The sequence below is a fragment of the Rhipicephalus microplus genome, chromosome 4 (genome assembly GCF_043290135.1).
Source record: "Rhipicephalus microplus isolate Deutch F79 chromosome 4, USDA_Rmic, whole genome shotgun sequence".
NCBI lineage: Eukaryota > Metazoa > Arthropoda > Arachnida > Ixodida > Ixodidae > Rhipicephalus > Rhipicephalus microplus.
In genome coordinates this window covers 58,060,207-58,132,295 of record NC_134703.1, presented here as the reverse complement: position 1 = coordinate 58,132,295, position 72,089 = coordinate 58,060,207, and the positions used below count along the sequence as shown (strand labels likewise).

The 72,089-nt window shown below is 43.8% G+C and overlaps 2 protein-coding genes across 2 annotated transcripts in view; both read left to right on the top strand.

The window, feature by feature from the left end:
* LOC119171401 (unconventional myosin-Ia-like) overlaps positions 1–25,291 on the top strand; it is a 138,888-nt gene extending 113,597 nt beyond the window's left edge. Inside the window, exons 16-32 of the mRNA XM_075892812.1 lie at positions 415–519; positions 618–680; positions 1,551–1,754; positions 1,982–2,096; positions 2,490–2,611; positions 3,152–3,219; positions 4,362–4,578; positions 8,860–9,009; positions 9,214–9,282; positions 9,922–9,957; positions 11,935–12,021; positions 14,610–14,741; positions 16,683–16,789; positions 17,587–17,722; positions 18,799–18,951; positions 20,268–20,395; positions 21,730–25,291. Of these exons, the coding sequence (XP_075748927.1) occupies positions 415–519; positions 618–680; positions 1,551–1,754; positions 1,982–2,096; positions 2,490–2,611; positions 3,152–3,219; positions 4,362–4,578; positions 8,860–9,009; positions 9,214–9,282; positions 9,922–9,957; positions 11,935–12,021; positions 14,610–14,741; positions 16,683–16,789; positions 17,587–17,722; positions 18,799–18,951; positions 20,268–20,395; positions 21,730–21,853 (2,016 nt within the window). The 3' untranslated portion in view covers positions 21,854–25,291. The remainder of the gene's footprint in view (positions 1–414; positions 520–617; positions 681–1,550; positions 1,755–1,981; positions 2,097–2,489; positions 2,612–3,151; positions 3,220–4,361; positions 4,579–8,859; positions 9,010–9,213; positions 9,283–9,921; positions 9,958–11,934; positions 12,022–14,609; positions 14,742–16,682; positions 16,790–17,586; positions 17,723–18,798; positions 18,952–20,267; positions 20,396–21,729) is intronic.
* An 18,088-nt stretch (positions 25,292–43,379) lies between these two features.
* Positions 43,380–66,132, top strand: jef (major facilitator superfamily domain-containing protein 6 jef). The gene is made up of 8 exons (XM_037422960.2): positions 43,380–43,525; positions 45,830–47,291; positions 49,025–49,294; positions 52,888–52,984; positions 60,037–60,198; positions 61,770–62,120; positions 63,385–63,557; positions 65,557–66,132. The coding sequence occupies exons 2-8, from the start codon at positions 45,975–45,977 to the stop codon at positions 65,698–65,700; spliced, it is 2,514 nt and encodes an 837-aa protein (XP_037278857.2). The 5' UTR covers positions 43,380–43,525; positions 45,830–45,974; the 3' UTR covers positions 65,701–66,132.
* The last annotated feature ends 5,957 nt before the right edge of the window (positions 66,133–72,089 follow it).

The window sequence follows — 72,089 nt, the reverse complement described above, 5'->3', positions numbered from 1 at the left end:
CTCGCCAGTAGCGTATAACAAACTTCTATAACAAACACTTAAAATATTAAAGGTATTCTCGCGCGAAATTCAACCTCGTTTTAACGATGTTCGAGCACGTTAAAGAACTCCAGGTGGTCGAAATTTCCGGAGCCCTCCACTACGGCGTCTCTCATAATCATATGGTGGTTTTGGGACGTTAAACTTTACATATCAAATCAATTTAACGATGTTCGACTGTACTTCGATTTCTGTATTTTTTGTGCGGCCTATTTTGCATGTGTTACTCGTCTACCACTTGCCTTGCGTGTATCATGTTCTTTGTACTATTCGCATATAGAAGCTGACGCACCAAACAACATCTCCAGCAGAGATGTGTAGTTTTCGTTAGTGACTATTTTTCTCCCCCCCTCTCTCTCTTTCTCTAATACGCAGAAAAACTGCTTTGAACAGTTCGTTATAAATTATTGCAACGAGAAGATTGAGCAACTCTTCATTGTGCTTACGCTCAAACAAGAACAGGAAGAGTACGTACGTGAGGTAGGTGAGATTTTGATGCCTCGTCCCGACTCTTTGCCATGCATTCATACTGTTGCTTGGCGCCACAACGAACTAATGCATCACTTAATTCGTTCCAGGGTATTCAATGGGAGCACATAGACTACTTTAATAATGCAATAATCTGTGACCTCATTGAAAAGGTACGTCAGCTACAACTACATCGCAGCCAATTTTGGTAACTTGTAATACGGCGTTTATTTTTTGTTTCTTTTTTTTCTTAAGATTAGACCATTCTCCCGTATATTGATGAAAAAGGTATTATTAGACAATAACCTGACTCATATTAGTACAATTACTTAAAAACAGTGACGATATGACCACAACGTTTATATACGTGGAATAGCGCAAAAACGAGTAACTCTTCGTTGCTGTGGCGCCGCCAGCATCTCACTGTATAACATTCGAACAAATACTGTTTTTGGTATCGCCTGCGAGCGATGTTGCAGCTTTAAGACTGAAGAAATGTTGTGACTGCATTTCATTTTAATAGACTTGCACGCAAAAGTGTGCAAGGTGCCAGTGACCCGTTCATTTTCTTTGGTTAGGAAGGGCTGCTGCTAATTTACAAAAAGTTCCCCGAAAAGAAAAACTGGACAACTGCTTTCAATTTTGGCACCTCAAGTGCGTCACTCTTTATTTTTGGCAGACTGTGATGCACCAGAAGTTTTTACTTCCGTATCTTAAGTTTTCCGCCTCCCATCAAACGCTAGTGGTGTCACTGACCCGTTCTTCCTCCACACAAAAGGAGGCCGCTAGTGCATTGATAGTTCGACCACGGACTCTGGTTTCCACGGGGGATACGTTTGAGTCTTTCGGCTCAAACGCATCAAACGAGGATTGACCGAAAGTAGCGAGCTTCCGGTCATAAAAATTACGCCATAATGTACGAGAGTGGTATCTAGATGCATAGTCTTAAAAAAAGGGGAGAAAACTTGACAAAATGCTTGCAACCACACATCGAAAGTTATCAACGGCAGTTTTTTTTTCAAGAGTGACTTTTCGTTCTCCAGAATAACCACGGCATCCTGGCGATGCTGGATGAAGAGTGCCTTCGACCGGGGCCCGCCACTGACGAGAGCTTTCTGTACAAGCTGACCAAGGTGTGCCAAGACAGCCCTTACTTCGAGAGCAAGGGATGCAAAAACCTCACGGGTGCCGCCGCCGACGTCCCGTTGCCGTCACAGTGCTTCCGTCTTAGGCATTACGCCGGTGCTGTGAGTTGCTTTGTCTTACAATGTCTGCCTGTATATATATATATATATATATATATATATATATATATATATATATATATATATATATATATATATATATATATATATATATATATATATATATATATATATATATATGTGTGTGTGTGTGTGTGTGTGTGTGTGTCCGTCCGTCCGTCCGTCCGAAAAGCAATATCACTTGCACTATTCTTGTTTTTCCGTTCTAGGTTACCTATTCTGTTGTTGGTTTTATTGATAAAAACAATGATCATCTCTACCGTGACCTGTCTCAAGCCATGTACAGTTGCGATCATCCCCTGATGAAGGTTCTGTTTCCTGAAGGTAAGCTTAATTGCCGCAGCCACAGATATTTCTTTCATCGTTCTCTTGACCTCGGATAGCATTGAACGACGAACGCTGACCTACGTTCATGGTTACTGAATTTACTCGCATACTACGACCATTAGTTAGGATTTGATAATTCTAGCTTAGCTGCCTAAAAAACGTCTAATATCGACTAGCTCCATTTGAATGCACGCGTGTCAATGAAATATCTAACATCTTTAATTGTCTAAATGTGATGCCTCAGTAAACCTAAAGACCTTCACAGTATAATATCGTGCTTTTACAACGGAAAGCTTGTTAATGTAGTTTTTGCCTCCCCCCTTTCCTTTATCTTGTCGATGTGACTCATCTGCATTCGACGTCATTCTGCATTTGCCTTCGCGCTCGCAGGGAACCCGAAGCGCACGACGCTGAAGCGTCCAACAACGACTGCCACACAGTTCAAGATTTCCATTGGAGCACTTGTGAAAAATTTGCAAGCGAAAACGCCAAACTACGTACGCTGCATCAAGGCAAGTGTGCACGCGATTTCGCTCGCCAAATTCACCGCTCCGGTTTAGCGGCTGTTGCATCGCTGTGCTGCGCGTGATGGGGTGGGATCGATATCCGGCCACGGCAGCCGCACCTAGATAGCGGCGATATGTAAAAATGCCCGTGTGTTTAGATTTGGTTGCACGTTCCGGAACACATAGTGGCAAGAAAAATAAGAGAGAGAATTAAATTGGTGAAAGGCAGGGAGGTTAACCAGAAATTGGAGCATCCGGTTTGCTACCCTGCACTAAGGGAAGGGAGAACAGGGAATGAAAGATGGGAAAGAAAGCGAAGAGTGAAATTGGCCAAAAAATAAAGTGCGCTTCATAAACATATCGGTGTTTTGACGCGTACCACCTGGTGTTCAAATAGTTTGTCGTTCTGAGAAATTTTCTCTTAGAGGTGGGGGAATAATAGCGATATATTTTTATAACCTTTGTTTAAAGCACGCTTTCAGTTATCAGTACGTATAAAAACGCATTTTGTTGCAGTTGGCTCTAATTCTCGAATATCTGTTGCAGCCAAATGAACTCAAGCAGCCGATGATCTTCGAGATGGCACTGGTTCAGCATCAAGTCCGGTATCTCGGGTAACGTTTAATTTCCTATACTCCCGTGGTGTGTCCAATTATTGCGTTTAGTTTTATGACGTGATAACGACATCAAAGAGCAGTGAACTTGAATTCGCTCTGATTCTATTCTAGATAGAGCAGAGAAATTTTAGCGGATTAATATGCTCTTGCGTTCTTCTTAGGAAGTTGTGAGCAGTTTACGTCAAAGCTTTCCCCTTGTAACCTAACAACATTTCGTTCGGTCTTTCGCTCCGACCACATCGAGAAAGGGTCGACAGTGGCACCATTAACGAGTTCTTAGACGCAGCTAAAACCAACAGTCTATGAGGACATGTACGATGTTGTCATCAATATGACAATTTATCCGGCGTTATCTTGCGTGGCAGAACAAAAAAAAAAGAGTGAGAGATATGGAAAGATAATAAATAAGGCGATGCTAAAGGCTGCGAGCTTACCTGAATAATATAAATGCTGTTTTCCGTCCCTCAGTGTTGTTTTGGTGATGGGAGTCACTCCTGTTGTCAACTGACTACCGTCTCCAGCCAAAAGTGATTTAATCGGCTAAAACGGTCGTGGTAAGCTTTGGGCCACGGCCATTCGAAACACCGGGTAGGTGAATTGAGCACCCTCGTTGAGCCCTTAATAAAGTTGTTTTTTCTCTCTTTCTTCCTTCCCGCACTGTGGAAAGTGTGAGAAAATACAGAAAAGTTAAAAGGAAAGTTAGAAAAAAAGCGGAAAGGGAGAGACAGAAAGAGAGCGAGTAGCTAAAAATTCAAGATTGTAAAAAAAAAAAGATTCGGTGTGCCATAGTTGTAGAAAGAGACAGCTTCATCCCAAAAAGCTTAATCAGAGTGCGTCTTCGCACTCTGATCGCATATTTTGGAACTCGAGAAGTGCTCTTTCTGAAGGGAGGCTGGTCATCGATGCATGATAACACTGGTGAGAAGAAATGCTAATGGTATTTGTTGGCAGTGCAACGACTTAAGACCTATGCTCAATTTGAAGTGTGCAAGAAAAATCTCCCAGCGTGGCACTTTTCATGGTGTAAGATATGGTGTGTGGCGTGAGATACAGTATATATTTTACACCATGGCGCTTTCTAAGCTCCCCCATCTTGTTTAACAGGCGTTTTTTTTTTGTTTGTTTGCCCCCACGCGCAGACTGTTGGAGAACCTGAGGGTGCGTCGCGCGGGGTTCGCCTTCAGGCAGGACTACGTGGCATTTCTGGAGCGCTACAAGCTGCTCAGCGTTCACACCTGGCCTCAGTGGACGGGCCTGCCCATCGACGGAGTCACGCTCCTGCTCCGAGATCTGCCAATCCACCCGTCCGAGTACGTCTTCGGCCGGACCAAGATATTCATCAAGAGCCACCGTACGGTGTGTATATACAGCTGCGATCATTTTCGTTGTAGCGAGAGAGAAACGAAAAGAAGCCAAGAGAAAAGACTTGGAGGTTAATCATGGTGGCCTGCTCTAGAAAGGAGAGACCGGGTACTAATAATTAGTGACAACAAAGAGACAGAGAGAAAGTTAGCTAATAAATGTACTAAGTGGACCCATAAAGTGCTTTGACCTTAAAACATGCCCAAGTATGCAGATCCTGTAAGAGTGTGCTAGAAAATCAAGATAGCCAATTTCGATTTATTAAATAAACAATAAAATTTGACCATTTTATCCATAACATTCTTGTTGTAAGATAGATAGAAATTTGCTGCAGTATGCACGAGGCCTATGTCATTCAAAAGTCCCGAAACTTTGTTTTCACAACACTGTGCAAAGGGCGGACTTGCGACTTTCGCATGATTGGCAGGTATACAAAATATTGAAGTTGAATTGTCTCGCATTGCAGAAAAATGTGCGAGAAGTTACCCACAATGGTTCACTGACAATTTAAACGATGCGCTGCTAGATATGGTGACGTGTGCTCGAGGCATGGTAATTACGGTCTCATTTCAATGCGTGCAAAATGCACAGACAACGATACACTTATTTAGGTCACGTTAACAAACTGCAGTATTCCGAGCTTATGTAGATCCGTCTACTATGGAGCATATCTTCGTATTGTCACGTACCATCCACTGATACTTTCATATTGTCACGCAACATCTCCGAACATAAACAGTTCATGGAAGGAAGCTTTCAGCAATAAGCAATGGGGTGTGCTACACTATACGCTTTTCTTATACAACTAAATATTACAACGTATCCTAACTAAATATATCTCAACTAATCAAACTATGGGAGCGTGTTCATTAACGTGTGCATTAGGGAAGCCCTGGCGAGAAGATGAAGAAGATAGAGACCGCCGAAGCTAGAATCTTGAGCTGACGTGGATTTATCGGGATACGTCCGACGTGCCGAGGGGCCATCCGAGAGATTTGCGAGTAAGAACGACGCAGCAGACAGTGTGATGAACATAAGGTTCGGAGCGCAGATAATCCTCGCTGGAATTAAAGGCACCGCCCGTGATATCCGAGGCTGTCTGCGGCTTCCTTGTCCCTTCAAGTAGGCTGCTACAAGAAAAGGCGCCTTGCTTTTGGGCCTGATATGTTGCGCCAATAAGACTGTGTCATCGGCAGGTACGGCCTTGGTGTATCACGTGCTGTAGACAGTGCTCAGCTTTGTCTGAAATAGATGAACTAATGGTACGTATCATGTTTCCCTTCTGTGGAGCCAGCAGGTTTATTAGTAGCAGAATGAGGGCAGCCATCCGAAGACGGTCAAAGCTAAGCCGCTGAGGTTGTTTTCAACGTGAAAATAAAAATTATATGGATGTCAAAGTTTACTTCTATTTAATTTTTTTTGTAAAAAAATATGTGAGCTGCGAATACAAGCTATCTGAGCCACTAATCACCCACCTAAGTTTCCACCCGCCATGGCAGCTTAGCAGATAAGGTATCAGGCAGCTCAGTTCGAGGGCATGGGTTCGAATCTCGGCCATGGTGAATAAATTCCGATGAGGAGAATTGCGAAAGCACCCGTGCACGTAAATTTATTTGTACTTTAAGAAATCTCAAGTGGTCCTAACTATTTCATAGCCTCCCACTATGGCGTCCCTCGTGATCATATTCTGGTTTTGACAAGTAAAACATCGAAAGTTATAATCCAAGTTTCAATCCTTTTTCTTTTCTCTAAGGCAGCCTAGGCCGTAATGGAGTTCAGGTTGCTGCTCATTTCGTGAATAGCCACATTTCATTTTTGTTGTCACTGCGTTTGTCATTGCGCTACAGTTCTGGTTCAAAACTTGCATAACGACGTATTTTATTAAAGACAATTTGTCGGCGGCCTGGGGCTAAGTGCTCCTATTTCGCGTCTGGAAACTATTGTGCAGAAGCTATCTATTTCACGTGTTTGCTCCGATACCGATTCACTTCCAGAACAACCACTGTGCTTAAGCTACTATTCGCGAAAACATCCAATTGCACTAGTCTTCTTCTTTGTGAAGATTGCAACGGGTGTTTTCGTTTTCTGTGCTATTCGAGCGCAACTAATACTTAACGAACTCAAATTTAAATTGCGAACTCAGGTAAGGAATGTATTTGTTTGGCTATATAACTCACAATAACTACTCAATTTCTCAGCATGACATTGATAGTAATAATAATAATTATATTAGATGCAATTCTCAGTAGTATGAAATAATTCTTGCGTCGCGTTTTTTTTTTTCATCCCGCCTGATGTTATATAAGCTACCTTTACGTGGCACAGTTTCGTGTCTTCCAAACCTCAACAGCAACCACGCATTACAGAAAAGCTGACGCTCGGGCCACTTTTTGTGTTTCTGGACACCGCCGGTGCCGTGAACTGGAGTGTAATCGTAGGCAGTCAAGTTTATTGCTGATCTTAGACCCGCCGGACAAATCTATCGGTGCGACACGCAAGCATCTCGCCTGCGAAAGCGGAGTTTGACGTCGCCGCATAGCTGTGGTTGCTAGCCACACCTAGGCGCATCACTGCTGCCTAAAGGCGAACATATGCGGTAACTTTGGTGCGCCCGGATCCTTGGCGCCATCTCGCGAACGTAGGCCGCACGCCGTGGCCCTTTAGGCGCATAATATTCATGGTATGGAAAAATCGCGAACTGCTAACGACTCTTGGCGCCACCTCGCGAACGTGGACTGTGCTATTGTCACCTTCCTTCGATTGTCGAGAGGTGGCGCGAGCACTGCTTGAAGTGGTAATGGTGGTTCACGGGAGACGGGGGCTCTCCGTAGTAGTGCCACGGAACGCGAGGCTCTAGACAGTGCGAAATAAAAAGTGTAAACTCGATACGCGTTTTTGCGAAGGAGAACCTCTCGATCGGGATGGTTTACTCGCCACCACGGGTTGCTTCGTCCGTCTGCGCCATGGTGAGTGCTTGCTTTGGGGGTGGCGCTTTTTGTAAACTACCGCAACATGCGCGTCCATCACCCGCAAGACATTTCTTCAGTCTCTTTTTTCTTATGCCTTTCTCTTGGCACAATACTTGTTGCTAGGAGCTTAGGCAAGACCAAACCCGATTTCTATATATCAAGTAGAATAAAGACAATGCTGGTGTATTTTTCGTCAAATCGCATCAATATCTTTTTTGTCACTTGTCGGTCGATTCCACTTAACTAAATAAGCTCACATATGCTAGTAATACACGGGATTGCTACGCATATGTTTGCGAGTGGAGTGGGAAGCGAATAAGAGGCGTAACCTAAATTGACTATAGAATATTTTGTTAGGAAGCTAACCTTTATGGGAACCAAAACTGAAATTTTGGGTACTATCTATTCGGCTACCTGTCTTTGAATATCAGGTTTAATTAGACGACCAACTGGAACCTCAACAGTTCCGCATCCGACTCGCTCAGCAGGTGTACATCCTTAAAAGTAATCAATCGTTTGCTGTGTGGCGACCATTGCGAACTTGTTATTTGCGTCTGCAATAGCGTTAACCCATCTCTGAATACCTATCGGACACCTTTTATGCATTGCCACGCAAGCCTCTTGCTACAATTAAAATAGTTGAAGCTCGTAAGCTTACTACATTGGACATCGACCTATTGTGACACCAATATGCACATTCAGATAAAGCGGTGCTCATCGTAACTTCTTTCCTTCTATTTATCTTTTCACCTTGTTCTCAATCGGCAGGGTAGCAAACCGGAAACACGTCCGTTGATGTCTTGGGCTTTTCTTTTCTTCGCCTCTCTACCTGCAAACAAAATCTCAGAACTACAGCAGTGCCTGTAGAGCGTGCTTTGCCACACTAATGCTCGTACTGAAAAAAAGCCAAGTTTACAGGGTGATGTGCTTTCCTGGAGATCTGGCATTATCGTGTGTACTTCTCAAAATACCTTTTGCGTTTTATAGAACTTGATAATGTATAGAAAGTAAAAGTTCCTCAATGTTCATAAACAACTGTAATTCGCAAAGAAATCTGAAAGAGGAGAGTAGAAAACTTATAATCACGGGTGTGTTTCTCGCGTTTATAAAAATGCCTAATTGGTACTTTTCGAGTTGTATAAAGCATTTAATTGGCCGCCGTACTACCTGTAAGAAGCGCAAACCAATGTTTACTAATCGTGTTATTTTGTTACACATGTATTGCCGTATAACTTCACGAGTTTACTCGTTGTTCACGTTCACCACCCGGCGAACTTTCCAGAACAACACATGTTCGTGTTTGCAGGTTTGCGAACTGGAGGAATTTCGGCGCGAACGGTTGAGCGAACTGGCCGTCCTCATCCAGAAGACCTGGAGAGGATACGTCATGAGGGAGAGGTTTCTGCGCATGCGCGAAAGTCAAGTTATTCTTTCAAGCAACTACAAGTGCTGGAAGGTGAGTCCTTGAGTGTTACTGTATCTCCAGGCACGCTGAAGCACGGCGCTGTGTTCGTGGCACGACGGTCTGATGCTTAATTCTGTAACAGAACAAAAGGCGCGCACACAGAAGCACAAGACCTTGCGCTTTGTTCTCGTGTTTCGTACGCTTTACGTTATTTCTGATTTTTTGTTTTTTGTTTTGTTTCCTCTCTGTCGATAGGCTCGTCGTGAGTTCTTGCGTAAGCGGCAAGCGGCGACCACCATTGCTGCCTATTATAGAGGATGGAAGGTTGTATGCTGATAACAATAGTTTCCCCTTGTTCGCTTTATGTCGTATCACTTTTGTTGTTTCGTGTGCACTTGCTGTCTAATGGAGCAATCATTTTCACACTTGCAAAAAAAACACGCAGAAACTGGCGCTTCGGTTTGTTTAACTTTGCTACTACTATCAAAGGTTTTCTGTGCGATTTCCTTAAATCACGTAATGCCTTATTACGTAGTTTCGTGGTTTACTCTTTCTGCAACTGTTCTACCAGTGAACTTAGTCAAATGAAGTACTTGTCTACCTGATCTTATCAGATCTTGCGGTTAGTTAGTTGGCACTGAAAACGCATAAGCAATGCTGCTTAAGAGCTTTCCAAATTAAATTTATCTTTACTTTTCGTTTAATTCGCAGTATAATATGTAAAGTGCACATACGTTTTCACAAAACTTTGAATGAAGTTGTGTGAGCACAAGATATAGAAAAATCTAGCTGAACTGTAAAGTTAAATGCATTCGTTGTAACCTACAGCTTGGTGCAGTGTTCGTGAGCCTTTCTGCAGAAATTTGTGCATGATTACTGTCTTGCTTTGTAGCCACACGTGATCATATAGTTTGTGTTCGTTTTCAAATTTCTCAAGTTATTTCGACACCTGTTTTGTTCTAGGCGAGGCAAGAGTTCGAGCGCCGGAAAAATCTCGTGGTAATTTCTGAATTTTTTGTTCCTTTTTCTGTGTCGATTTCATTTGGTTTGCGGTATTTTATTTCTTTGTGCTTGCGTTATAAAGTATTAATTTTCTTTGTTGTGTGTTTCTAATAGTGCTCTTCGTTTATTACCACTACTTTCCTTCAGGATACTTTTTGAAATATTACAATTTTTGAAAACGTTTAGCACACGAAAGTCGCGCCACGAAGGGACGTGCTCTGTGCCCGTGTTTGGTTTGGTGTTATGAAGAAATACAAAAAACAGCTTCTGACTCAAACTTGACGTGGATGCCGTGGAATCATTGAGAGAAAAGCGTGGCTACAAAAATTGAAATTCCCACATCCTTGACTTAACAGTACTTTTTGTTCAAAATGCGAAACTCTTCGCCTGATACGTCACGCGACATTACAACGCGCAGCACAAAGCTGGTTACGTTTTGCTTGCGCGGAGCAAGACATTTTTACATTGGCGCTTCTGTAAAGATTTTTTTCCAGCAATGTAAAAACTAAGAAGATGCAGAATAGCGTATTTTTTTTCTTGTGAGGTTTTGCATCATTTGATGGCTATTAATGTACTTTCTTCTCATCATTTTAAAACTATCGAAGTACTCTGTACGCCTAATAAACAGCTATTTTTATACTAAATGACTGAAAGCAGGAAACTTCAAGTTTTCTAAGCTGTGAATTTGAAGTAAACGAATGAAGAGGCGTACTACTTATATTGATTATGTATTATGAAGTTTATCTAGCTTACGAAAAGGGCCGTCATACTGATAGTTCTGAAGTGACTAACAGATGGTTGATCAGAACCTTCCCGCACTTCTCGCGATGTTTTAAATTGTCAACATGAATTATTACCATTATGTCTTACTATGACAACGTTAGATGATTGCTCAAAGCTTATTGATCTTCATTCTAGACTCTATTTAATGGAAATTTTGACACATTTACTTTTGTGAAATGTATTTCAGAGTGTTGATAGGCTTTTTTTGTGTGTGATTGGTTGTTTTTGTCAATTCTCTGCGTTTCTAAAACGCGCACTGGTTGGTATCTTGCGATCACTGCACTAACCCACTCACCCAAACAACATAAACTTGATTTTGGGCAATTTGACGCGGTATAAGGTGCTTGTAGTTAGTGCTTCTTTTCGTAAAAGCTGCATGACCAACCTATTCGAAGCAACCATGATGAGCGTTCACTTAATTGCAATATTTTCTTAACTATAATGTTGACTTAGCTTTCTCGACGCTTACACGAGATAGAACACGGTATTTCCTGGCTACACGCCTACCTTCGAGATGGCTTCGTCCTGCAGCGTATCGACAATGGCAATTTTAATGAGGAGGACACCTAATCAGCTGTGTAGTTCGAGGTTGTGGCAATTGCTACACGACACTGTATTGTTTCGTGGGACAGCAGTATATTGCGCTCACTAAGCGGCACCACACGTAGACACATACACTAAACAATCACTTTTTCTACCGCACATTTTCGGCACATTCATTACACATAACTTTTCATTTAATCTTTGCTAGGCTACCAATGGCTACGTAATGCGCAAGTTTCAAGGTGCACCATGCGAAGCCTCTCTCTTCACACCTGATCACCTGCTCCTCGCGCTGTGCTTTGCGTTGCTGCTCGGGCTTTTTTTGTTTGTTTTCCGGTGCACGTGTCTTGCTTCGAAGCACACTGCACTCTCGACGGCTGCACACAAACGTACGATGACGTATCTTTCATACCTCGCGGAACGCAGTAGCCGCTGTAGCTCGCACCTGCTTGCTGCAGCTGTTTTGCACGAGTCGAGTAAGTTGCAACGGGACTGCGAGGAAAGCGGGGCGTAACTAGCGGGGTTGCATGCTTCCGTTGTTGCTTGGTTTTGTGCGCGTGACTGGCGTGTCAGTGTGCATCGCCGTGAATCAGCAGTGAGGTGGGGTTCTGTTCTGTGTGTATGTGTGTGCATGATGGACGTTTGAAGACGAGGGAGGAGTTCCACGGCGTCAGGCAGGCGAGGAAGCGGGAGTGTGCGGCGCGTGTCCTGGGCAGGTCCTACCGCCTCTATAAGGTGAGCGGCTCCGAAAGAAAACAAAACCGCCACCTGCGCGACTGTGAAACCTAGCTGTAGAGTCTGCTTTTTCCAATAGTGATGTCCTCCAACAGACATGGCGGCTGGACCCGGCATGCTGCCTTGCATGGCCACTCGCTCGCAACTGGCCGACTAAGTCGAGATGATTATTGCTTGCCTGCCTTCGCCCTTATGCTTTCTGTAACAATTGTTTGAAAAGCGAAGAAAGTTTTTTTTCTATTCTTTAGTGGTTTTCAGCATGGAGTAAAGCGGTATCTTGCGAGAGTTGTTAAATGAGTGTTCTCGGAAACATAACTCGTGGGCTACTTGATCACTGGTAGGCGAGAAAATGCCAGCAAAGTGTTTGTAGCTACGTGCAACGCTAGTTATGACGTCCTAGTGCCTTTACTTCGGTAAAGATGTCCAAAGTTCTCGCTTGATATTTTGAAAGAGCGAAGTAGGGCGTACCGGTTAGCCTTGCTGGCGCCAGTACTGGCGACCTCTCACTCAGACTACCCATGCATACACATAGAAACTGCAGCCAGTACGAACTCATTATTCTGCGTAATCCTCAGTGAGTACTCGTACTAATTCAAACTCTATAGATACTCGCAGACTACAAGATTGTTAAATCGCATTTACACAAACCTTTGATAAAAAAAAACACCGAGCAGAAACATTGTTCTAGCGGTTGTCACTTACTTGTAGACACACCTCCGCGTGACAACACCTGGAAAGAATAATCGATGTATAGCTGTAACAATTATGCAAGTCGCTTATAATGAAGTAACTTTGCTTTCTATATTTACGCCTTGTTCCCCCTCACTGTGTTTAGTCTCTTACTGCCGGAATAATTCCTCATATAAACTAAGACACAACCGTAAAATTGCATCGGATGTATGCGTTTCACACTGTAGAATCAGCGTGTTTTAATAGCAGAGGTCTAACACAAAAAGTTACATCCATTTTTTAGCAGTTCGTTCATATGTAAACAAAAACGTTAACAAACTATCCTGAGTTGTTTGTTATGTTTTATTATACCTAAGCATAATAACTATGCATAACGAGGGAACGAAAATAACCATATTCGGACATTTTGTTTATTCGCTAGAGAACAGGCCATGCAAGTCTTATAACTCCACGCTACGTGAAGGCGACATCGTGTTCTCCTATTGTTTTCAGTCTCATAGTTTTGCTCTCACAGCATGCCCTAACACGCTCCACATCTTACAGTACTTCGTCGAGAGCGAAATGAGCGTCTATATTTGGTTAATACAGAAAGAAATAGAGCGAGAGATAGATAGAGAACTGGATAGAAAGGAAGGGGAAGCAAGTGAAAATGAAGAAAGATAAAAATAAAGAAGGAGGAGCAAAGTTAGAAAGAGAAATGAACGAATTGAAATAAGCTGAGAAAAAATACGTAGAAGAAACAGGCAGAAGAGGATAGAAGCAATGCGTAGGCGAGCAAAAGAATGAGAAAGTGTGCAAAGTTTATCGAAACAGCAAGAGTCAAGACTTCGAAGGTGCCTATTAGCTTCGCAGTTTCTTTAGCATTGCATCCGCATGGTACAAGCTGTGCTAGTTTTTTTTTTTTTCACCTTGTACATATTCGGACTCATAGAGTAACTCAAGTTGAGACGTGTGTAATTTAGGTGCAACAGCCTTCCAAGCAGAAAAAAAATGAAATGAACTTATTGTCTGCTGAAATCAGGAATTGAATTAAAGACGATGTGCAGCTTAATAATGACGCCGGCGCAGGTGTCAGACGCTTTTGCACAGTTCCTTCAAATTATCTGATTGTTGGTATTGCAGACGTCATTTTCAATATCACGAACCTGAAAACAACATATTCATGGTGATCGCTGTAATAAGGCGAGTTCATTTTGGGCAGCAACTTTGGCATATAAATGAATCGGTGTAATGGCTTGCCGCAGTTTTGAAGAATTTGCTTCACTCTTTTCCGGTCGCTAATCGCAAGCTGTGGTAAATATTCCCGTCAGTCAAATGTTAAATTACTTCTTTCTTTTTTTTTGCATGACTGTTTGCATGCGTTACATCCTGTGTGAAGGCTATTTTTTTCCAATTTCAGGGTTTGTTTTTAAATTGGTTTTTCCTCCACTGGCCCCGAAAATTCATGAATATGCTGATAAACTTAACACCGCTTTCAAAACGTTAAGTACCCGTGCTTTCACTATGTAAAAAATATTTACAAAACGAAACTGCAAATTGTGCAATTTTTTTTATTACAGGTCAACAAAATGCATAGATATTGCAATAAACAACTTCAGATGACGTCTGTTTACGCAGTGGTTTCCCCAAGCTCCCATTTGACATCAATCAGGCAATGTGCTGCGTAATATTTGAAGTATGTGTTTTATTTTTTCTCGGGAGAGGACGGGAGGGGGGGCAGTGAAGCGACACATTGTGCTAAGGATTTTGGGGGTCTAAGTCATTGAAGCTAAGGCAAACGAAACTGTCAGGAGGTTGTTTACAGCGCATGCGCACGTTTCACGTGCGAGGCTCATCGACCGAGCTCTCATTGGTCGCTCCCCCTTGGTGATGTTGTTCGTCCCAATTGGCGATCGCAGCGCCGGCGGTACCTGCTGTGGCTGGCGCGCAACTTGCCATCGGACTCGCCGGCGGACCGCTCGTGGCCCCCGGCGCCTCGGTTCCTGTTGCAGACCAGCCACCTGCTGAGGAAGTTGCATCACAAATGGAGGGTACGCTACGCACGAACGTATTGGCCGTTCTTTAAGAAGGCACCCACATCTGTAGTCACGCACCGGCTTCTTTGGCATCACTTTACAATAACAATTGATACAAGACAAGAACACAAGCAGATACATAACTTCCACAGTTCAAAAAAGCTTTAAAAAAACTAGTGCTTCGAAGTGGTTCACAATATGAAAACGTATTTCTCTACATTCTTGCTGACCAGTAAGTAATTTCTTTCTCTCTCTCTCTCTCTCTTTTTCAAGTGGGTTGGCACGGTGAATCTATCAGGAGAGAATCACTGGCCTGCTTTCTTTCTATAAAATTGTGGTGTTTTTACTTACTTAAATGAGTAACACCAAGAGAAAGTGTTCTAGATACAAGGCGTCGGAATTTCCTATGAATTTGTATGATGTGTGATCAAAGTTAAATAATCATTAGGAGATGTACATAACCATGCAGAGTACTACAGCTAGGAGTTTTCGACACCCTGTAAAATTAGGGTACGCACGAAGAGTTACACTAGGATACGTTACTTGGTCGGGAAGTGGTGCAAAATACTACAGTTGTTTGTTTTCATTTGTGCACTTTCGGCTATCGTATGGCAGATATTTATACTAAACGTCAAATTATGTAGCAGTACAATAAAGTTGATAACTGGGCTGGTTGGTGATCAATCATTTTGCCGTACGGTAAAGTAGCGGAGTTTTTAACATGGACAAGAGGGATAAGGACACGAGTCATGTCCTTCTTATCGCCCTTGTCTGTGTTAAAAAGTGAGCAACTTAACCTTACAGCAATATGCAGTAGCAGCAGTCCGATATCCAGTCAGACACCTAATACTATTACGCTAAGTTTACGCTTGGCTAAAGTGAATAAATACAACGCAAGAAAATAGCGTGAAATCAGCAAAAGACAAAAAAGACAACTTCACGAAATTTTACTGTCTTGCCGAGTCATATACTAGCAAATAATTGCCATGCTACAATACTCAAGTGTAATCGGGTAGTGTGTTGTCTGGCACCGAAAGCATGGCTCTTTTTGCGATGATGGCCAGCAGTGCCGGAGCACACCGTACTACGGTTCGTGTGGGGAAAACTCGTCGGTTTCTGTCATCTATTTCTCACATCGCGTCAGCGAATTTTAATGTGCGCATGGAAGACTCAGTATTTGCGAAAACCTAATGCATAAAAGTTTGTGCAGACCATTAGAAATTCAGGAGTTCACTGACACGAGCTATATATATTATTCTGAGTACATTGCGGAGTATTTCTGGTTACGTTTTTGTACTTTGACGTCCCTTTGACGAGTAAAACGTATAAAGAAGCACAGCAGTATTCGTCATTGAGCGTTATGATTTTTTTAAACATTTCGACCACTTACTTTCCTGGCTCATACACGTAAGTGGTGGTTGTGGAACTCACCCGATGATAGCGTTATCCTTCAAGGCATCCTAGTTTGTTTCATCAGGTGACTTCAAGCTAGTATGATAGCTAGGCATATTGAAGAAATAAATAGCGTTGTGTTCTTTATGCTTTTGAAATCAAAACAGTCCCTGTTCTGCTATTGAAATTGTGCAAGCTCAGACCACGCAGAAGCAGCATTATTTATCTCACTAATGCATCCATGTGCGTTGGGTGTGTTTTAAGCTCGAATATACTTTTATTTTCATTCGCTTAAAGTGACTAATTTACTCAAAAAGTGCAGAAAGGTCTGAGATGCAAATTTATATTACGTGCGCTGGGCACACCGTTCGATTGTGGCGCCCTGCTAGTCCTAAGTGGCTACTCAAGCAGTTTTTCTGCTTCCTCTCTGTTCTCAAAGATCAAAATGTTTCATTTACGTTTACGCATGTCCTGGAGAGCTCGTGTCTTGTGAACGCAATCATTACGTTGACTGTTGATGTCGTGCGTTATAAAGTACATAAAAGTTGGCGCGCTTCATTTCAGTGCACAAGGTACAAGCAGAAACTCGATCAAACTGCTCGAAATCGCATGCGCGAGAAAATGACTGCCAGCATCATCTTCAAAGACAACAAGGCCTCCTATCCGAAGAGGTAAGTGGTGCTGATGCGTTTTATTTCACACCCTTCCTTTTAAACTGCATGTCCTTCCAACTAACGTCATCGCATTTAATGCCGAATGCTACAAACTTCTATTCCACATGTATTCAAGGTGTTATCTTTGATTTGCGGGCATGAATAATAGACCAACTCCAAAAACTGAGACCATGTCAATGAAAAAAAAAAGAAACTCAATGCAATGCATTAGGCTCACATTTTGGCGTTCACATATCGCCGTTCATTATTGCCCTGAGTTGCCTTGAGCACTGCGATGAAAAGATATGAATCCTGGGTGTTGTTTTGGCGTCCTGCCACATTATATGAACACGAAGTCACGTCTGTCTGACATGCACTTTGCACGCTGTAGATAAAGTGTAATTGTGGCTGCTGTATTGGCTGGTTCGTGCATGTTACAGCCAAGGTTTTTACATCATTACATGCTGCCACGTGCATCAACGCATGTTACGACGTAAAACAGTAGCCTTCATTTACTTTTAGTGCATTCACCTACCGTTATTCGAAACAGCCATTTTGTAAAGGTAAGCATTGTTTCTACGTAGTTCAGGGCGATGATGGCCGCAGTAGCTCCGTAAATGTGATAAGCGAAATGTTCATTTAGATGGTATAATTCAGTGTTATGGTATACTTCAGTGTTAAACGGTGGTTCTATGAACAACCGCTCTTTAACGATTTATCATTACGAATATACTGTTCAATACTGGAACGTTTCGGGTCCCTGCTTATCTTGCACTTTGTGCAGAAGCATAGTCATTTTTTGTTACTCATTTCAGCGTGTCCCATCCGTTCCGGGGTGACTATGTACGGCTGCGCCAGAACGTGAAGTGGAAACGGCTATCGGACGAAACGGGGGACCAGTACATCGTCTTCGCGGACATCATCAGCAAGATAACCAGGTCTAGTGGCAAGGTGAGTTTCGTAGTGACCACACGGGTTGAAATAGGCTTGAACCTGACCACTTTACCGTCGTCATTTCACGTGAGCAGCATGCTTAGATAAGATCAACACGACTGAAAGGACACACGCATGCATGAACAAATGCTGGTATTCCTTCCCGTTTCGCGTAATTCAGCTACTAATGTATAGGTACTTCCTACAGTTGCTTGACAAATAATTTCTAATTGAGAAGCCACAATAAAAACCAGCACACAAAAAATATTTGACATTTCATCTGATGGTGTTACTACACAAATCCTTTCGACAGCTGCTTTTAAGGTTCATTCACATCTGCGGCTTACCCTGGTCGCGCGACAATTTACGATCGCTGACCGAAAAGCGACTTTGTTCGACCAACATTCACAAGTGCGGGTGACTGACAACCGTCGACACACAGAATCAAAGAATTCACGTCTGCTGGCATTGCTGTTGCCTCGTAAAAAATATAGGTCGACGCCCTGTTTCTGCGCACCTTATTGGTTCATATGTTTGCGACTGCTATATCAAGCTGCGAGTGATTCAGACAAAGCAGTCGCTTTGACGCCAAAGTGGCCATTTGTGACCAGTCGCCCCGTGACTACCTGGGTCACGTGGATGGTACTAGTCGTGAGCGTGAACGAGCCTCTAGATGATGCATATTGGTGTTTTCTTCTCGTTTACTCGCTCGTGAAATGTTACGGTGCATGACCCCCAAAATCGGGAGGCTACCTTTATCTGTTCTGCGCCCAGCCCAATCTCGGAAGCAAGCACTCCTCATCAAGATGTTACCTATGTCCTAATAGCTATGCACAACGTCACTTCCGCGATTAGTTCCGGCACTGTGCCACACACCACCAGAGCTAATCGCGGAGGCCACGTACGCAATACTTCAGTGCCACTGGTGTGTACAGCTATTATGCGCTAGACACCGACAAACATTCATACCTTTTCTTGACTTCTACGCAGTAAGGTTGCCTTCGTGTAAAATAGGTTGATGCTTTGATCTACTGCTATTTACAAGAGATCTTTGTTGACCCATTCAAGCTAAAGCCCGTTATCCATTCGTGCAGTGCGTGCAGACTCTGTTCGTGGTGAGCACCAATGCGATGCTGATCATGGACCAGCGGACCTTGCAGATAAAGTACCGCATTCCAGTGACCGACATATACAGGATATCGCTCAGTCCTTTCCTGGACGACATCGCCGTCTTTCATATACGCACGGTAATATTGCACGAACGAAGATTTTTATTTTGTTTCTTCATTCTTTCTAGCGCGTTTTTGTTGAAGTGTCCTTCGCGGCATAGAATGTAATCTATGACTAACATGTGTTTGTTCATATTACGTGTGAGCGTGTGATGCATTATAGCATTCCGGTAAAACTATTAGAGGCCACAATCAACAGAGTCTTGACAAACTCTTTTTTTTTCTATTTCTACACGAGTGGTCCAACGTAGAAAATGGATAAAATGTAGTTTTTTTTAATATTCACCAATCCCAATAACTCATGTGTAGATGAAGGTAGGGACAGCTAGAATTTCGGAAATTACGTGCCCACAAAACTATTATTGCCTAAAGGCTGAAATGTACTTACTCCTATCAGTAAATAATCGTCTAAGGCAATTAGTTTTTAACTGCGGCGTCTTAGGTTCAACGCAACATTCGATCATACATAGAGAACAAATCAGGGCAAAGATGTTCTGTAAATTATTTAAATTTCTTGGCGCCTGCCCCGAAAGTGAATTTGAAGTATTGCATTATAGTAATGCCCTTGAATACTGCAGTATATCGGGACACGAAAAAAGTGATACCACTTCTATCAAGACGTTTTTTTGTTTGTTTGAGCAGGATTTCTTTCAGTTTGTTTGCTGTCACAGGCAGACATTTTTTGGCCACTAACCTGTAGTGTTTTTTTTTGTAGAAAAAAAAAGAAAAACGAGTGTCCTAACTTCATAACTAATGAAAGCCAGCAGATACTGAATTTAAGGCAGCTATAGGAGATGTTAAAGGTACTTTTTAAGTGTATTGTAGTAACTGTAATTTCGATGTGAAGGTAGTTCTGAGAACTCGAAGACCACGTGCCACAGGGCGGAGACCGAAGCTGCAACCTTTGGATTACGCGTCTGATGCTCTCATCCACTGAGCTACGGTGACAATCATCCTCTCGTTCACTTATCGGGTATTTATGGGTGAGCAAGTATCGCCGTCATGGTTAGGAGTGGCGCTGTGTAACACTCCCAGGTTCGCAAGCACATAAATTTCTGATGAGGGGACGATCACCATCGTATCTCAATGGGTAAGAGCATCGGGTGCGTAATCCGAAGGTTTCAGGTACGGTCCTTGCCCGACTACAATACATATAAAACAGTAAAATTGACATCACCTACACCTTTCTTGGTTTCATTAAGGTGATGTTAAACAAAGAAATGGACTCTCAAAATTCACTCTACAATGTTACTCTATAACACGTGTCTAAACAAGTGACGTTCACGAATACAATGCAGGACTGTTTGACTAACCATTGTCTTTGTCGTTAACAGACTGAAGCGACAAGAAAGAAAGGGGATTTCATCTTCGAAACTGGCCACGTCATCGAGATCGTGACCAAGCTCTTTCTCGTCATTCAAAACGCCACCGGGAAAACGCCGGAAGTCAACTTCTCGACAGAGTAAGCGCTGCCAACCATACAGTTTTGCATTAGTACACCAGATGAGAATCTGTAGCTATAGCGTTCATGGAAGCCGCCGCGCAAACGCACCGGCCAGCGTGCGAGTGACGAATATTGCATGAATCTGCCTAAACCTTGTTCCTATACGGTTTCTGTGTGGCCCACAGCCGCCTTATTGCAAGACGAAGTTCAGCAAAAGTTCCAGCAGTTGCACTGCATCACCTTACTCTTTGTTTTAGGCTAATTCAAATCGGCTCACGAACCATTCGTACATCCGAAGCAAAAGCCAAAACAACCGTAAACAAAGCAACAAGTGCATTCGAAGCCGCAGGATGACGTCACATGCCGATGTCTTCGCATGACATTGTCCCTTGCTCAAGGTGTGACAGTTCCGGAGGCAGTGTTTTTGCACCGAGGGAAGGGGGGGGGGGGGTCAATACAATCGACTAAGAAGAAAAATAAGAAAGCTTTCGTCTATGAATCTCTCATGAATTCGTTTAATTAGACGAATTCATAAAGAAATCTGTGAGTTTTATTGCTTTGCAAACAAACAATAGTGAAATACGTAACGCCAGGATCTGGTCAGATTTCTAGTTGCTGCTGAGTTAGTCTTCTATCACGACCCCGCCGCGGTGGTCTAGTGGCTAAGGTACTCGGCTGCTGACCCGCAGGTCGCGGAATCGAATCCCGGCTGCGGCGGCTGCATTTTCGATGGAGGCGAAAATGTTGTAGGTCCGTGTGCTCAAACTTTGGTGCACGTTCAAGAACCCCAGGTTGTCGAAATTTCCGGAGCCCTCCACTATGGCGTCTCTCATAAACATATGGTGGTTTTGGGACGTTACACCTCACATATCAATCAATCAGTCTTCTATCGTGCTCCGACTATCGCGTCAAAAAAATCGGGCGGTCGAGAAGGGCCGATAATAAGAAAAAAATTATTACGTCATGCCGGCCCGTACTTCTTTTCGCAATGTGGCAGCAGATTGGAGAGTGAATGTGGGGCTTTAATTTGGGCGGGGTAAATTGCTGAGCATTGTGATGTTGGTCTGATGTTGTGATGTTGGAGCGTTGTTATGTCTACCACCGAGATATTCAGAAATTAGCTCACAGTCAACATAGTCGACGTAATGCACGATGGCTGCAGCACTTACAAAAATACATGTGACGTTGCAAATTTTGGCAATGTCCAACGTCATGATGACACCATCACGTGATAACGATTCTTGTATCCTTTCGTGTTGACTCCGACACTTACGGTTTGCCTTTGATGACGAATCTAAAGCTTTCGCCCCGAATAACGGCGATGCGTATACTTGCTCTGTCCCTTGTCGCAGGTTCGAGGTGAACTTCGGCAAGGACACAGGGGTGCTCGCGTTCCGCTGCACTTCGATGGGCGATCACCACCCGGGGCAGATCAGGATCTACCGCAAGGGAAACCGGATGGAAGTGTTGTTATGAGGATGACTTTCTTAGGGCACTTTTTTCCAATTGCACATCGAGAGCCCCCTCGCCAGCATAGGAGAGGACAGGCCGAGGACGTGAAGAACTCTCCATGCACAGAAAGAACGTCGCTGTACCGCTCTTCTGCCTTCGCGTGCGTAAGCAGAGGGTTTGATGCCTTTCGTTCCAGCGGGGCTCCACCGTTCCCTCTTGCGTTCGGCCACGAAAGAAGAAGACGAACAAAACTACTGCCTTTCGAGAGCTGCCAAATATTCCTACGTGGCTGCCGCCACACGCAGTTTTACTTTTTTTTAACGGGACTCGAGGTGTGTATGTAGGTACGTCTTTTGGCCTGAAGTGGCGGGACTTGAGGCTTTTTCGTGTCATATGAGAAGTTCAAAGAACGCGCGACACGCTTCTCTTTCAGTTTTTTTTAATGGGAGCGAGAGATGCAGCTGGGATGATTGGTGCCTCCGAGATAATGGTTTCGAAAGCGCCATTTTTCTGTGAGACCATGACGCAATCAAGAAGAATGGGTTCTATATAACTGGACGTTTCTTTTAATAAGGCTTTCTAAAGCTGTCTGCACTTTGAGATTTTTTGTCTTGATCTGGATAGACATTTCTGTATCTTAAAAACGATTTCGTTCAATCCTCTTACACTGTTTTTTAATTGGTGTGTTTCCGCTTTTAAACGACCACTCTGCACATTGATGTATGCCTAAATAAGTGTAAAGGACTAAAAGCCGCCCTCTACATTCAAAGAAGGCAAATGTTTATAAAAAAATTTGACGCTTTGAGAGATTAATATTTACGAACATGGGAGTGTTGCTGGAACTAACGGCTGGAAAAATCTTATTGTCCTCGGCAAAATAGATGCAATGTCTTTGATATGTCCTTGAAATGTTCTGCAATGTCCGGCAATATTCTTCCAGGAGAGAGTATCACTTCTCGAAACGTTAGCTACGGCGACACGCCATGTTCAAGAATATTACTCTCAGTCATGTTGGTGCTCACGCTAAATAATTGCTTGCACCATAAATATTTTGCATCTTTCAAATTATTGCAAACTGTCTTGCCAGCCCCGTAAACAATGATTTTGTTCTTAACGGCGACACTACGGGCACGAACTTCGACGAATTCTGCAGTGACGTCAAAGTTGTCAAAACGTGATGCCAAAAGTAGTGCCACAGACTTTAATAAACGTTGGGGGGGGGGGGGGGCGGAGGGCTTCTTTTTTTTTTTTTCCTTGGAGCATCCACGCAGCTTTGGCAGAAAAGCAAGGTTTTAAGAAGCGTCGGCGCGTATGCGTAAAAAAAATGTCATTTTTGTTACCCAGCGATGTTGTGTTTCCGAGTCATAGGGTAGAGATGACTTTGGTTACAGTGGGGATCTGTGCCATTTGCAAACGGTGCCAAAGTTTTAGGCGTTTGAAATACCAGTGCTGTTTCAGGCAACGCCTTTTTAAAACCATTTCGCTTCTTTGACGAGCAGTTCTTTTTAACTAGCGACTTGAATATCATTTGTTCGTTGACCTATTTATCGTCATATTTCTTGATACATTGTTAATTTCACTCATAAGTACTAGGGCATATATTTTCCTGCGTGAAAGACGGACCATTCGGGTTATTTACGACGTGTTTCCCTGAGCGTTAGGCTCTGGACACACCATTTCTATAAAATTTTTGTAGAAGGTACTTGTTGCTTCTTGTCGCCAACCTACTCTATGCATCACGTCAAATGTTTTCAACGGCATATTATGCAAATTGGGCCCTTTCAACCAAGTGGATACAAAGTACCACGAACTTGCTTTGAGAAGCTAAAGAAATGAGCGGCGTTCGATGAGTATAGTCTCTTGCAGTTATTCGCAAACATTTACGAACACCTCGGGCACTTAGACCTGGACAGAAGTCACTCGAGAACCTTCTGGGCGACGTTCTATTTTTCTTATTAGATGTACAAGCGCACCGAACAAACGGGTTTGAAGTGAGCACGGGAACACACAAAGTGAACACACACGGCATTTAGAATCGATAAGGCTCAATAAAGTTCCAGAGTAAAGGGTCCTCCCTTCTAAACCTCGGTCTTGCTCACCTTCAAATATTACTTACACTTGTCCCTTCACCATACATTTCGAGCACTACAAAGCTACAGTTCAGTACTGGTTTCTTAAAACGTTCGGTTAGAGAGTACATACCCAGCTTTACGAGGTTATGCAGAGAAAGAAGGGTTGCCAGACAACTTGGGACATTTAAATGAGATTGGATGAAAATGTCATGTTAATGTATTTAACATAGCTTTCAACTTCTGTCCCGTGATTTCCTGGTACAGACTTTCTGCCTTGAGTTCCCTGGCCTTTGCCACTTCCGTTATTACGTATGGCTCATCAACAACTTCCGGTCGTATTTTGCTCACTTCCGGCGTGCACTTGATATAGCTCCGGTTCACACATCACGTCAGAGCACTGGGCATCGCAGCCTTTGAGGCGTGCATTCTGTCTTCGTCAGACGCTGCCGCAGTACTGTTCGCGTAAACCAACTTCTTTCTTTCTTTTGATCCTGCAAAGCCGCGGACGGCTTGGTGTCTGACCGTTCCGCTAAAAAAAAAAAAGTCACGCGAGTGGACCATCTGAGAAGCACTAACAAGAATACAGTTGCTTGAGAGCTTAAGATTGGAACAGAGACTCTAATCGGTACCCTTAAGCTAGGGTCAAAATAGCAGCACAGTTGTGGTTTGTAAAACTGAAATCAAGGGGCTAACTCGTAATTACACTTTTATAGGCCAGTGAACACATAATAACGAACAGTGAAGCTACAAGCTAGCGTTTAATTACTATCGTTTAATGTAATGTCAAGTCAATGTGCAGCGTGCCAATAACTTCCGAAGAAAAAAAAATACATCCTAGCTGTTGTGCAGACGTCACAGACGTCAGGCATAACTTAATAAAGACGCATTCTAAAGACTCATCCTAAAGACTCATCCTCCTGTACCACGTAGTACGTTTAACTGGTGTTAATGATGGCGCTTAGAGTGGTTGGCTAACTGCAGGTGTCTTCAGCTCGTTTTTTGCTGCATGTGTCTCTTACTGCAGATGTTTTCGAAGCCTTGGGAAGTATCGAATACGTCTAGAAGACGTGTTTCTTTGCAACGGTTCTCAGTGGTTTTAGCAGCGTTCCCCAATAAAACACTGGATCCGTGGCTCAGTTTTGAGAAGCACTGCTGTAATTTGCGAGGGCGTTCACGACACGGACAATGCTGCTTGCCTCACTTTGACAGAGCGAGAGGTTATCCTACGCATAACCCGATGTCTAGAAAAAACGTGAAAGTGTAGAAAGACGTACTAGGAAACGCATTCATTGCTCAAAATGGAGAACACTAATAACAAGTGCGTAGCTTAACAAAGCGTGTATTTAAAAATTTTTCCACTTTATCTGTAAATAAAGCATTTCTCTTTAAAGAGGTAGACCTTGCGCCATTTATAAACGTTCATGTGAGCTCTGATTGAGGAGCGAGAATGAGAGAAAAAAATTTTTCTTTCAAACACATCGTCGATGGTCGCAACAACTCCGTTGCGAACAATCTCCTTTCTTAACGACATAATGAGAAGAGAGTTCGTCATTATACCATTGTAAATACTTCACACAAACATAACAGTGAGAGTAAAAGAAAAAGTTGAGCACATTGAACGAGCCACTCATTTGAAACAGGCAATTGTTTCATGAAGTGAGAGAAAAACTATTTACCCACAAATAGTAGTTCGAATTTTTTTTTTTTGAGCGGGGGGGGTGTTGGGTTGAAATATAAGACGTTCTAGGCTGCTGTGTTTACGCGTGGCGTTCTTTCAACTATGTCTCGTGATTTGAGCTGTTTGTTCATAAGCAAGGAGGGCAATGGCCTACATTTTCAGCCGGCGAAAGCGCCACAATACCCAGCCTGAATAAAACTTGAATGAAAAAAAAGCATTCACTTATTTTGCTTACAATATCAAAACACCTTTTTTTACTCCACTATCTCGTTGGTTCTCACAACTCATGACAGTGTTGACCAAGCAGCAATTGAAAACTGCATCTAGCGGTTGCGAAGTTTAACAAGATTTGTTTTACAGTTGACATTATATATATATATATATATATATATATATATATATATATATATATATATATATATATATATATATATATATATATATATATATATAGCAGGGGCGGGAGTATTCGCACGATATCTTGTTTTGCACATGTGCGGTATAAGACAAATACGTCGGCGCAAAATGATTGGTGCAAATTTAATTATTGCCGTCATGTCATATATGTTTGAATACTTTTTTAACGTCTTACTTTCACCAGAAACCCCAGCACTTTGTTAAATACGTACATCCCAGCTGTGAAAAAAAAAGGTGGTCTTATTTATTGTGGCAAAGTCACACCTGGCTTAATATAAACACAATATTGACAGTTTTTTTCTTAGTTTTTTTGAAAATATGTGCTTCGTCAGGAATTCGCAGTCGGGTTTGACTGGACCCTTGAAACAGTTGCAAACGATTCTACCTATGCTGTTTCCTTATCCTAAATATGAACCTTTTTTTTTCGAACTAACACCTATCTTGTATTTGTTTTTTATCTATATTTTTAATTTTGTGTGATGCAAGTTTTCACGTACATCGGTGTTACGTTTTCCCAGAGTAGTCAACATCCAACGGATACTGTGTGTTGACAATCTTTATCTTATGCAGGTGTTAGAATGGTGCCAACTTTCACTGCCAGACGCACTGTGCATATGATGCGGAACTGATTACTTCTTTCTGTGACTAAAGTGTTTTCATTGAAAGCTACGTTTTTATCGGACTTTCGAACTTCTGAATGTGTACCGGGACAGGATATACTTTGTGTGCCTTAGTTCTACAATGCCTTTTACCATTACTATGGTAATTTGGTAGTCCAGAGATTGCCGGCGTGTGCAGGGTTCACCAATATGAGAAGAGAGGGGGGGGGGGTGTAAGTTCTGTCCAAGCAGTCTCCCTCACCCTATGGTGAAGTCTGGGAGAAAACCTGCTTCTCAATGGGTGTAAAGGGCAACTTTGAGATCCTTCTCTTAACAGCATTTCTTTTGTCAGGGACTTTCTGGGAGTAGAGTCGGAAATAAAACAGTAAGGGTGCCCCCTAAAATTAATAAAGGGAAGCGTCCTACCCCCCTCCCCCTCGGTGCGCACGCCTGTCAGCGATGAAGGACGCCATTGGTTAAGAAAACCAATTTCTCTAAGGAATACCAATTGGTGTTATCAAAGCCGCATTAGAAACTCGCCGCAAATCAAAACCATGTTCGTTATTTAAGTAAGAGGCAATGAAGAAGTGTGTAACTACAACTCTGTTTATCGGGTGCCCTTCATTTGGTATTAAGGCGTATATTTCATCCTCACAAGTGCGAAGTAGTCCTTGTTTGTCGTAGAAGCTCTAGATAAATACACCAGGCGCCTTTCAAGAAGAATCGCTCGGTGACTTTGACTAGGAAACAGGCAGTCTTCTAGTTGTTGTTTTTCTCGTGACAGGACAGTTGTTGGAGGTTAGATGTTATACGATAAATAGTGATTTGTACAGCGAAATAGTCTCTGAGAAGCCTCTATAAATATTTATATATATGCATAAATGCACCTCTCACTTTGTCTCAAGTCTTAGGCATGTGTACTTGGATGAATGCATTTCTGGTCGCCCAGTGAAGAAAAAAAAAGCACTGGAATTTTCGCCGTCGTGTTCTTTCTTTTTTTATTTCATTTAGCAGTTTAGGTGTTCTCTACGAATGAAAAAAGTAAAAGGGTGGCGTCCCAAACTTTGTTCATGTGTAATTTGTCTTTCAAACTGTACAGTGAAGTAGACTCCACGAGTTTTGGTGGAAGACAGCCTTACATTAAGACTGTCGAATTGTGCGCCCTTCAGTTCACTCCCGTTCGTGAATTTGTTTTCTTCTTTTCACAGCTGTTACCGTATGTCGTTGAAATCGCGACACTGTGCCAATCGCATACGGTATGTTGAACACTTTGTCTCGAAGATGACCACTTCTTTTTCTTGTTTTTTTTTCTTTCCCCTGTGCCAACACTGATCGTTCGCTGCATCGGTGTGTTTGCTTTGTATGACTGAGAGTGCGTTTAGGACATAAAGACGAGTGAGTGACTTTGTCTGTTTTCATGTCTCGAATAGATGTCTTTTAGAGGAAGCAAAACGCACATAGGGTGGTACCAGCGCCCTCTACTTAGTGCGCGGATTAAATCTGTGTGCTACATTATGATATGTATATTATGCACTACAGTTAGCGCAGTGGTGCAAAGTTTTCTGTACAGATGTAGTTGACACACTACAGACAATGCTGCCTACGTTGGTTGCGCCATAGAAAGTAATAAGAAGGAAGAAGAAGGTAAAAAAAACAACTCATCACGATATGTGGCACTGAACGTTTATATATGCTGAACTGTTTTTCATACTGATTTTTATAATAAAACCCTATATGGAACGTTGACGAAGTGTGTTTTTTATTACGTTGATTGCTTATTGCGTTACGAGTATTAGGGAAAAAAACTCTTCTGTGTTGCAACATGGCTGAAACATTGAGACGGTTTCAAACTATCATTAAAAGTACAACGGCTTCTTTATTCGTTTTCACTAAAAGTGTCGAAACGCTGTCAAACTACAAATCAAATGAAAACGAGACAATGCATTCGTGCTCAACTAATCATTACACTTTCCTTGTTTGTTTTAGCCATCACTGGCACGTCGAGACAGGCTTCGACCGAGGGCGATGTTCAACCACCGCATTCACGTTCCATTTGCCCTTGATGGTAGACGTTTACACAAATTACATCGTTCAATTTGAACAATTCTTTTATGTGTGGAGAAACTGGCAACACTGCAACGACCGAATTTTCTAGTTTAACAAAGGTAAATTGACGAACTATCTCGCAGTGCATCCTATCATGGTGGCGATGTGGAAATGAACAGACGCACACCCAGAATTTAAAATGTAACAGCATGATGCGGGAGAAAGTCGTTATTGAATGGACGCATAGCAATAATTGAGATCAAGCAGTACGACAATCGAAGGGTAGTCGTGAAGAAACCTAGCGAAAACCTAACTGGAAAGCTCAAGACAAAATTCACTGAAGTTTAGCGCTTGTATATCAAATGTTGAAGGACACTTTGTTCATTTCAAAGTGTGTTCAGCGAAAGCTTGTGGCCGTTCCACTGATTATGCCATATGTTGTTGTTTTTTCACTCTCAGCAATTACGTAATTGCGGAGAGATTGTTAGGGGAAGAGGCTACAACTGGCACCGTTCCACGGCACGGATGGTTGGACGCGAGTGGGACATATTATTAATGGTTATCAAGAGTGAAAGGTGCGAGCCCTTCCTTCTCTTCCTCTTCGACCTCCAAAGAGAGAACTCGGAGAGGTGGGGAGATGAGCCGACGAACGCAGTGTAGTGAAGTAAAAAGTGAAGCGAGCAAGAGCCATGTTTCGAACATCGAATGCGTATAACTTCTCCTGCGTTAGTTGTAGACTCGTGTAAAAGTCTAATTCCGCCTCTAAGTTTCGACTTCTGGGTGGTTTAAAGTGGTCCTGCGAAATTCTGCAAGTTATCGTCGTATTCATTAAAAGACCATATTTTCTCACGAATCAATAGGCGGATTCTTTTTTAGATCATTCAAGTATGAGAGGAGTTAGGGAGGTTCATCACACGCTTCAAGCGCTTTCTCTCTTTTCACACTAGTCAGCGTGCTGAAAGTAACGCATAGGTGGGACTAACAAAGGGGCAAGGTGGTGCATCCCTTCGTCAGAGCGTGTCATGACCTCGGTCACTATCTTTTCTTTCAGGAGTGACGCTCCATATGGTCGAGCCTTGTCCATTGGCGTTAGCGTTGTACGCCGTAGTCGACATTGACGATGAACAGCAATTTAGACCAAACGTTCCCTTTCTCACACCACGGCACATCGCATGCACTATACACCATATACAGCACACCCACTGTACGCGATGACGATGACGCTTGTGACAATGAATATGATGATGATCACGGACGACGGGATTGTCCAGTAGATGACGCCTCGATAGGCTCTGCGGTGCATTTTGCATGACTGCAAACAACCAACAACCACCAGAGGAGCGTGCTCAGACCTGGTATTTGCAAACTTCGGGCTATATCTGATACCACAAAGCAGTAATAATGAAGGCAAAACGAAATTCACTACAGAACACAACATACCAGTTCTGACCGATAGAAATTGTGTATAACAGTACACCGCTTGGCACTCATTAATATGCGTGAGTGGTAAATGGCACGAACTATTTACGGAAACACCAAACGATTTTACTGCTTCGCCAACTCATCATCATTCATTTTGAGAATATGCCGCTTTTTTGTTTGTTTGTTTTTCTAACGCATGGATTACTTTCAATCAGATCGCGAGTGGGCGCGAAGGCAAGTGGCAGCGTACCACGGTGATATCGGTATCACAATGCTCAGATCAGCCAACAGCCATGGACTTTTCGTGTATGACGCTGTGATTTGGGTATATGACATCATTTGCAGAGACAATCGGGTATGATTCCTAGCTGGCTTTGAGAATTAACTGCAAATTTCAGACGATGTGCTGCACTATAATGTTGGCTGGCGTATTCTATGGAGCCTTGACTACCGATCAGCAGCGTTTTGCGGACAATGCTGAAAGAGTATTGAGGGGCAATTTAAGGGTCCTTTAAACCTTCACCCAGTCACGTGGTACCACAACTGCGAGGCTGAGAGTGAGCGCAGCTGCGACGCCACTGAGTAGCGGATCTCGTGGCGTGACTTCACGCCTGTCACATTTGCGCTCTGGTGTCTAGAAGTAATTTCGTGGTTGTGAGTGACTTTGGAAGATACGGCGTAGTACAGCTTTCACTCTAGCAAGAGACACTCTTAGAGCCTCCGCCTCCGCCAATAGCGTATTGAAGGGTTAGTCTTCTCGAAAACACAAAAACAGACTCTCTGGTGAAGCAATCGCCGGCCAGGTCTTGATGGTCAGCATGAAAATTGCGTGCAAAGACGGGACAGCGAAATGAAATGAACAGATATAAAATGAAGGGGAGACAAAGACACATAACTGTGTCAGTGTTCTTCGTTTTCTTAGCCAGTCTTCGCACGTTGTTTCATGCTCATATATGTACCCACCAGCCGCAACCCGCCTTGCAGGTTATATTTGCCTGAAGCAGCATCAAAGCATCATTCTTCGGAAGTTCAAATGACTACACACTTGCGAGTTTACACTGCTATATAGCTCGATGTCGGGTGGGCAGAGGCTAACCGAATATGCACGTTGTATGGACGACGTGGAATGTTGATAGCAATTTATGCGGACAAACATTCTTCAACGTTGGAGGATAGTGGCGTGACTAAGGGTAAGTCAGATATGTCGACGTAGAGCAACAACTAGCGTTAAACTTTGGATATACATGGAGAATAGTTATGGAAAATAGGCTGACACTTGCGCTAACGTTTTGTCGCTATATTTATCAACCTCTGGCTTTCAATAAGGCTGTCGAGTCAGCAAACCATGTTTTACGACTTTGTGTACCAGATTTTTTTTTAGAAAAAACATCAAGCGTGAACATGTTGTTCTGAGGCGATAAATCACAGTAGAGGAAATTTCAGTCCGCCATCATCTCAGACTAAGCCCCCTTGTCGCCACTATTGTTGCTGTAGCAGATACAAAATACACGAATGCCTTAAAAACCATAATTACTGAATTTTCTTATGCTTGTATTATTATTTCTTGCTACTTGCTTTTGCTTTACCCTTTCCTTCGTGCAATATCTTTCGGAATAAATAATGAAACAGGGGCAGGGATTTTAATCAGTCTAGAAGGACCGGTATTCTACCCTACACTAAGAAAGGGATGAAGTTTTAAAGATGGGGAGAGAGGAGAGCACGCCCACACGAAGTCATACTTCGCAATCATGATAACGCAATAAGTATATGACCACTAGTGCAAGTCTGTTGTGTTCAAGAAGTGTAGCACTGCCTTCGTAAGCCATTTCCCACGATCATTCCAGAATGGTTGCCGCTGTCATCGGTCTTCGATCTATGCGAGCAAGCGTGGCTGCGAGTGATTTACTCTGCGAATGGTATATTGGCAACAGTTGCAGAATATGTGCTGTAATGTTTCCTCGCTACCACAGTTGTCACAAAAAGATTGTCAGCCAGTTGCAATTCAAAAGGAAAACGTCTTTTTTGAAAGACGACACTCTTAGCCATATATGGCAAAAGAGAGTGGCATCATTTCGACTTAGTCCAGCAGGTTTTTGGAAGACGTAACGTGTTCGGGCAGTGGCGGTGTTGGTTGCGCAGTCTACGTGCTGTATGCCAAGGGGATAAAGTGTTTTGTTTTGCGACCGCCCAAAGGTAACTAAATAACAAATTCAAGCGTCATTCCACTTTTGAAGTGGATCCTTAACGAAGGTGTTTAGCGCACGTCACTGAGATGACACAGAATTTCAAATCACAACGTATCAGACACCCTTAAACTAAATATCAAATGACTGTCAAGAAAGTCCCTTAAGAGTTTAGTGTATTTTCTTTCGAAGTTGTTTATTTCATCAGCATGCTTCTCTTTGCCATGACATGTGCCCTATTGTCTGACTTGCGGAACCTACTTAGAGTTTCGAGCACGACCACGAGTGGTATTTTCGCTCACGTGTTTGTTTCTTCATCTTCACTTGTATCTGTGTAGTCGAGTTTCCTCTATTTCTGCGGCACGCATGTTTTTGCCTGTGGACGACGGACATGCCATAGTTATGTACAGCTTCGCTGCAATGAGAAGGTTAGCAAATAAATTGTATTCGAAGAGTGCCGAGGACGGTGCCATCCAAGGTGGATGGTGGGCTCAGTACGTGGACAAACAACTCACATGCAGTGGGCTTTATGCATTCACCCAGGACGACTAGAAGGCGAAAACCAGCTTCTTTGCCTTCTCCATCGACGAGTTGCTCTCAACCAGCCATCCTCTGAAAGCTTTTCGCACCTAACGTGCTTTTGCACTACCTCCGAGATTGGTGGCAGCGTGACTGTTTCTGCATAACCTCAGTGATCCGCCTCTTTTGACCAAGCCATGATGTCATGTGATGACGTCACCACGCGGTATCAATCGGCGGCTTAACAGTGACGCCATGATTACGTCACATTATCAGACTTCATGGAGACGCCCTGATGACTCTACAAATTCTGTCGATCTGTGACGTTATGTGATGAGGTCAACGTGTCATGTTTTTTTTCATCGCTCGCGTCGAAGCCGCCGATGGGAGACGCCGACGTGGTACCATGCTCAATTTGGGCATTTTGATGAGGCATCTAAGGCTCGCCTTAATAAATGACCGACAAAACCAATGAGTGCAGGATTAGCCCATTTATATAAACTATATACAGGATATACAAGATATTGATCGATTAGTATATTTCACGCTTCGAACTGACACTCTATTTTGTCAACAGTGGTTCAATGCCATCGCAACGATATTTCTATATAATGTGCGTGTAACTACTAGCAGAAAAAATGATAAAGGCCTTTACGTGATATTTTGTAAAAATTAATTCCCGTTGTGTTTGTAAACATTGTCAGCTTCAAGACGTGCGTGAAAACATGTGTCTAGAAAATTCCTGTTTTCGTGCGCCATGATTATTTTTTCAGTATTGATACAAAACAGCAGGGACCGCACAGGAGGACTCGCTTACTGGGCCTTGCGCCTGCAAGAATAGGTGTTCTTCGTGATCTTTATAAGAAGGTGATTGGATCAGGATGCTGATTGTTAATCACATCCTCCTGAGAAAGAATCAGTCATTACTGACAGCAATGAAGACGTTTTTTTCTATGTCGCACTCGCAGCTACTCGAAATTGGCGACGAGCTACGCCGAGATTCTTCGTTACGAGCAATCAGTAACCGAAATGAGTCAACGCCTTGTGACGTGTCTCTACTAATGTTTCTTGCCAAAGACGGGATCCTATATCGCCATAACCCTGATCTTTTTGGCTATGACTTCACAGCATACCATATATGTCCAGTGCAGTACAAAGGCCACTCCCATGATTCGCCAGTCAACTCGGTCCTCTGCTTGCTGCTGCTATTTTATACCCGCAAACTTCCTAATCTCATGCGCCCACCTAACTTTCTGTCTTCTTCCTACCCCGCTTGTCTTCTCTTGAAATCCAGTCTGTGATCCTTAATGACCAATGGTTATCTTGCCTTCATGCTACGTGCCCTGCCCATCACCATTTCTCCTTTTTAATATCGACTATGAGGTCCTTAACGTCCATTTGTTTCTCGATACACTCTACTCTCTTCTCCTTCTCGTCTCTTAAGGTTACACCTATAATTTTTCTTTTCATCACTGGCTGCGTCATCCTTAAAGGGGCCCTGCAACACTTTTTGAGCATGGTCAGAAAGCGCAGCCGATCGGTAGTAGAGGCGCCCGACAGCACGCGAGCCAAATAATATAGCGCAGCACGCGGCCTGGAATTCACAAGAAATTATGAAAGTCAGCTGAAAATTGCTTTGTCTTCTCTCATCAAATCACGGAATAAGCCCAAAAATCTCTCGTAGTAAGCCCATCTGTTAGCCATTGCTGATTTGAACATGGCGCGCTCTATCGTCACAGACATTGCCGCGGGAGGCCGCGACTTGTTCACGCGTGCGTGCACAATCACACTGAGAAAGCCACACAATCGAAAAAAAAGTGCTCAAGGTCACAAACCACGCGTGATGTTTTTTTGTTTTGTTTCTCTCCCACTCTTCCCTGCATAGCTTCCAGCACTTTCGTCGGGACGAGAGAAGAGATGGTGCAATCGTAGTATGCGACGAATCTTGTAACTCTACTCACACTGGACGGATGTTTAAAATTTTTGTGCCATTTAATTCATGAGGCAATAAGTTCTTCCAGAGAGTTCATTCATTGGTTACCTGAAAAGTTGTTTCAGGGACATTTAACTTAAGCTGAACCTTCTTAGTGATCCTCCAGGTTTCTGCTCCGTACGTAAGTACCAGTAAGATGCGGCTGCCGTATACCTTCCTCTTGAGGGATAGTGGTAATTTACTATTCATGATGTCATAATGTCATAATGCTTGCCAAATGTGTGCCACCCCATTCTTATTCTTTAAGTTACTTCAACCTCATGCTTAGGCTCCGCGGTTACTACCAGTCCTATGTAGGCGTACACTTTTACAATTTGAAGTACACTGCTACCTCTGGCTCTGACTTACTCCCCTTCAAACCAGCATACATACATTCGACTGTTCCCATCAACTTCATGACGCTCGTTTCGCGGGCCAATCGAATGTTTCCCGGACATACGATCGTGCAATTTGCCATTTTTTTTGTTCTTTTTTGGCCTGGTCTCACCACAATGCCACCGCTAGTGAGGCCTGCTAGTCTGCCCTACCAATGGCACACTCCCAGCCGATCGACGTTCACGCTGAACCATTTTTCTTTTTAGTTGGTCTCGACCTGCTTGGCCAATTCCCACTCTCCAGCTCCGATTTTTCTCTCTAGAGTAACTACAAGTGACCTTGACGGCATGCAAACGATCTTCATCGCCTGGTCCGGATGGGATCACGTACATGGCTCTTTGCAACCTCAGAGAAGCAGCTCGACGGGCCCTTCTATCCGTGTACAACGACTCGTGGAGCAGCGGATTTATCCCTCATTCGTGTAAATCCAGCCGCCTCGCCCCTGTGCTTCAACCAGGTAAATCTCCTCTGCACTTGACGTCTTATCGCCCCATCGCGCTTACCAGCTGTTTCGGGAAAGTGATGGAGAGGATGATCTTGACTCGCCTAGAGTGGTACCTGGAGCACCACGAGGTATACCTTTATGCTATGACGGGCTTTCGGCGTGGGCGGTCCCCAATTAATAACGTTATAGACCTGGTCTCATCTGTTCAGCATCAAAGAAGACTGAAACGTTTATCTGCGGCGTTGTTCTTGAACGTGAAAGGTGCATACAATAACGTATCGCATGAAGCCATTCTGGATGTCATGGAAAATGTTGGATTAGGGGGTCGGGTTTACCAATGGATCCGCAGCTATCTGAAAGGCAGAACTTTTTTTGTACAGACGGAGAATGGCACAACAACGCACCATTGCAACCGTCGTGGTGTGCCTCAAGGCGGTGTTCTTAGCCCCACACTTTTCAATCTAGCGCTACTTGGCCTGGTTGACGCACTTTCAGAATCTGTCCATCTATCAATATATGCAGATTGCATCTGCATCTGGGCGTCAGGCGTAACACGCCTTCATTTGCGTGCCCGGCTTCAGAGAGCGGCAAAAATAGCGACAAAGTACCTGGAAGAACGGGGACTAGAGCTGTCATCAGAGAAATGCTCGCTTATAGCATTCACGCATAAGGCTATGAGCCCATAGCCCATATGTTATTAAAATCAACGGACACACGATCAACTACGTGAAGACCCACCGATTCCTCGGAGTCATAGTTGATCGCGACCTCTCCTGGAGCCCTCACATCGCCCACATGAAAACTAAACTCACCATGATCACCCACGTACTGAGGTTTCTTGCTGGAAAAACGTGGGGTGCATCGGTACAAGCAATGCTCCAACTCTACACTGTTTTGTTCCTCGGTTATATGCGATACAGCTTACCCGTGCTTTGCGGGATCGGAAGAACAAACTTGCGCGTCCTCCAGTCGATCCAAGCCCAAGCCCTGAGGATATGCCTTGGTCTCCCGAGATGCGCATCTACAGCAGCGACAGTCATGATTGCGCGTGATTATCCAGTCAACGCATACATCCGCGTAGACGCTTTGAGAATGCACATAAGACATTTCGCTCGGCTTCAATCTCATCATCTAGCCTCACTTCGAACTTCCAGGCCCCACTCAGCGTTCAGCGCAACTGTAGCTCAGCATTGCGCAGTGCTTCCATTGCACTTTACGCATGCAGCACAGCCGCCGATACTATTATGGTGCCTACACCCACTCAAAGCCCATCTTACAATTCCTGGCATCCAAAATAAGAAAAATTCGTCGCATCTAGCCCTGAAACAGGCCACATTACTTTTCCTGCAAGAGAAGCACAACGGACGCCTTCACATTTACACGGATGGCTCGGTGTCTTCAGTAAGCTCTGCAGGGGCGGTGGTTATTCCCGCGAGGAACATCACAATTAAATTCATGACATCGCATTTGACGTCGTCGACAGCTGCAGAACTTGCAGCCATTCGTGCAGCTCTGGAGTTTATAGTGAAAGAACCTTCGGGAATTTGGTCGATCTTCTCGGACTCGAAGGCATCTCTTCAATGTCTTATATCACCCTTTCGCCATGGACCTAATGAACAGTTAGTAGCTGAAATAAGGCTTCTTCATCACCAAGCAACCAAAAAACAGCACAGCATTGTGTATCAGTGGATACCAGGTCATTGCGGTATATATGGCAATGACCGCGCAGATGAGGCCGCTAGATCTGCGTACCCAATACACAGCCATCCCGTTCTCAAGAACCGACGCAGCTACAAGACTTCGTTCGCTTGCACGTGACCTCACACTGGTACAGTGGAACTCGACAGACTTCACAAACGCGCGCCTGCATAACTTGGATCCCGATCTGCAGCTTCGTCTTCCCCCAAGGATATCTCGAGCTGAGGAGACTCTTCTATGCCGCCTGTGGCTTGGAGTGGCCTTCACAAACGCATACTCTTATCTCATCGGGATGGCCAGCTCTCCTACATGCACTTACTGCAGTTGCGAAGAAACCATCGCGCACCTTCTGTGTGAGTGCACCTATTTCAACGTGCAAAGACAAGAACTCACTGCAGCTCTGGATAGACTAGACAATCGGCCTTTGTCGGAACAAAGGATTCTGGGTCATTGGCTGAGCCCATCCTCAGCCCAGAAGGCTTTGAAAGCTTTGCTGCGCTTTTTGCGGACAACTGGCCTCAGATACAGACTTTAGTGTCTTAAACTCTTTGATGTCGCCTTTCCTCTGTCGCATTTTTTTGTAATTTCTCTGTCTCTTCGCAACATTTATTTTTAACATCTTTCATTCCCCTCACCTCTTTCCCCAGCACAGGGTAGCCAGCCGGTCTAAGAACTGGCTAACCTCCCTGTCTTTTCGCTTAAACTTTCTTCCTCCTCCTCCAGCTCCGATAATAAATGGATTGCCTTATCCCCAGACTATGCGAGGCGGTACGATATCGCACGAGCATTTTCGACGAGTTGCGCTACCGACGTAGCGGACTTTTCCTTGTACGACTTAATTTTAGTCAACGGAGCTCCACCTCACTTACCGTGGCCGCTATCGCTGACGGAATCCTGCACTTTTACTGTACCAAGCACAAGTTCACAACTTCGTACCATCTATAGACGAATGGTCTGCCAGAGCTCCTAACAGGACCATAACTGATATGCTCGCGAATTAAGATGCGGCTGATCACCAGGACTGGTGCATTCATTTGCCATTTATGTCAGGTTCACCTACGATTCCTCGTGTCACTACGCCGCTCGCTGTTCGCCATTCTATATCTTATACGTCCGAGAACAAACGCTGCCCTTAGGCACTTTGTTGTCCTCGGCCACTGAATATGCACGCGAAGCCGTCGCGTGCGCTGACCACGCGTGCCAGCTCGCCAACAATGAGCGCTGTGTGCCTCTTCTTTGCTTTGTGTCTGTGTTTATCCCCGCGCTCCCAGTTCGCTGAACCACCATGAATTACCAACTAGCCCACCTTTCCATCCTGTTGCAATGGTATATAGACCTCGCTGGAGCACCACAGACGGCGCTGTTATTGTCTTCATGTACATGTGCACTTTACCCCGGGTTTTTTTTTTGTGCTCCTCCAGTCATCCGTTCGGCGCGTGAGACTTTTTGAGAAACTGCTGTCACGATACATTGGACCATACGATGTCGTTCACCAGGCAGGCGCCTGGTGTTATATAAAAAATCGTCACAGCCGATCCGATAATGTCATCGTCAGCTTTGAGCGGAATCGTTCGCGTAGCCCCACTCAAGCACTATCACCCACTTTCGACCCCACGCGTGTAGATTAAGCACCAGGACAATGCTCTAACGGCGGGCTCACAGCATGAAAGAAGAGGAAGACACCGCCGATTTTTGGTTAATGCTGGGCTCACGCCATCATGTCTTCTTAGCGCTTTGCATGATAAACAGTTGATTAAATAAGCTACTCGTTACATTATGTCATGCCCCCCCCCCCATTCCGCCCATTTTTCTTTCTTCACATTAACAGTAGAGTTACTTCTATTAACCTTATTGCGTGGTAGTGGCCTATTGAAAAAGCTATAGCACCCATCTCTTTTTTTTCGCACGTCTACTTTTCGCTTTCCTTCTCATCTTTCTTCCCCCTTTCCTTAGTTCATGGTAGCAGACCAGATGCTACAATTCTGGTCGACCTCCGTGTGTTTTTCTCAATTCATTCTCTCTCTATTGTATGTTATTTTTCGTTGATATTGTGTCAAAACACACAGCACCTTAAAAGTCGTAATATAGAACGAAAAACAGAAAATACGAACCACCCTGTGAGACTCATCACAAGTAAGTGGAGTTCACTTATCTGGCATGATAATGTGCTTGGAATCAGTATGTCGCCGCGAAGTTAAAACAGCTGTGGTGATATCATATATGCCGCTCCCATAATTTCTCACTGCTTGCAGAAGTTGTAAATGTAAAACTAAACTTTGGTCGCTTTCTAGACAGGATTTTTATAGCTTGTCACATCAATTAAAAAATATAAATACTCAACGTTTACCGACCTTATGATGACTAATCTCAAATAAGTTTGCACAGAGTGTTCTACTACCTGGCACATTGTTTTTTGACAGCTCGAACGTTTGCTTGCTGAGATGTTCCGCTGTCAGCGCAACAGGGACAGAAACTGTCAGAATTGACCGCCAATTCGATGTTGTCTTTCACGGTTGTGCAGCGGTCACGATACTCCACTTCTCGCTTGAAGGTCGTGGGTTTGATTCCGACGGCGGCGGTTGAATTTCAATAGGGGCGAAATGCTATAGAAGCCCGTGTATACTGTTTGATCTGAGAACACGTTAAGGAGCACCAGGTGGTCATAATTTCTAGATACTTCCACAGCACGGAGGGACTCTTAATCATATCGTGGTTTTGGCACGTAAAAGCTCAAATATTATTAGTGAATTTGATGGTTTCTTTTACGCTGGGACACCACGTGTGCCTGTGAAAATAGGTCAGAATAGGACGCTCAAACTAAGCTACTAATAATATTATTTGGGAGTTTACGTTCCAAAACTACGATATGATTTATCAGAGACGCCGCGGAGAAGAGGGCTCCGGAAATTTTGACCGTCTGGTGTTATTTAATGTGTACTTATATCACAAAGTGCGCGGGCACAAAGTACACAGAACAACAATTATTGTGAAATAGATATTATTACAACGTAGTATAGTAAAAAAAGTAAAAAGAACAGTGGAAATGTTGTGTATGAGCAGCAGTACATGTCGGTAACAAAAAGCAAGGCAGTAAAAACGGGAGGAAAAATGAACTCGCCGGCGCGCTTGATCGCCTCCTTTTCTATCCATTTTCTTCTTGCTTAGACTTCTTCGGCACTTGCGCAGCTGCCCTCTACGGTTTACTACTTCCGTTCTGCATTCCTTCTTCTGAAGATGACCGCGCGCCTCACCCTCGCATAACGAATCCTCGCGTGCCAAAATAGACTGGACGTTCGCCCTACCACGCACCGACCTTTCCGGAAGGAAGCCGTTTCCATTTCATCCCGAATGGCTTCCCGCGTGACACCCGATACCTCAGCATGCAAAGCTCATTTCGTGAATGCCAACCCCCAACGACGGCCGCACCGACTCTCAAGAATCAGTCCCGCTCACTCTTGCGGGCTTGCAGTCTAGAGAGAATCGACTTGCGAAAGTGAATGTGTGACGGCTTTCTATCATTACTGCACAGTTGAGACATGAAGATAATACTGCCACATGGGCTTATTTCTTTAGGACTTCAATGTGAGCCCTGAAAGCAGTGGTAGCAGAACTTTAATACGAGCACTGATACCAGAGGATTCCTTCTGTTTTAACCAAACTTTTTTGAGCGTCATGTTGGGCAAGTATGTAACAGGGTATTGAATCGGTAGTAATACTAATTGATGGGGGTTTAGTGTCTTGAAGCCGCCGTATGAATATGAGGAACGCCGTAGTGCAGAGCTCCAGAAATTCGGACCATCTGGTGTACTTTGAAGTGCACCTACCTGGCGCGGCACACAGGCCTCAAACATTTCACCTCCGTCGGAATGCCACCGCCTTGGTCGGAATCGAACGCACGACCTTGGGATGAGCAGCCGTGCACGACAACAGCTACACCACCGTGGTGGACTCCCTCGTGGTTTTGTGATAAGCCTTGTCCCACAAAAAGTGACAAAAGCTATTACCACCGCTCGGAGCAGGCCGTACCATGCTGTTGGGAAAACTTCGAAAATGTTTTCGACAGTTTTGATAAGACTATGCACACAAGGCGAGAAGCGGAGTTTGTTTTTAAGCTAACGCAAGCTCCACCGATAACGCTAGAATTCTCGATGATTCATGCATTAAAGATAGCACGTTCCTCCAGCGACGAGGTTACCGAATACCGACGCACGTGTTTGCCGCTTTCGCCATGCTTTTAGCGTTGCTTCGGTTACTGGCCACATGTATAAAGCGTCTCATCTACACGAAACTTTTCATTTTCGTTGTTCGTTGATGTTGTGCGCATGTTATTTTCCATGGGGTGCATTACTTCGAGCTGTGCCGGGTGTCAATTTTCTTAACCTACAAAGTCTTGGCTTTCTAACAGTGTGGCCCATCAGACAGTTCCGTTGCTACTGAATTACATTCTTAACGTATAACTTATCACAGACAAATGAAAATACAATTAAACAATGCTGACGTATCCTGTGCAAAACGACAACACGAGCACAAAGCACTCCGTAGTGGGCGACACTAGGTTGATTTCGACCCCTCACCCACCTCCCGGATTTTTCGACGCATGTCAAAATGTAAGTGTGTTCATCGTACAATAATATATAGCGCAACGAGTTAGGTACGCACAAAAGAAAAGCACACATGAGACAAGTCAGTGTAAATGTGAGTGTGTACTGCATTTTACTCCTATACAACTGCTGCCTTTGTGTCCGGGAATGGAATCTGGGTACTCTAGCTTCGCAGTGTGGCACCTTAGCCGCTTAAGACAGGTTCCGAACAGGAATGACGTTCGCTGTGTATATTTAATGTGCCACAACGATAGACCAGGCAAGATGAAACATCCACTCACAAGCTCAGACTCGACGTTGCTCATAAAGTTACATGGCGCACAATATCAAAAAGTCAGTCTACCCTACGTGCGTATCATGTAACACTCTGGAAGAACTTAAACCAATTCTGTGTGGTCCCGCCGCGGTGGTCTAGTGGCTAAGGTAGTCGGCTGCTGACCCACAGGTCGTGGGATAGAAACCCGGTTTCGCGGCTGCATTTACGATGGAGGCGAAAATGCTTTAGGCCCAAGTGCTGAGATATGGGTGCACGTTAAAAAACCCCAGGAGGTCGAAATTTCCGGAGCCATCCTCTACGGCGTCTCTCATAATCCTGTGGTGGTTTTAGGATGTTAAACCTGACATATCAATTAATCAACCCATTCTGTGTGATCGTCCGCTTTACTACGCACAGCGACAGATGTTTAAGGAGTTGTTACATTTGCAACGAGGCTTGAGTTCGGAGCTGCGGCCCCTTCTCGGCCCACGACAAGGAAGAGTCTGTGCGACGCACAATACAAAGCACTCTCGTCGTTTTTAAGCACTATAAACCACAAAGAAGCTTTATGAATAACCACTGTGTGTATGTGTGTGCATGACTGAACGCGTTCTCAGCGTGTATATTTGATAGCTGCATACACCGCCGTCTACACCCGACCCGTGAAGTAGCAAACTGGTGATGAACAAGGCTAACAACTTTTAGTTAATATCTAAAAAAATTGATGTATCATCTACGTATACCCCCATAAACATTTCCAGAAGATAGCACTTTTCACCGCTTATTCACGTCATCCAGGTATCAGGATTGAATCCAGGCGGCGGTGGCTTGACTTTCATGGAGGAAAAAATATACACCCGCCTTCTTAGATGTAGGCGCACGTTCAAGAACCTATGTGGTAAACATTTTCGGAGCCCTTGGCCACGGCATATTTCATAATCATGCCGTGGTTTGGGGACCTAACCCGTCGCGAATTACTAGTATCATTATTTGCATCACCAGTGGTTTACCTCGCGATACCTGACGCCGCACCCGTTTCGCAAATGCCAAACCCCGCAACTGACAGCCGTCCCGACTCGCACGAATCAAGGTAAAAATCGGCCTATCGTGCGGTGCGGTGCTCGCACGGGCGCTCGTCTTCGACCGCGCCACGCAGTCGAACGCGATGCCCCACCGCGGAAAAAGTAGAGCCGGCGCATGCGCACACGGCGATTCTCGCTCCCAGGGTTTGCGGTCCGAGCGCCCAGGCGCCGCCGTTTCCTCTCAAGGCAGCCCCGGTGCTTGCTGCTACTGCTGGTCTCGACCCGTCTCCCCCGCGGTACGTCTTCTTTCGAGATCGGCAGGATATTGCGGCGAGTCGTGGCACGGACGGGCCTGCCGCCCGCTACGCTGGTAAGGTTTCGCTTCACCGTTCCTCCGGCCCGTAATGGGCTTTTCTCGAAAGGGCGCAAGTACGGCTACCTATCCCTCCCGCTCTCTTTCTGTCCCCCTCTCCACTACGTTTCCCGCTTGCTCTCCAATTGCCGCGAGCACTACGCTCCCAAAGTGTACGAAATAAAGTATTGATGTCCTAGAGCGATGACGAAAACACGTTATCATCTTGAGCCAAACGATTACTTCGTCCCACTTCAGAGAGCTTTCAGGTTTCGGGGATGCCTTGTCGGTAGTTGATATCCTTGAAATTATCACCGATGTAGTTTAACGCTCATAGTGTAGGAGATTTGTAGTAACATATTTTATCCGAGCTCTAGCAACAAGAAAATGTTAATTATCGTGCAACTTCAGCTTGAGGCATTGCGGGAACACGCAACAGCACAGACCGTGTGGCGGGCACATGACCTTGAATTGAAAAAAAAGATTTTTCAAGAAACGAAAAAGAAAAGTGCGAGAGGGAGAGAATCCCGGTATGAAGTTCAGCTACGACGACCAATGTGAGCAATTTGCTTGAAAATCATCGGCCGGGCGTGGCGTAATGAGTGATGAGTTAGTTCTTCCTTTTCACTGTAACTCTTCTTTATTGAGCAAACACCGCAGCGTTCGGAAACGGGAGAGTACATGAATTTTTTTGTAATTTTTGTAATTTAGGTAGAACAAGTCAATAACAACGTTTGGGTAGAACCAGAGGTAGTAGATAGGGTGGCTACCGTTGTAATTAGCGGCTAATCAACACATCGTGGACCAATATATGTTGCCCAGAACAAGAGAACCACGCATTGGTATCAGCGATTTCTTGGTTGTTGTTTTTAGCTACCGTAGAGCGTACACGCGTCAGAGCTGTTTTAAAAGACCTGAAACTGCAGCCACATGTCTTTATTAAATAACAGGCCTCGAGCGCGCCATTGCTGAGCTCTTATTTTTCCCTCCTCCTCTTTTTGTCATTTTTTCTGCAAGTCACTGCATCTCGATCTCCTCTTTAGCGGGCTCGACACTCATTTCACGGCGTGTGCCGGTTGGAAGTGACAGAACAAAGTCCGATCGGCTGGTGGTGGCCACTCCGTCTGGCATACTGTCGTTTCTCAATAAATAATTGACAACCCGAGGTTCGATCGTGAGCTCTTTGCGAGGGCGCCTGTCTTCCCTTCCCTCGCCAGTGCTCAGGCGAGCGCCATTGCCGTCCCCCCCCCGCCTTCTCCGAACAGCCAATGACGCTGTGTGAGCACGCCTGTTCGCGCGATGCTGCATCTAATCTGGGTCCGGAAAACACATTTTTGAGCATCAGAAGAGGCGCGAGAGAGAACCCTTCGAGGTCGTGTGGTTTGAACGCTATGCGAGAACGGCCGTGGCAACCTGACTCTCAAGATGCTTTCGTAGCATCGTAGTAGCCAAAGTGTGCGCTAGTTAGGAAAAGAAGTCAAAAGGTTCGGCAGCGCTAGCAGGCATGGACGAGAAACACATAGCAGGAGGTGTCGCACTTAATCAACTAGACCGAAGGGCCTCGTCATCGAGGAAGTCAGAGCCCTGTGTTTGCCATCTCGCTTTGTTAGCTGTTTGTCCTTCATCGTACCCCTTCCTTTAAAGTTATTCATCCTTCTACACTGACATTTGTACGTTAGCTTTTGTGCAACGCTACAGGTCATGTATAGCGCAATCGTGTTCAAAAAGAGCTCTAACTTTACATGCAAATCCATATCCACTGTTTCTCGTTCACAGCGCTAAGCACCTTTTCTCATGATGGTTCACGTAGATTGTCGCTGCAGTAGGTGACGATGTTTCCAAAAAGCCTTGCTCCACTCTGTCGCATCAATAAACTTTTTGAGTTAGTACACGTAACTTTTTCCCCAATTTTCACAGTATTGAAACACCAACAGTATCGTACGACCCCCTACTTCATGACATGTGTTAGCTTGATTCGAAGTTCGGGACTAAATTTTTTCGTGCCAACCCGCAACGTTATCAACTTCTAACATTCGCAGGAATTGTGCATCCTCAGGGTGATCTGCGCTGAACCATTCACTCGAGAGTCATTTCCATTCGCCGTTATAAATAATCAAGTGCAGCAGCCAGCTTATCATACTCGTGTGGAGTAAAAAGGTCTTCATATGAGCTGGACTGAGTGGATCCTCGAGCGGTACACCACACGACACACTACATGCAAAACGTTTATAGATGCTGGTTGCTGAGTGAGCTGCTGATGTTTTACGACAGGAGTTTGACTTACCGTAGTAATGATGATTTTTCGTACCTTTTCTTTCCTAGGTAGCTCGACGTTCGACCAAAATGTCAACTGTCTTCCGTGGTCACAGTGCAACTACATTGATACGTTTCTATCACTAACGCGTTACAGAACTCTTCAAGTGATAGTAACTCGGCTGCAAGTGACGTTTTAACAGTGTGTGCCCCAATGGTTAGGATGAAAAGCTTCGACGATGAAAATGGCGGAGGTGCCAACAGAGGACCATTGTCGGGGGCGCCCGGGAATTCTGAAAGAACTGTGTCGAATCCCCAAAGTTACCAAAGGCAACAGCCACCGTCAGAACAACCACCGCCGCCGTTCCACCCACCGCAGAACTTCGTCGAGGGTTTTTTGACGAGCATAAACCAGGACCTCCTCGTCTCCAAGACGTTCTACTTCTTTTTCTTCTCCGCGTTCGGCTCCCTTTTTCCGCTGCTAGCCGTCTACTTCAAGCAAATGGGCATGAACGCCACGCAGAGTGGTTTGCTCATCGGCATTCGGCCCTTGGTCGAATTCATCAGCGCCCCTATGTGGGGTGGCGTGGCAGACCGCTTCAAGAAGGGCAAAGCGATTCTTCTCGGCTCGCTCGCCTGCTGGATCGTGTTCACGCTTTCGCTGGCGTTCGTGCAGCCTCCTGCCGCTTCGTGTATCGACTACAACGACACTCATCACGTCCTGTACTCCCCCGACACAGGCGGCAACGACCGCTACCGCCGGAGCGTGTCTGCGGTTCAGGAGAACCTCTGGATGGACGTCGCGGCTGAAGAAGAACTACTGCCGCAGCATCTCGATTCCTTTCCGGAGCCACGGGACAAGAGGGTACAGAGCACCGAGGCACCCTCGCTGCCTCAGGTGGAGAGAGGGCGAAGCAAGGCCAAGCAGCTTCCTCCCAACTACGTCGTCGGCAAGTCACCCAACACTGTCGAGTACACACTCAACTACAACCAGGAGCGGCACACGTCCTACATCTCGCCTCCCTTCAGCTCGATCGTGTACAAGTACGAAGACGTGCAGGAGGTCTTCTTCCTCCTGCTGCTGCTCATCGTGCTTGGCGAGTACTTCAGCGCCCCGGCCATTACGCTGGCCGATGCCGCGACCCTCTCACACCTCGGAGAAAACACCGACAACTACGGTCGCCAACGCATGTTCGGATCGCTCGGCTGGGGCGTAGCCATGTTCTTCGTGGGCATTGCGCTCGACCATTCTACCTCTTTTCCGAACCACCCGTGCGGTCCGTACGAGAAGGAGCGCAACTACACCATCTGCTTCGCCACCTTCTCGGTGCTCATGGGCTGCGCCTTCATATCGGCCACGCAGCTCAAGTTCGACTACGAGCCCGACTTGCCCGGGCCGGACGACAACATCGTCATGAAGCAGGTGGTGATGAACAGTGACGCGAGCAAGCCCATTACCATCGAGGACATTGCGCCGGGCATACCACAGGCGAGACAGCCGCCCAAGCAGGAAGAGAAACCGGAGACCAAGGTCAGTCGCCGCCGCTTGCACGTGTTCATTCCGGAGTAGTATAGTCGCGGTAGCGGTGGGAGGTTGTATTAACGGGAGCCTGTGGCCAAGCGATTGGCGAATTGAGGCGGCGATTGATCTACCTGTGCGTTTATCAATCATTCTCATTCGTAATATGGGACTTGTGCAGAATATTCAGTCACTAAAATGAACAGCTGTTTCCTTTCGTACATTTTCTCTCTGTTCCGATTTGTGTGTGTTTAAAAGGATTGATAATAAGTATAAAAAAAGTATATACCGACAAAAAAAAACAGTATCCGCAGATGTCGAACGGCAGTTTTGCGTTGGCAATACTTCGCACCATGCATAGATGTTGATCCGGAATGGGGACTATGCATATGAAAAAAAAAAAACTCATAATTGCTTTTTAAATGCATGCTATATAGCAAAGAGCGTGCTGTGTATTTTCATTTTTGTAAGGTATCTTAGTGGCGCATCCTGTATTATTTTCTTAAAATCTTTCTTTAACTGATAGCTTCCACAGGACGTCATGGACGTACAACACAGCTTCAACATGACAGCTGAGATGACTTCAACGTAGTATAATTTCGTAATAGCTTCGTAATAGCATTGTCATTGGAACGTTTTTGGGCCTTTGTGCATGACTAGCGAAGGAGCCAACACGCCCCGCCGCGGTGGTCTAGTGGCTAAGGTACTCGGCTGCTGACCCGCAGGGCGCGGGTTCGAATCCCGGCTGCGGCGGCTGCATTTCCGATGGAGGCGGAAATGTTGTAGGCCCGTGTGCTCAAGTTTGGGTGCACGTTAAAGAACCCCAGGTGGTCTAAATTTCCGGAGTCCTCCACTACGGCGTCTCTCATAATCATATAGTGGTTTTGGGACGTTAAACCCCACATATCAATCAATCAATCGAAGGAGCCAACATACGATATATTGATAACACTAACGCAGGGGCGGAACCAAAGGTCAAGTAACAGGAGCACTATCCCCCCCCCCCTCAAATCTGTATCAGCCTACCCACACCTCACTTTCGGGCTTGTAGTTCCCATTCTATCACCAACTAGGACTAATGAGTGAAACCTCTGTCAGCACACATTAACAGTATTTCTGATATGACGGTGTTTTTCTGCTAGTTAAAACAAAGAAGTCATGACCATGCCCCCGCTTTGCTGTTACTTCAGGTGACCCCCCCCCCTCTAAAATAAGTGGCTGGATTCGCCCCTGCACTAACGTGACGTCACAGAATTCGCGTCCCCTAATGCTACAGTGTGACTGTTTTAGTGACGTCCCTGCAAGCCATCTATACATTGCTTGCTGGAAGTAATAATAGTTACTTGTTTAATTAATTATTTGTTCAGGTTTAACGTCTCAAAACGAAAATATGATTATGAAGACGCCCTAGTGGAGGGCTCCAGAAATTTTGACCACTTGGGGTTCTTTATTGTGCACCTAAATTTATACAAACCGGCCTGGACGTAATAATATGTGTTGACAAAGAGTATGTCTCAATATTTATCATTACAATATCACCACAGCTGAGCATAAAATAATAACCGCGAACGGGATAACCTGTTGCAGATGTTTACATTGCAATAACGATGAAGCATCACTGCCCTGTCGCTTTGTAAAACTTGCAGTAGCTCTAAATCATGCGCGTAATTCACAGCAGTGTCGGACATTGGCCGATAATGAGGGATCAATAGGTTTTTTTGCGTCCTTCATTTGTCTCCCTTTAGAGCACGGTGTTTGCTCAGACCACACGCAAGCTGCCGGAGTGGTTCGCCGTGCTCCGTTCGTTCGCGACGGTGCGGTACGGCGCCTTCCTCGTAGTCACGTGGTTCATGGGCTTCGGCATCGGTCTCGTGTTCACCTTCCTCTTCTGGCACCTGCAAGACCTGGGCGGCACGCCCACGCTCTTCGGTGTGGCCTCCGTGATCAACCACGTGTCGGAGATATTCGCCTACTTCTTCAGCTTCCGCTTCATCCGCCAGATTGGACACGTCAAGGTGAAAAGGTTGCACGTGCAACGTGCCCTCTTGTGCTTTTTTTTTTTCTCAATGTTATTTAGACGTGCACTGTTTTGGTGAAATGCATATTAGCTCTCCCTCACTAAAGTTCATCCACAGGCACATAAGCACAGGAGAAATGACAGAAACAGTAGCGAAACTCACAAGGAAAATAGTAAACAATAACAAAACAAAACAAAAGAATAAACAATAGTTGTTCATCACGAACCATTGTGCCAGCGAAATTCTTAGATTACGTGAAACATATATTTATACAACAATGTTGATTTACTATTATACTGATGGGACACTATCTAATATGTTTCAAAGAATGCCAGCCAATATTAACTAACAATAAAACACTGTCGGTGATTACTGGCCAACAATCGGTCTGAAAGTGCTAATGATATGTGCGTAGGTACGGTAAATGTCCTGTGAGCATGCGGTAAATAGTATTGGGGAGGTCTTATCCCCTTGTCTTGCACCATTCTGGTATTCTGTCGTTTTCTTTGTGGAGCATTATGGTGACAGAATCTGTAGATTTGATCCAAGATGTTCATATATGTTTGGTTGATACCCTCATTCCTGAGTGTCTGCATGACTGCTTATATATCTACTGAATCAAATGCCTTCCTTGTAATCTATGAACGATATGTATATTGATTGGGTGTATTCTGAGCATTTCTCTATCACCTAATTAATGGTATGAGTGTGGTCGATTGTTCAGTAGCTTGTTCTAAATATTGCTTGCTTATTTGCTTGATTTAATTCTAATGTTGTCTTAATTCCGTTAGCAATGAGTATTGTAAATAGCTGGTATACGACGGGGAGCAAACTGATCGACCTGTATTCTTCAAGTACTTGTCGTCCCCTTTCGTATGGAATAAGATTATGCTAGCTATTTTCCAAGATTCGGGTACCCTCCCGGACAGGAGGTTTTCAGAGGCCTAAAATGAGAAGAGTTAGGGATAGGAGTTAATGAAAAAATAACCTGAGCTTCACCGATGACCTTACATCACTGAGCAACTCAGGCGACGAATTGCAGTTCATGATTACTGAATTAGAGAAGGAGAGCTGGAACGTAAGTCTTAAAATTATACTGCAGGAAACGCAAGTACTGTACAATAACCTCAGAAGAGAACAATGCTTTGAGATGGGTAGGAGTGCAGTTGAAGTTAAAACGTACGTCTACTTAACACAGATAGTAACCGCGGAGCCGAACCACGAGATCGAAGTAACTAGAAAAATAAGAATGGAGTGGAACACATTCGGCAAGCATTCTCAAATCATGACGGGTAAATTTCAACTCTGCCTCAAGGGAAGGTACACAACAGTTGCACATTGCCAGTACTTACCTATGGAGCAGAAACATGGAGGCTTACATAGAGGGTTCAGCTGAAGTTGAGGACGACGCAGTGAACAATAGAAAGGAAAATGATAGGTGTAACCTTAAAAGACAAAAATAGAGCAGAGTGTGTAAGAGAAAAAACTGGTGTTAAGGAGATTATGGTCGAAATGAAGAAGAAGAAATTTTCATGGGCAGGGCACGTAGCGCGAAGGTGGAATAACTGACTCGATTCCCAGAAAAGGCAAGCGGGTGAGGGGTAGATGGAAAGTTAGGTGGGCAGATGAGATTAGGAAATTTGCGGGTACGAAGTGGCAGCAGCAAGCACAGGACTGAGTTCACTGGCAAAACATGGGAGAGGCCTTTGTCGTGCAGTGGGCATAGTCAGGTTGTTGTTGATGATGATGACGGTACATGTAGTTTCCAAGATATGTCAAGGAGGTCCTGTCACATGGGCTCATATACGCTGTGCATGTCTACGATTTTCAGTGGTTTCATTTCATTCTCTTGGAACAGTTCGAAGTAAAATGTTCAAGCTGTCGTTCGTTTTGAGTGTTATTCGCATGGCTCTACTTTTAATGCTGGTTTACTTAATGTGACTTAAGTGTTTGTTTCTGTACGCAATTATTTAGTATCAATCAAGTATTTAGTAAATTATCATTTAGTATTTTACCTAAGTAAGCTTTCCCTGCGCTGGTTTCACTTCAGCGAGGAGCACAGCGCTTGTCGCCTCGCATTGCCTCGTTTGGAACCTTTATGTAGGGTTTCAATGTTAAACGTGCTACTGATCTTTGAATATCTTCGAAGCAAATGCCCTTGAATTGAAATTAAATGTCATTTTAGAACGAGGATCTGCATTTACGAATGTTAATGATACTGTGTGGTAGCATGACCTGATTTTAAATTTCATGCGCCATTTTACATTTGTTGTAAGCACAAAGTGTTGCGTTTCATTCTTCATTCTGCTTCACATTACACTGCCGTTATCTTTTTGAATACTTATTTAATGCTTCATTTTTGTACACTCCTTGATACCTACAATTCATCACTACAGGCATGACCAGCTGTTGTATCCGTATTCAGATTAGCCCTTACTTCTTTATTGAAAGCTATAATTTCCGACTTCCTTATGCAACGCTTAAGGTACAGCTACGTATTTTTTATAATGCGGGACGCGTTTGCTTGTGCCTGTAAGACTTTTGCATTTTCAATTGCCAATGCCGTGTCCCGAGATCACTCTTCGACATTTGCCCGTCATTTATTCAAGGTGAGCTATGTCCAATTTTACCGTTCTAACAGTGTTGTTGTTCTGCGTCTTTAACGTACATTGTCAGGAATAGTGGAGACAGTGGGCACCACTGCTTCTGAGCTCGGTGTATTTGCACTATTTTTTGTATTTTCGACAAAAATTTTGTACTTTGTTGTCACTGTACATCTCTGGCAGCAGTTACGTGCTCGGGCTTGATTATATAATACAATATTTCTTGTACACGTTATCAGCCTCTTTAATGTTTGGGAATGCTATTAATCAAAATCTTTTCTGACTTGCCGGAATCACTATGAAGTGACGAAAACGTGAAGAAAACATTTTGTTGGGCAAATTCAAAGAAAACGGGGACGGTCCCTAATTATGCAGCGAGTATCACCTTCTGAACAACTGCCTGGCTTTCAGATTTTTTGTACGTTCCCCAGTATATATCATGCCTTTTCCACGCACTGAAACAGCGGTAACTTCGTGGTCTGCACCGACATTGAACATATCACCGACTGCCGGCTTTATATGTTGTAGACATTCTCTTCAGTTTTATTTTGCAAAGAATTCTACAGGTTACCATTTTTTTCACTACGTACTACGTTTAATTACGTATCGATGTTGCCGAAGACGACAATCTCCGTATACTTAAGGTTTTTCGCCACTGTGCCCATCCACCTCATTGCCCACTATTTTTATTAACATGATTATTACCACGACTGGGAGAACTACGGCCATTCGAGGGAAGACCCCACAGCCTGTGTACGTACAGCGTGTGTACTGACGAGTATCATCGGCTAATAACTGTCATATATTCAATGTAACATTTTTTACACAATCAAGATATTCATCACGCCTTAAAGGCGATCGGGAATACATTGCTAGAGTGGTGCAGTAATCTTCCACAGGCTTTCTGTGTGCGTGCATATGTGAATTTGTTCTTACTGATACAAAATGTGACGTTGAATATCGCATTTTTAATGTCATGTCTGACAGGTGCTTTGTGTCGGGCTCGTCGGCAACGTATGCCGTTTCCTCTACATCTCCTGGTTGAAGAACCCCTGGTGGGTGCTGCCCTTCGAATTCATTCAAGGTCAGTGCAGTAGGTCATATTGTCGTCGCTGTTGTAGTTGTTGTTGTGGAAATAATGTTTGAAAAAAAAATAGGAACACAACACTTAAAACTCCTCTGTTAAGTTGCTTCTAAACACCAGGTGCATACACTATGGTTTTTACACAGAAACAAAAGTGAGAACAGTACGCTCTTTGTTTGCCCTGCGTCCGTGTATTAAATGTTTAAGCTTCCAAATTACAAACGCTTACTCTAAGAAGAAGAAAATGAAAACTTAAAAAAATAACGAGCATTTTAAAACTTATGAGCCAAATAATTCCTAGCCAAATTCGCAATGCGCGTATATATCGCAATAAAACATTTGTTTACTTATACTCTATTGCATCGAAGGATGTAGTCGGACTATTTTAGAACGGTTACATTCCCTCGCCTAAGTAAAGAGCTATGTCGCTTAACAGTGTCCTTTTAAATTACGCCACTTTTGTGCACCAGTTGATCACAAGCTTGCCCAAGTTCACAATACTGCGAGATGTACTGGGATCGGTACCCAGCATCTCCACCACTTGTGAGGAACCGGTTTATTCGGCCAGGCTCGAGCTAAATCACGCTGGTGATGATATTTTTAGATGAAGAATATGTACAGGTGATGATGATTACAAAGAGAATAAAAATTCATTCGCTTGTCGCGCTCACAATACTTTTGTCAATAGGCTGTTTTTGTTTAAAAACTGCAAGACGTTTAAGGCCAACATTTTTGAGTCCCGTTAGAATTGCATGTTGACTCAGAAGTCAATTCTAAGTTGCCCCCCCCCCCATAAAAAAGAAGATTGCGCTTTATTGTTATTCAATGTTTCTTTAGGAACGTTGGTACTTACCCTGTTATGGGCATCGGATCATACTGAGCAATCATTGAGTAAAACTAGAGTCGTTTTCCCCCTCGAATTGATTTTGCGATGAATTCGTGCCTAGAGGTTGCGTGAATTATCCCGCCCTACTGCTTCTGTGACCTCCTGCCATCTTGTCAAAATGGATGATTGGGTGAGTTAGGGATTCGTGATTATTTTAAATACGATCGTGCAACGTATACAAGTACGAAGACAACGCGCTTACTGTGTCTTAGTCCTTGACTACGTTACACGCTCGCATTTTTAATTCTGCTGCCATCCGAATTTTTCTTTTTCAAACAAACGCGAGTAATTAGATTTCGCCGAGGGTAGTCCCCAATTTCTTAATCAAAACTTAAAACTGTCTCGTTTAACTTTATTGTGAAAGATTCGAACGTACGATGTTCTCCTCCTTTGGCTGTCTCTTAAATGCAAAAAAAAATTCTGCGTAAGAATAGAAGAGAGAAATGGAATTGAAAAGACGACGCGGGCAAAGAAAGACTCTGGTACTCAGCAACAAAGCCTCCTGCACCGTAACCAAGGCAACGAACCCGGCCACATCAGAATCGGGAACCATCATTTTTTTCTTACTTTTATTCGGCTATTTATTTTTTGCTTCAACCTTCAATTTCAACTCTTCTCAAAGGATGAAGACGCTCGTTCCTTCGCGTTTTTTCTTTCTTGCTTGATCCATTGTATTCGGAGGTCGTTATATCAGTATTAGATTTAAGTTATTTTTAGACATCCACGTTTCAACCTCGAAAAAATCCGGAGGCACGCAGACAATTTAGGATCGATATATCTTTCACATGACACATTGTAAGGGTGGGGAGAACTGCCGGGGCCAAAGAAGCCTTGCGATACCTTTGCGAAAATCGTGTATGTTTATATAGTTATGATTTATGGTTGTTTGTAGGTTTCAGCCAATGTACCACGATATATATATATATATATATATATATATATATATATATATATATATATATATATATATATATATATATATATATATATATATATATATATATATATATATATGTGTGTGTGTGTGTGTGTGTGTGTGTGTGTGTGTGTGTGTGTGTGTGTGTGTGTGTATGACGCGTTTGCTGGGCCTTCGATTAATCTACAAGTACAACTTGAATATCGCCTTTCCCTAAAGATGAGCTCGTTATCATCTGAAAACCATCCACGGCTTACGAATGCCGCATAATTCAATGTAAGTTTATTGCGATCCGCGCATAATAGTGCATTTTTCAAGGAGCGAACAGCTTGGGAATATCCATGGCGATCGCGTCGAGGCCATGCATTTATTCGGTATTTGCGGTCGGTGGCACCATCACCGAAATCCGATCACCTACAGCGAGAGATCCATCAGTGGGCTCTTCACTTCGCCTCTCTTCAGCCATTCTCTTTTGTGTTCGAGGTAGAATAGCGGGATGGGAAATGAGACGGCCGGGTGCTTTCGCTTTTGTTCTAGGTGCGTTGTGTTTTTCTTTTTGCGGGCATCTTGAGTTTTGGGTGAAATCTAGAAGCATAGTGTCCTGGAGGAGGCAGCGCCGTATTCTGATGATCGCCGCGTGATGCTCTTTTCGTATTCTTTGTATTTTTTTTGTTTGCCACATTGTGTGATAGTATGGCGGCCATACGCAGATTGCCAAAGTTTAAGAAAAGGTGTTGCGTCGATTTATAAGAGTTGCTTCTCCATCAGGCCTGTTCATCTAAACAAAAAAAAACAAGATATTCACATATGTTGAAAGCATTTCAACTATTCGATAAGAATGAATGAATGAATGGATGAATGAATGAATGAATGAATGAATTAGAGGGGAATAGCATATGTAAAATTGCAGAAGGGTTCATAGGCGGGCTAGTTGGTATATGTTCATAATGAAATATTGGGAGCGCGAACTACCGGGACACAAGAGAAGAGACAAACGGGCAGAAGTTGCAGATAACACGTTCTTAAAACTACAAGTTTATTTAGTAATGATGAAAGTTGGACGAGTTGGTGATAGTTGATGTTTGAACTTCATGAGACGTTGAAATCATGTTTAATTGGTAATCACAAGCCTTGGTTCCTTGTCCACTAAAATAAAGCTTTCCTTGCGGTGGTGCACGTCGTGGGGGGTTCCTTGGCGGTCGGCGAAATCAATCCCGAGATTTTCAACGCAACCAAACTCGAGTCCATTGTTTCGTGCGATCGTAGCCTTTTTGCAAAAAAGAAACAGTAGCGAAAATTATTCGTTATAGTACCTAAACCACGCAGGGCGAGCTGAATTTTCTGTAGAAAAAAATTCGTTAAATTTTACTCAAAATTTTATCCTTTTCATTTGTCTGCAACAAACAGCGTAAAGAATTTTAACTGCTAATACACCCTATGCGATCATCTCGAAGTGTTTGCGCAGGCACACAAAAATGAAGAGGAGACACACAAACACTCTTTGTAAAGCAATCACTGAAATATCTTAGAGTTATGTTTAATGAACATCTAGACTGGTGCCCTCACATTGAATACATTGCGACAAAAGCAGTACGCGCGATGGGCGTATTGCGCAGGTTGAGCAATTGTAGATCAGGTATGAGAAGAAAGGCACTTTTGATTATATATAAAATGTATGTTCGACCTGTGTTGGAGTTTGGCTGCATTCTTTTTTCTGGTGCACCAGCCTACAAACTTCGGCCGCTCGTTCTGTTGGAAAGAGAGGCTTTACGGCTCTGCTTAGGACTTCCAAAGTATACTGCAAATGCAGTGTTATACCTTGAAGCACGAATACCAACCTTATTATGTCGCTTTAATATTCTTACTGTGCAGACCTTTTTACGACTATATGAAGCACCGTTTAACCCTGAACAAATTATTTTTATTTCCAATCCTGACCTATTCTTCTCCGTGCATTGGCCCAGATTTACCAAACCACAAATAGTATTTGTTCAATCGTTACTTGAGCCCCTAAATGTACACGTTCGTGATCTGATTCCTTTAACTGAGCAACAAATTTCTCCAGAAATTGTTTACCATGATATCTTCCCAACTCACGCTAAACTATTACTTACAGGCATCTTAAATGGTTTATTGCAGGACCATTTAAGTACTCTGCCAACAAATGTCTATATAGCAACGGACGCATCTCAATCAGATGAAAAATCAGGCGTCGGAATATATTGCCCCGTACTTGATTAGTCATTTTCACTTCGCTTACCAGATTTTCTTCCTGTCTTTCTGGCTCAATTCATGGCAATAATGTTAGCTTTGCGAAAGGTAAATATTTCCATTCCAGTCGTAGCAGTTATAACTGATTCATTATCAGTGTGCTCTTCTCTGTCCGCATCTGGTCACTCACCTATAGTGAAACTTTTTAAATCGTTGATCCCCTGTCATCTCCAAAGTATTCATTTAATCTGGGCACCGGGGCACAAAGGTTTGTGGCATCACTTTCGACACCCATCATTCGTATTTTCCCTCATACAGTACACATTACGGTGGCGCGATTTCGCACACTTAAAAGCAGGCAAAATTTATCAGACCCTGCACTGACGGCTTCTCCGGAGTACAACCACTTGCTATTTTCCTGGCGCAGTGAACTGTCTAATATAGGGATGATGGAAGTTGTCTTCACGAAATTTCGTTGCCACGTTACCTCCGTAAATTTTTACTTGCATAGATCAGGTATATATAATTCCCCTTTGTGCATTTACTGTAATCAAGAGGAAACGATCAGTCATTTTTATTACATTGTCGCCGTTTCGATTTATTCAGGCAAAGCATACTAACACCACCTCTTCAAAGACTGGGCTTGCAACTATCACAACCTGATCTTCTTTCATTTGGGGCCACTACACTGGGTTTCAGCCACAGGGATGTTTTATTCGCCGTTCAAGAATACATCACTGCGACTAAACGATTCTCTTGCTAAATTGCTGTCTCACTATTTTTCTTTATTTTTTTCTGCAAACTTGCTATCGGCATTTAAAATCAAAATTAAATTACAAATGTTTTGTAGGAATGACGCAATGCTGAAAGTATAGGGCAAGTTCACCCTATAATCGGCCAATCCCCTCCTTTGGGCACGAGCCATTTGCACAGGGAAACAACAACAACAACAACAACAACAACAACAACAACAACAACAACAACAACAAAAGCACTCTATGGAAGGCAGCCTAGCTATGACCCGGCCACCCAACTGCTTTTTCTTCCTCTCCCCCTCAAAATAAAGAGAAAAAGAAGCAATTATAGGTCTTTCCAACGCATTTAATAGTGATGATGGCTACCATGCCTTCATCACACTGCACGCAACTGTACACAGTGAAATCATAATGCCAAAAGAGAAGGCAAAAAACGACACTAATGGCGACAAAAAATGCACGAAAAAGGCATTCTTTAGAGAAAGCTCGAGTAAGCTTTCTGTGTGGCTGTGCCAAGCAAAAATGGCCCTTTTTTCTTCATAAAAAAGTCAATGCCACTTAGCTGTGTGGTACGCCCCCGCGAGTGACTGAAGCACGAGCGGTCAAAATAAAACTTGGCTGAAAGATTTAATAACGAGCCTCGTGCCTGGAAAACCGCCAAATGCCCAGAAAATGGCTCGAGGATCCCCTACTTATACGAAATGGAGCCGCAAGCAAAACAGTGGCCAACCAATTGCCACGCTGCAGAGCCTGGGAGCTGCTTTGCAAGTCGCCATTTTTACTTCTTTTTTTTGCATGTTGCGTTGTCATCATCGCACCATTTCATTTATATCCACTCACATGGTATGGTAGACCCTCCGTTTATTCTTTTAATCTTCCTTGAGGCGTATTTTGAGAAATAGGGCAATGACTGAGACTGACGGGTAGCCTGAACCTGAAAAGGTTCAGGCTACCCGTCATATATATATATATATATATATATATATATATATATATATATATATATATATATATATATATATATATATATATATATAGTGCTTTTAGTGTGTGAGGGAAATCGAATGGGGCGTAAAGATGATGCGGCCATGTGCTGGATGTCACGCACGATCACAGGTCCTTCTCATGCGCTTTAGTTGCCAAGAAACACGACGGTGGCACTCTTGCTGCGAAGTTTACCCGTCTTTAGGCAAGAAAATAAATAACAGATGAATGCAACAAAGGGTCACCTTGCCCCATTTGCTAGTTCTGCCTCTCTTGAGTTACGTCTCCAACTTCTTTCCTATTTTCTGACGCGCATTTAGCTTCATTGCTTTGTGGAATAGCCTGGATTCCTTAAGAACAGGTCAGAACTAAGCAAACAGGCCTAAGTGCACTCTCAGTAGAGAGGAGAAGAAAGAGGGAAAGAGGAAAATAAGCGGGTGAGGGAATGACGGATAGAGTATAGGTGACGGCACTTGATGCGCGGGAATGAAGGTAGATGTTTGGCTGTGCACCGGAATTCCGGCATTCTTCCTTTGGGTCGCAATTTTTCTGATGGCTGATTTTAGTGCTCCAGAAAAGAAATTGCAAAGAGTGAAAAGAGAAAGCCGAGCATCACCCTAAGCGATGGCACCGGAAGAGGTTTGTATGGCCGATGCTCTTTATGGTTTACGACACCCGGGATAGAGGCAACCAACTCGGACAGAGAGACCAAGACGGGCCTTTATAGCGTGGTGATTACACCGGCCGCACACTTGATATTGCCGCATATCGTGGATTTGAAAGGCAATAATCTTGCCAGCATCAGATCACTCAGAACCGCCATAGCTGTGCGAAAACAAAGTTGGTCTCTGACATATTCGGAGAGTCGGGGTGGACTTTCGTAAACGTAGCATTTTTTTTTTTGTGCTGATGAGGGCTGGCGTAAAAATCGTACGTTAAATTACCCGTAAATCAGTTTCCTTCTTCATCTAGTTTCAATAAACGAGATGCAAAGAAATAATGGGACCTATACTCTGCAGAAACACGTCCTCCGTCTTACGACGAGATAATATTTCATTTCCATATTGGGGTCATTCTGCGTTTTGCTTGGATAGGTTGTAGCTATACCGACGTTTTATACCGGCTTTGTGTGTTTGTGTATGTGTGTGTATATATATTATTGCGTGCATGTGTGTTTTTACATCTCTCTCTCCATCTCTGTGTGTTTGTATGTGTGTGTGCGCGCATTCACGCGCGCGCACGTTCGTGCGTTTGTTTCGTCAGTGACCATGTTGACCACGTGTCGTTCCTCTTCCTGCAGGAGTAACGCATGCGGCTGTGTGGGCTGCCTGTTGCTCCTACATCACACAATCAACGCCTGCGAACCTGAGATCGTCGGCACAGGGAGTTCTGCAGGGTCTTCACCACGGACTCGGCCGAGGCTGCGGAGCCGTTATTGGAGGAATATTCGTCAACTACTTCGGTGCGCAATTATTTTCTCATCTTGTATGTACGTTTCATGGGCAAACTTTGGAGGTCTTAGGGCACCTGACATACCTGGTACGCAACGGGACCCGCTCCGAATGTGTTGCGGTTTCTAAAGAAAATCGTACAAAACTACAAATTGTGACTTATCATTCACAGAGAGTCTTGGTGGGTCGTACTTGAACAATGCTATAATAATGACCTTTTGATGTCGTGACAGATTTTTTTATTTTTCGTTTTTTAAACCCTCTTTTCTCTTTCCAAGTCATCTTCATTGTCTTCATCATCGTCATTATCATCAACATCATCATCATCACCACCACCAACATCATCATCATCATCATCATCATTATCAGCCTGATAACGCCCACTGCAAAGCAAAAGCATCTCCCATGTACCTCTAGTCAACACGGCCCTGTGCTTTCCAAGTAAATGGTAGCAAACCGGAGATTTCTAATAACCTTACCAATTTCTCCTTTATTCTCTTCTCCCTCTATTTCACGCTATGTTTGAAAGTGAAGTCCTAACTTTGTCCACATTAACGCTCGTTACAGGATCGTTTGATGCTTTCAAATTATAATGAAAAAATTCGTTGCGATGGAGGTAGCTGTATCCTCTCAAGAGCGCTCGGCAACGACTCGATACAGGTGAAGGTGAACTGCAAAAGCAATGGGGCAATGCGACGTAGAGACGCATGTTACGGGGAGCAGTGGTCGATGCAATGTTGTGCAACAACGCTACACTGCGCAACGCCCTTCACTTCACTATTGTATCCCATTATTTCTACAACTAAATGTAACTTATTTGCACAAAAGTGTTGTTCTGACGTTAATGTGTGTGTGTGTGTGGATGGTTATACAGAAATGACTAAGTTCAACCCATGGTCACTTAGCGGCATGGTTTGGCACTTAGCACACTGCAGCTGGGACAAACTAGTAGCTGTTTCGCACCAAGAATGAAAACTCTTTCGTGTGCCACTGTGTTTAGGTTGGCCTTGAAGATGTAAGCCCTTCCTGCTCCACGATGTAGTTTCGTAGAAAGCAGTAAGGTATCATACATTTGATGATTTTGATATTTTGTTTATTTCACCACTATATTTCTAACAAAGTAGGAATTTACCATTCATGGTGAAGATGGCCTGGTAAAAACTGCAATATCTGCAGTGTAACTAGCCTCGCCACTGCCATGGCACTAATGAAGCGTGTGGTACAAAACGTTTTTGTGACAGGCGAAATTGAAGTCGCTATACAAGTTGTAGAAATGTAAGAAACACTCAAGATGTCAAATTGACATCACGTCGCGAAACATTCAAAGGCACCATATCGAAAATAGAATTGGCAGGCATTACACGTTAACTGCCATCTGGTATTTGGAACTGGCGCAGTACATTGGTTATGCAATACTGTAGTAGCGGTGATCTATAGTTTGTATGCGGCCATAGAATGTGGTTGTATAACAGTGTGTCTTGTTGAACGTGTATCATCATAATTGCATAGGATACCATGAGCTGGGAGAAGCACTGAAAGGCTGAAGGCACTTTAAAACGGAAACCTTCTTTGAACACCGCAGGCACGCAGATCACCTTCCGTGGCTACGGCTTCGCGTGCCTGCTAGTCCTGGTCGGGTTCGTGTTCGTCAATTACTACCGGAAGGACAAAGGCTTCGTTGCCTTCCGCGAGGATGAAGACGAGCCACACCTCGTGGTCGAGGAGACGTCACACCTGGCACCCCATGGCGTCCCGGCCAATCCTATGGCACGATCGCTGTCCAAGCAAAACCTCGGCGACGGCCAGCAGCAGGGTGGTGGCCAGCAGCAACCACAACAGCCGGATGCCAGCGTAACACAGGGTCCTGGTGGCTTCCTCGGCGTGCCCGGAGGTGGAGGAGGAAACCAGGGGTCTCGAAACAGTAGTAAGCCAGGTCAGCAGGCACTCCTTTCTCACGAAAACGAGGAAGCGGAGGATGAAAAAATAGGCGGAAGTGCTGAGTCGTTAGCCAGTCCTCAGACCAGCTGGCTACCCTGCACTGGGGAAGGAGAAAGGGGGATAGAAGGGGGCAGAAAAGATATGTTACAAAAAGTATAAGAAAGGAAGAAACTAAGTTTATCGTTGACTTTTACCCTTCCATAGCATAGATCGCTGTGTTATTGAGGTCGCAAACCGATACCGAAATGCTATAGATACGATATTTAAGCTGGTGGACCGACCCGCCAGTACATGTGTTGCCAAATATTTAGAGCGCGCTTTTTAACACAGACAGATATGTCGTGTAGGCTGCAAGGTCTATCTATCTATCTATCTATCTATCTATCTATCTATCTATCTATCTATCTATCTATCTATCTATCTATCTATCTATCTATCTATCTCTCCTCCTCCCTCAATCTTCACATCCTCCTTTCATTTCTTAACCACCTTGATGGCAAAAAATGAATAAAGAAAACAAAATGGGACATTATGCGCTAATGTAGCATTATTCAGCTGTAGCTAGCATGTTAACGTCGTGCGGTTGTTCTGGTGGTAGACACAAGCTAACGATTGAATAAGGCCTAGAAGCACAGAACCAGACCGGACTAAATTGAACCCAGTAGCTACCTATAAAGCTTATTGAGGCCTACGGTCGAAATGTGGCTGTGTGGCAAGCCAAGATGCCTCAGGCTCTGACTTACGCCATGCTTGGCCTAGCTGGAGTTAATGGCTTTACTTCAACTTTTTTTTAAACAGGACAATGGCAGCAGCATAAAAGCCAACCTCTTCATTATAGTTGAAATTTCTCCCACACCTCAAAAATCCAAGCTTTTTCATTGTTATCTCAACATCGGAGAAATGTAACAGAAAAAAAAACAACAATGTGTTTTGTGTCCTATTTTTGTTTGCGCAGTTTGGAATACCTCTGTGTACGTACCAGATTCCTAAATCTAGTACTATTTTGAACACTTTGCACATCTCTGGAAGAATTTAAAGCATATATATATATATATATATATATATATATATATATATATATATATATATATATATATATATATATATATATATATATATATATATATATATATATATATATATATATATATATATATATATATATATATATATATACGCAGATAGCGCGAAATGGTTCTTTCGTTTTTGCAACACTCAGGTGAGGAGGAACCGTTCTGCCAACTTCACTTGCTTTTCAGATCAGTGGGGATACAAGACGAACACTTTAAACCAAGCGCACTCACCGGAAGAGCTAAGCCGAAGCTACGGCCGGGCTTCTTTGGCAGCTGCCTTTAATCCTAAAGGGATCATGGCCCAGGCTGTCAGTCCCGACAGTACATATCAGTTCGATCACATCAGAAAGGACTTCGAAGTAAGTAGATTCCATTTTTCATTTTTATTGCTTAATCTGATAAACGTTGTGCTATTTCAACGCGAACGCGTTAACAATTTCGTTTCGCAGAAATTCCGGTGTCGGTGTCGGCGTCATTGGTTATGAGCAAAAAATCGGCAGTTTCCGTGAGTGTGAAATCGAGAAAGTTGCAATAAATGACAAAAATTTTCTGTTGGGGTGAAAATCAAACCCAGGCATTCAACATGGCAACCAGGCGTTCTACAACAACGCCATGCCATTTAGAAGACCTGCTAAAAAAAACCACTGTTCTCTGGTCAGGGTCCATAGCCGTAGGAGGCCCGTAGCTATAGCAGGCACATAGCCAAGAGTGTTGCCCTCCGGAAAAACACCCCCGTCCGTAAATTTGAATAGAGAGAGGTGTTTTACCAAGAACAAATACAAATAAGTGTTTTTAAGGCTCTCAACAAGTCCCCGCCCCCTCCTCCCGAAACAAAAATTGCTGGCTACGGGCCTGGGCAGATGCGCAGGATCGCGCCAGGCGTCAAAACCTACGAACTACGCAACGAGTGTGTGTTTTGCAGGGCCACCCATTACAATGCTTTCAGGCATGATTGTCCATGACGATCAGCAACAACATCAACAAAGTGCGCAGGGGCACACGGTGCTCTATGCGGACACGTAGTAGGGGGCTTTGCCGATTCGCAATAAGGAACACTTATGGCGTAGATGGCTATTAGCAACTGTACTTGCAGCAAGCATTCTAGGGTAGTATGAAAGCGCCAGTGTTACGCGCACATGTTTTAGTTCCCTTGCCGTACGGTTTGGGCATCCAGCGAGGAGTGAAGGCAGGCTTGCGATTGAATCTGTGTGCATGAGGTCCGATTACGCCATCGCGTTCTACTCTTGAAGGCGAAGCTCAGCTCAAGCGACCTCCAAGTTTCTGAGAAGTTCTCTCCTTAAAATAGTTATCTCTTCATGATTTAGTGTTGAATATTAAACATACTCGGACCTAAGAGACTGCACGCGAAGCAATTAGCCACTGTTGCTTGGTTACGTAGCTTTAGACTAGGAAGAAGAAGTCAGCGAAAAACCACACGAAGACAGTGAAGAAGCACAAGATCTGTTAAGCTACGCGCTCGATTTTATCGTTGTTTCACCCGTTTCTTGCTCTCTGCAGTTAGGTGCGCGAATTCGACATGGCTCAGATGGCCCTTTTTACGCATGCGCTGCTGTTTTGTGTGTTGGGGGTGTTGCAATTTTTCACTAAACATTCAGTTGTAAGTCGAGCGCTTGTCCTGTGTGGTTGTTCCTATTCGCTTTCTTCGTGTGGTTTTTGTCTGGTTTCTTCTTCTTCCTATTACTGTCGCTTGCTCAACGTTCGGATTCACCGCAGATTGCTTGCAAAACATATGACACGCACCACTGCAGGCTGGACTGACTAGAGGCTTCCTCCTACAAAATGTGCTGGCTTTGCCTCTAGACAGCCTACACCTTCATCTCTCTCTGCTGACCCGAAGGTCGCGGGTTCAATCCCCGCCATGGCGGTCGCATTGTGATGATGGTTGAATGTTAGAGGCTTGTGTACTGTGTGTGACGTAAGTGCACGTTAATTATGAACACCAGATGGTCAATGTTTCTGGAGCCCTTCACTACGTTGTCTCTCATGATCATACCGTGGTTTTGGGACGTAACACGATTATTATTATTATTATTATTATTATTATTATTATTATTATTATTATTATTATTATTATTATTATTCCCTCTCAATGTGTCGATTATATTCTCTCTCCCCGTAATGGCACATTACCCTGATCCCCATCACCTTCACCTCACGAATCGAAAAGACTTTTTTTTTTGTTCACGCGCCGATCTCATCGCAGTGGATTGTAACTGCGACGGTGACTGTGCGCTTAGCGTGCCCTTATAAGTCTGCTGTAAACTGCGCTAATGTGTCAGTTAAGGTAATAAACCGGAAGATTGAATGACCCTTTATTTGCTTCGTGTTTTCTTGAAGGCCTACAAGGACGTCACGGCACTGAGAGACTTCGACCTGGATTCGATAAAAGACACCAACCCGTTCAAGTCATCTCTGTTGAAGACTTCTTCATTCGCACCGCAGCCGAGTAGGAGGCATGCCGCCGACGCCTACGCATGGTAGAGGCCACGCCAGGCACGGAATGTAACGGCGTCAACGAAAGGAATTAATATTTAGTGTTTTTTACTCGTTCTTTACAGTGTGAGTTACCCGGCTTTAGTTTTTTACTGGATCTACTGGGTATTCAAGTGCGAAATAGGGAGCGTCAGGATTGGTGAACACAGCAAGTTAACATTGCAGCAGAAAATGTAAACGTGAAGCTACGAACGGCCAGATACCACGTAGAGATGCGTATTTCGTATTTGAAGGTGAATACTGTGCACAGGGTGCTTTATTTGTGTAATACGCAGACAACTTTATTAAGACACCAAGTATGCTACGCATGTTTTAATTTTTAGTTTTGATATTTGGGCCGTTATAAGGTGCATAAACATGCAGCTGCTAAGAAGCCGCGAGTGTGTCGCCTTAATGTACTGATTGGCCTATTACTACACTGCATTAGACACACACGTAAGATGAATTTCTAGAGAAATAGTATTTCACAAAACTAAGCCTAAGTACTGTCAAAACTTATTAACATGTTCACATGAATAAATGCCCTAATTATAGAAGAATCCGTTGGTGGGCTACATGGTAAATGACTTGATATGGTACGTGCAGCGCAAAGAAGAGAAGACCACAGAAGGCGCGTGTCGTTTATGTGTATCCTCGCGTTTTTATGTCTTTGCGCTGCACATAGTGAGTATATATCATGCTTCAATTATCTCGCATGGATATAATACATCTCCCATGTTACAAGACATAAATGTTTTTCTAGCCTCGAATCTCGCAAACAGCCTCATACGAAGACGTAGAAGTTGCGTGGATCGGCGTCAAGTGATAGCTTGTGGGAGGCTTGGTATTAGAATACGTCGGAATTTTCGAACTGAAAATATGCTTATATTACAGCCTACTCATCTAGGACATCGAACAGTAGATCAGTATTTATTGCTTCGTTCCCATTAATGGGCTCGTGGAATACTTCTCAGGTATATTAGGCAGAGCTGGGGGTTCTGTTGGTTTGATCGATGTTAACATCCCAAGGTGACTAAGGCTATGAAATACGTCATATATAGTGGAGGTGTCAACATAATTAAAACCACGTAGAGTTCTTTAACGAATCCTGAAACCCCACAGTACACGAACCTCTAGAATCCACCAAAAATGGTTGAGGTTCGTGGAATAGGATGTTTCTCTGCTGGTTATGGCTGCGGCCAGAATTGAACCCGTGTTTTTCGGGTAACTGGGTGAACACCGTAATCACTAGCTCACCGGGTTGGCTTAGTTTAGGCAGCGGACAGATATTTATAAGCATTATAGGAGTCTTCATTCGCTGCTGATAACGCGCATTTACTACCGTATCCTTCATGATATAGGCACTTTGAATTTTCATTACACCCGCCAGTGAGTCTCTAATTCTAGTTTGCATCCAACTTATCACATACTCCTGAAATTCCCTTGAACTTTAGTTGCCCAAAAGCCCAAATCTTAAAGTTGCGTATATGAAACTTGGGTAGCGGCCAAAATGACGTTGTTTTATATAGCAAAAACATATCAGCATGCCCCATCTACTGATGACCAGATGAATTGTGTGGTTGACGTAGGCATGTCTTTGTTCTTTCTTGACCAACGTTGAAGGATTTCAACGTAAGCTTAGCTCCAAAGAGTGGCGGTACGCTGCCACGTGTGATGGTTGTAATGCGTCTTAGTCGAGTGACTTTTACGGAAGATGCTAAACTTCTTTTTTGAAATGTGAAATTCAGTGACTGCCTTTGCCATACTTAAATGTATCACTTCTGATAAATTGTAAAGCGGTATAGATGAAAATACAGTCATGGTATCAATATAGATATGTCCATAGGTGAGGCACGCTAAATAAAGTTTACCCGGCGTGCAGACGTTGTATCGAACGTAGACGCAGTACTCGCTATGACGAATTTAACAAACAGGAGAACGCTGTAGGTTATATTGCCCGGGCGCTTTGTGAGTATATGCAACATTTAAAATCGCACCGAAAAGCCACTTCAGACGCATATATAATTGTGAAAACTTTCGCTCGGCACTGTATATCCCAACTTACACGCGTTCGTTAGTTCGAATGCTTTATAATAAACCCAAGATGAACCATATTGGCTTGATTAATGATATTGTGCCACTTTCTAGCATACTATCTGCTTCATTCATGCAGTTTCTTCGCTGTTAGTGTATCCGAAGCAATGCGGTAAATTTGCTTGGCCAAACACTTGACTTGAACTATACGCAGATGATGTTCCCAGTGATGTTATTTTTCTGACATATACCTACACTATGAGCTTGGATCATCTAGTATGTTTCACATATCAACACAATATCAGTGCATATAATTTTTTCTGCTCTTCGTCACAGATCATCTGTTGACCTTAAGTGGAACTAGTCACAACACAAGGTTGTGTCTCTCGAATTAGCGAGAGATGTTAGAGATTAGGTACGTTGTATGACTGATGCCTGTCCTCGTTCATTCCGTAGTTCGGGTGGCAAAATAGGTTGAGCGTAACTGCAAGATTTTCGCAACAACGTTCAATAGTGCTCCAAAGTATAATTGTTGACGTAAAGTCAGTTGTCAATAGTACTCGAATACCTTTAATAGCCACCACCGTCGCTTTCTTGCGTTTTGTTGCATTTACGTTACTTTTACCGCATCAGAGTACACCATGCTGACGTAATGGAATCGACATAAGGGGTCGAGACACCGAAAAAAGGAACCATTCGAATGTTAGTGGAGTCGTAGAGGTATCACGTCTCCTTCAAAGATTGTTCAGGAAGCCAGTGCAGGTACTGCCGTTCGTTACAGAAGCTACAGCTTGCAGCTTAGGCTCCGACACGGGGAAAGCTGTTATGGGCGTGTACGTCGTGCTTGTGTCTGAGAGAGCACGTGTAGCTCGTTGTCTGAATGATGCTTTCCATAGATAGCTCAAGACATCAAGCACAGTTAATTGTTTGTTTTTACCGTAGTGTTGTAACCTCTGTACACTGAGAACAGCGTGGGCGATTATATGACTGCCGTTTGAGGATCTTGTTTTGTGCTGAGCACGTGCAATATACTCGCTACTATGCTGTTAAAGAATGCTACTCGTAGATATTGCGTGTACTTATAAATATATACATGTGGGTGAGTGCACTGTGTGTTGAAGGGTTATTCCAGCTAGTATAGTCCCGTTTTACTGCGTGCCTGAGGCAAATAAAGTGTCCTCGGGTATAAAGCAACGAAGACCATTCAGCAGTTCGCAATAAGCTAATAAATGTTATGAAAAGTACTCTTGTAAGCAAAAACTTCCCCTCCCCATTTAAATGAGCTACAAATAAAAGAGAACGGGTGTGCGTTGACATTATTATGGAGATAGTTAAATAAGCACTGTTATTAAGAACATACATTTTTATTGTTGTCATTTTCTGTTGTCTCGTATTCGGTATGCAGCGTGTTGGTGAATCCTCTCTATCACGCGGGGGACACGCGCAGGGACCAATCTGCGCCCACCCCCCTCTCCCACCTCTGAAATGAAACACAGCGTGCGTTTATGGCTGTGCGGGAGTCAGTGTCTATTGTGCCGTTAAATGACTGGTTTCTTTGGCTGAAAAAGGAAACAACTATATGACCCTAGCGTATGTGAACACAGTGTTAGTAAACCTTACTCCCTGTCCTTAAGCCCAACGTCTTTAAGAAGACTATATTTCTGCCACACCAGTGTTCTTTGTGACACAAGAAAATTCCTCCAGGTTTGTTTCATGTATCAGAAAAAAATGAAGAGACCTATTAGCGTGGTATTTGTTCAAACTGGTGTTTTCACTAAGCTTGCACGAAAGTCATCTAAATATGCAGTTTCGTGTTCAGCGTTCGTATTATTCCAAGAGTATACGCATGATTTCAATATGTACACTTGAATGTACTTACTCTAACAGGACGTCTCACAGGTAAGTATATGAATTCTAGTGAATAAATGCCACGTGTATTTGTTGCTTGAATGTTTCGATTTTACTTGAAGGACGTCTTTTGTTCGGAGTTTACTGTATTACGAGCTTTCTTGTTATGTTTTTGCAAAATATGCATTTTGCTTCTATCATTGTTGCTTACAAAACATGTGTGAAGTTTCTAGCAAGCCCCTAAAAACTAAAAGATATCGTGAAATTTTTTGAAACGATTCCACGACATTGGATTTGAAATGCTATCAAAGCCTGCGAACTGTTGTATGTATCGCTGATGTCCCGTATGAAGTAACGCTTGAGGCGTAAACCATGAAGTTTTGTGAAACACACGGACAAGCATGAATGCACGTATTCAGTGTACACTCCTTAGAGCTTACAAATACTTGTATTCGAAGTAAGCGCTTGTTAGGAGGTCATTATGCCTTGTTTCAGACGTCTTGGGACTTGAACAAACGCGTGAATGTTTATTTACAATGTATTGAAGAGCTTTATTTCTATTACCATGCTTTGCCACGGGGCATTTGCGTGCCTAGAGTTGCCAAGCGTTTCAAGTGTGCACACTCGACACGTTGCCTTACGAGTCTGGAGTGGGCTCGTATACCTTAACCCATGCGATGACAATCAATGCTACCCTGTGGAAGCGCCGAAATGGGGAACGAAATGTACGGTGGAGGTCATATCTAAAAGACACGCGGAACGTGGTTCAACGCTATAGATGTTTCCTTGCTGCTGTACTATGCTCGTCTTGGCCGTATGTTCAACGTGCTCCTCAACCTTGAGTGATGGTACAGCTGCCCTTGCTTCGTTAAAGTATGCTGTATATTTTTTTGGTGTGTCATAGAAATAAATTCACCGCGAAAGCAGTACCCCTGTGATTTCCTGTTCCTTGAAGCGTTCTTAGAAAAAAAAATCTAAGAACGTTGGTTGGTGGTGGCACTATTCACACAATGATGGGTATGGTGATGGTGATAAAAAAGAAGTGTACAAGTTAAAATCCCATCAACCCTGCCTCCTCTTAATCCCTATGCATACGTGTACAGCAGTATAATATCGTCTTTGAGTCATTTCCTTTATAATTTAATTTGACACTATTTTCTTTTTGTAAAGAAGTGTTTTACATTGCACGCTAGAATGACCTCATCTTTGTCTTCTTTGCTGGTAGTTGGCGAAGTCAATGTTCATGGTTAATGTGTCCTTCAACATGCCTTCTGGGTTACAGTTACTCCTGCCACCTTCTCTACAATTTTTTAAGATTGTACAAGTCAATATAGTACTTTGTTTTAATGCACGACGTTTACAAAAAAAAATATCTTGGAGCTCCTGACTACGTGACAGCTTTCCGTGCTGAACAGTCGGCAACGAGTATATACCCAATTACTTAAAGCGCCAACCAAAGTGACGACCAATGGAGACTATTCTGACAATTACCCCCAAAGTAACTGGTTTCTTTGATAAGTTTACCGAGGAGAACTTCCTTTGTTGGAGCAAAGCCCTCATGTAAGTATGCAAACAGATGGCAATTTCTTCGCAAGGTTGCGTTTAACGCTATACTGTTCCAAATAAGATACGAAATAAGAAAGTGTGCTGCATGTTTTATAGAATTTCGCGTCACACCCTACGCAAAGCAACCAGGCTTAATATATTTTTGTTCTCTTTTTTGTTTACTCCGCGCTAGCGCACACGTTAACCAATAGAAGAAGAAAAGAAGATTGCAAAGCGAGGCGGACGTTGCGAACCGCAAGTATATTTCCCTCATTTTCCCTATTATTTCCATTGTGTTGAACTCGCAGGTAGCGGGATTCAATCCCGGCCACAGCGGCCGCATATTCGATTGAGGCAAAAATGGTTGAGCTCCGTGTACATAAATTTAGGTGCGCGTTAACGAGCACCAGATGGTCAAATTTTCCGGAGCCCTCCACTACGGCGTTTAATTTCATCATATGGGGGTTTTGAGACGTTAAACCCAGGGATATTGTGATAGCATTTTATTTTGTACACTGAGTGGTGAACGGCTTAGCACTACACTGATGTAGACTATCTTAGCTCAATGTGAAATTGCCTCTACTTAGGTATTTTATTAACGCGTTGCGAGAAGTGCCCACTTAGCACTGCACTGATGTAGAATATCTTCGATAATGCGGAAGGGCCTGCACTTAGGTATTTTATTAACACGTTTCGAGAAGTGCCCAGACTTGACGTCAAACCTGCCATAATTCTGTCTGGAGATGTCCTTACGCAACCATGAAAATTCCCACTCATGGACACTTTTGCAGCTTCGAATGACGACGAAAATTCGTTCCAGCTTTTGCTCGACCAGGCCCAGCGAGTTAGCAATATAGATGCTTATAGGTAACATAGTGACGAACAGAAGGATCGAAAAAGAACGCTTGGCCGAGATCTGCGGTTGCGGCGCTGCTACTGACGCACACGGTGTGGAAAAGTTAGTGGCTATC

Coding starts and splice junctions, on each gene's coding strand:
- jef (XM_037422960.2), top strand. CDS start 45,975: ATGGTTAGGATGAAAAGCTTCGACGATGAAAATGGCGGAGGTGCCAAC. Junction 47,292..49,024: donor AAGAGAAACCGGAGACCAAG/GTCAGTCGCCGC, acceptor GTCTCCCTTTAG/AGCACGGTGTTTGCTCAGAC. Junction 49,295..52,887: donor GCCAGATTGGACACGTCAAG/GTGAAAAGGTTG, acceptor CATGTCTGACAG/GTGCTTTGTGTCGGGCTCGT.